General features: G+C 37.0%; 1 long non-coding RNA gene across 1 annotated transcript; it reads left to right on the top strand.

The window, feature by feature from the left end:
* The first annotated feature begins 16,040 nt into the window (after positions 1 to 16,040).
* Positions 16,041 to 56,714, top strand: LOC122117509. The gene is made up of 3 exons (XR_006149178.1): positions 16,041 to 16,153; positions 21,806 to 21,856; positions 56,596 to 56,714. It is a non-coding gene; the product is annotated as an uncharacterized LOC122117509 (long non-coding RNA).
* Positions 56,715 to 72,089: the final 15,375 nt, after the last annotated feature.

The following is a 72,089-nucleotide window of genomic DNA, read 5'->3' as shown; positions in this document are numbered from 1 at the left end:
GGTTGTTATATTTAATAGGACACAATCCTTATGGTTATTAGCCATCTCCTATATTAGAGTGACTTTGTAGAGAAGGATATTCTGAGAAGGTGAAACCAATCTACAAGAGTAAGGATATTACAGAATTTTCATGTGATTGCCCAGAATTTCTTTAGTTTGGGGTCAGTCTATTCTGAAGCTTCCTGAAGTTGGTTCTATGAACTGAAATTCACAGTACAAATTCAGAGACACTCATTAATGCAAAGTTGCCTTGACTGGGGGGAAGATTTGAGATAGACAGACTCTCCCAGGAGAATAAAACTGTCTTTGGAATGTTGAGCTAGACTTTAAGTGCCATCAAATGATTTCATCTAGACTATTTTTTTTGCCTCATGGATTGGATTTTGAAGTGAGAATAAAACCCCAACAATTGAGTCCCTTCTGTGAATCCGGCAATATGCAAACTCCTCTTCATGCTACATCCAATTTAGTTGCCAAGCAGCTAAGCGAAGTAGGTATAATTGGTCCCATCCTACAAAACTGGAACAGAGCGATGAGTGACCTGTGGAAGCCTTCTGGAAGTTGTGAGTAGGGCTGTGAACCTGGAACTCTTGAGCCTGAACCAAAACTCCGGTCTCTTGAATCAGGTTGGATTGTGGTGTGGATTTTCCACACTTCCATTATGGGAACCATGAAAACGTTCACAGGTCTGGTTTCACCTTCTCAAGTTGAAAAGAGCTGAGATTAGAGATTAATCTGAAGAAAATTTGCTTTGTTGACTACATGACTAAGTCTAATTTTATTCTACGGAAGTTTCCTCTGAAAGCAACCTGTAAGTACTTTTTACTAAGTTGAAGCTTGGACTTTTTTCTCAAAGGCAATGGACGCCTTTGGTACCACTTTCTTTGGTACCCCTTGGCCTGGGAGGATGGAGAATCAGAAGACAAGATGCCATGATTGATTAATCTATCATGCTTTGAGAAAAAAGGCATAAATGAGACTGCTTCAATCCTCTGTGAAACTGAAACACTCAAGTGAAAGAAAGTGGGTAACCATTCTTTATCACTTGGGTTGGGGGGGGACCAGAAGAAGGTAAAAATCTTCATCATTCCCTAATTGGGTCCATTTGACAATAACTGGAGTCCCTCTGTGATCTCTTTTCCCCCCTTTGCCTACACACAAACATGGTCTGTAAATTCTTACAAACCTCCAGGGAGGCTGATAACAAAAACTTCCTCTTAGTAACCCTCTAAGCCCATCTCAGTCCTTAATAACCCTTATATAAGGATGTTTTTCCCTCTAGAGCAAACTTAAATCATTCTGCTGCAGGTTAATTCCATTTCCTCTCTTTTCTCTAGTGAGGGGAAAGAACAGCTGTTCACCATCTTCCCAGAGCAGAATTGAACACACCTGAACCAAGACATATGAAATTGCCCTCAGACTCGCATTATTCAGGCAGCGCAGCCTTGGAGTGTCTGTAGTGCTCAGCGTGCTTCTCTGAACAGCAGGACGAGCGCCCCCCCTGGGAACTTGTAAGAAATGTAATTTCTCAAGCCTTGGCTGTTGAATCAGAATTGGCCAAGACAGTGCTGTTTTAGAAAACTTTCCAAGAGATTGCATGTTCCCTAAACTGTTGTGTGGTAACTGATAAGATGAAATTCAGAGAAGGGAATTAAAAATAATGAAAAAGAAAAACTCACTAAGCTGGCAATCATTGTTAACATTTTTTTTGCTATTGTTTAGAGTTGTTTCATATGCAAAACAAATGGAAAAACTGATGGTTTTGTGATCTGCATTTTCTTTCTTTAAATTTATTTATTTTATTGTAAAGGTGATGTACAGAGGGATTACAATTATATAAGTAAGGTAATGAGTATTACCTCCTCTCCTATTTTCTATCACTTTCCCTCTTACTCAACCCCAACTCCCCTCTTTCCACGTTGTAAAGTTCATTTCCAACATATTGTCTTAAGAGTATCACTGTTGCATTGATTTATCTTTTATCCTTTGTCTCACCATTTCTGTACATTTCTACTGACAAATATACCTTAAATATTGATGACCAACATACATAAATACATAGAGTAAGCTTCAACAGCTGCATAACCAATTGTTATTGATGGTCTTAAGGGTTGTATTCAGTTGTTTTAAATACTATTGTAGAGGGGTTAGAAGCATGTTTCAGTTAGTAGAGAGCTAGCTAATGAGTGAAAGCATCAGCTATAAAGTTTGTGTCCTGATCTCAGACGTAGGGTGAAAAAAAAAAACCTATTACGGAAAACAGAACTCTTAAACAATGAGTAAAGTGGAAAACTAGACATTTACATCCATAGGATCTCAAGTGTTGGAAAACTAAGCATATGGTGAACTTCCATTTTGTTTTTCTTGAAGGAGTTCTTAAGACTTAAGTATTATTTTAATTAATAATTAAGCACAATTAGAAATACTTTCTTAAAAACTACTCTCTGCTACTTTTGTCTACTTTAAATATTTATTAATTATTGGGTACCAGTGGCTCATGTCTGTAGTCCCAGCTACTCAGGGAGTTGATATCTGAGAATCACAGCTCAGAACCAGTGCAGGCAGGAAAGTTCATGATACTCTTATCTCCAATTTACCAGAAAAAGGCTGGAAATGGAGTTATGGTAGAATGCTAGTGGTAGAATGCTAGCCTTGAGCAAAAAAGCAAAGCAAAAGTGTGAAGCCCTAAATTCAAGCCCAGTACCAGTGTGCAAACACACAGGCACACACACACACACACACACACACAAAGTTAATGAAAAACATTTTCTTTCTTTTTTTTTTAATTTAATTTAATTTTATTTGTGAACATACTGTACAGAGGAGTTACAGTTACATGGGGAGGATAATGCGTACATTTCTTACCAAGCATTGCAGCCTCCTCCTTTGTTTACCCTTCACATCCCTTCCCAGCCTCCCCCCTCCCCCCCTAATCCCAATCCTTCTCCTCCCCCCCCCCCCCACACCAACGTTGTAAAGCTCATTTTGGACATGACAACTTGTACTTCTCATTGTTGCAACAGGTCCACCTGTATCCTTAAACAACTGGTTTTTCCCCATCTCCTCCACAAGTTATACTGACATCAAATATAGTGAAAGCAGGGGTTATACTGTGGGGGAGGGACATACAAAACAACAAAGAGATAATCTTATAAATGTGTTAGAAACACATGCATGAAAGAAAAAAACATTAAAATACACATCTAAGGGTTCATTTTCCTGACATCACATTAAGTGACCTTTTCCGCTTGACTCATACATATACTAGATATTACAAATAAGGGAAACCATGGGACCTACGTTTCTTTGGGCCTGGCTTACTTCACTTAATATAATTTTTTCCAAGTTTTTCCATTTCCTAACAAATGGGGCAATGTCATTCTTTCTGATGGAGGCATAGAATTCCATTGTGTATATATACCACATTTTCTTGATCCATTCATCTACTGAGGGGCATCTGGGTTGGTTCCATATCTTAGCTATGGTAAATAATGCTGCAATAAACATAGTTGTGCTGGTAGCTTTAGTGTGGTCTTGTTTGTAAACATTAGGGTAAATGCCCAAAAGTGGGATTGCTGGGTCATAGGGGAGCTCTATGTGAAGTCTTTTGAGGAACCTCCATACTACTTTCCAAAGTGGTTGAACAAGTTTACATTCCCACCAACAATGAAGTAAGGTTCCTTTCTGTCCACATCCCCTCCAGCATCTGTTGTTGTTAGAGTTCTTGATTTTTGCCATTCTAACTGGAGTGAGGTGATATCTCAATGTTGTTTTGATTTGCATTTCTTTTATGGCTAGGGATGTTGAACATTTCTTCATGTGTCTATTGGCCATCCTTCTTTCTTCTTCAGAGAAGTTTCTCTTTAAGTCTTTCGCCCACTTATTTATTGGGCAGTTGTTTCTTTGAGGATTTGTTGTTGGGGGGTTTAATTTTTTGAGTTCCAAGTATATTTTAGATATGAGACCCTTGTCCGTTGTATGGCTAGTAAAGATCTTCTCCCAATCCGTGGGCTTTCTATTGATCTTGCTAGCTATGTCATTTGCCCTGCAGAAGCTCTGCAACCTTATGCAATCCCATTTGTCCAACCTTTCTTTGATTTGTTGTGTTTCCGGGTCTCTATTCAGAAAATTTCGGCCTGAGCCAAGGAGACCTAGGGTTTCTCCTATTCCATCCTGTAATGTTTTCAGAGTGTCTGCTTTGAGTTCAAGGTCTTTGATCCATTTGGAGTTGATTCTGGTGCAGGGTGATATATACGGATCTAGCTTAAGTTTTCTACATGTTGTTAACCAATTTTGCCAGCACCATTTACTGAAGAGGTTGTCTTTTTTCCATTCTATTGTTTTAGCTCCCTTACCGAAGATTAGATGGCTATAGGTCTGTAGGTTCATTTCTGGGTTTTCAATTCTATTCCATTGGTCCTGAGGTCTGTTCTTATGCCAATACCAAGCTGTTTTGATTACTATGGCTTTGTAGTAGAGTTTGAAGTTTGGTATTGATATTCCTCCAGCAGTGTTCTTTCCATTCAGGAGCGTTTTTGCTATTCGGGGTCTTTTATTGTTCCATATGAATTTTTGGATTGCCTCTTCTATTTCCTTGAAGAATGAGGTTGGAATTTGGATAGGTATTGCGTTGAATTTGTAGATAGCCTTGGGAAGTATTGCCATTTTCACGATGTTAATCTTTCCAATCCAGGAGCATGGGAGGTTTTGCCATTTTTTAAGTTCTGTGTTGATTTCCTTTTTCAAGATTTTAAAGTTTTCATCATAGAGGTCCTTCACTTCTTTAGTTAAGTTAAAATTCCTAGGTATTTTATTTTTTGTGGGGCTATTACAAATGGAGTTGCTTTCCTAATTTCAGCCACACTTTTCTCATTGTTGGCATACAGAAAAGCCATTGATTTTTGGGGGTTAATTTTATAACCTGCTACTTTGCCAAAGTTTTGAATCAGCTTGAGTAATTTGGGAGTGGAGTCTATGGGATTCTTTAAATACAAGATCATGTCATCTGCAAAGAGGGAGAGTTTTATTTCTTCTTTCCCTATTTGGATCCCCTTTATGTCTGCATCTTGTCTTATTGCTGTAGCTAGGCATTCTAATACTAGATTGAAGAGAAGTGGAGAGAGTGGGCATCCTTGTCTTGTTCCTGAGATAAGAGGAAATGGCTTTAGTTTTTCACCATTGAGTATAATGCTGGCTGTAGGTTTGTCGTATACAGCCTTTATTGTATTGAGGAATGTTCCATGGATTCCTAATTTTTCCAAAACCTTCATCATAAAGGGGTGTTGGATCTTGTCGAATGCTTTTTCTGCATCTATTGAGATAACCATGTGGTTCTTATTCTTGCTCCTGTTGATGTGATGAATAATATTAGTTGATTTGCGTATATTGAACCAGCTTTGCATCCCTGAAATGAATCCTGTTTGATCGTGGTGTATGATTTTTTGGATGAATTGTTGAAGTCGATTGGCCAAAATTTTGTTGAGAAGTTTTGCATCAATGTTCATCAAAGAAATGGGTCTATAGTTCTCTTTCTTTGATGAGTCCCTGCCTGGTTTTGGGATGAGGGTTATGATGGCTTCATAGAATGTGTTCGGTAGTGAGCTTTCTCTTTCAATTTCATTGAAGAGTTGGAGGAGTATTGGTGTGAGCTCTGCTTTGAAGGCCTTGTAAAATTCCGCTGTAAAACCATCTGGTGAAAAACATTTTCATGACTAACTTCAATGAGCAAGCTAAGAATGATGGTTTATATGACAATTGAAGGCTATGTAATAAAGCTTTTGAAAATTTTTTATAGAAGCTTTCAGGAAACATTTATTTCATTTTACTTAATACTTAAGTTGGCTATAACAATTCATAGAAAAAATAATGCTAAAATAATTTATTTAGGGATTTCAACTCAGGTTGGTAAGATGTTCCAAAATACAGAATGTATTTGTCCAAACCAAAGTGTTTAGTAATTATTGCCAAAGTAATATTCAGCAGCATATTTAAAAATAACTTGTCTACAATAATTGGAAGTTCTCAAAGAACTATTGCTTATGACAATGATACATTATTGAGATGTGAAACACATCAATTTTTTTCCTAAATCTTTTGAACCATTAAAGGCATACACTTTGTGAATTGCATTAAAATTGTGAATTTTTATCTTGCATATTTTCCTCTACAGTGATAAAAATAATTTTTTGCTATTTATATATTTTCTTTCTATAATATCAACTTAGGACACACATTAGCTTTTCTTTGAATAAAATAAAAATAGGAGATCGTTTCCAAGCTATCTTGGAATGGCATACATTAAAATAAATCAAAATAGATACTACATATATTCGATGTCAATGTTGTATTTAATATTCATATGAATATTTGTCCTTGTAGGGAAAGTTGAAGCACAGAAGGGTGAAGCAATTGCCTTAAGATCACACATAAAACAGAAGATTTGGATTTAAAATGGAGAGCTTGGCTATATTTAACACTCTTCCCATTGTACCCTGAAACCTTTCTGGATTGTTGTTCTGTTTAGGTCATCCACAGCCATGGCCTCCAGTCTTGGGTTAGGATTTATGGGTTAGGAGCTGTAGCAGATGTCCAGATTTTCTATGTTTTTAATGACATTAAAATTGGTGAGTTGACTTGTTGGCACAGGCCGAAATTTTCTTAATAGAGACCCAGAAACACAATAAATCAAAAAAGAAAGGTTGGACAAATGGGATTGCATGAAATTGCAGAGCTTCTGCATGGCAAAGAACATAGCTAGCAAGATCAATAGAAAGCCCACGGATTGGGAGAAGATCTTCACTAGCCATACAACGGACAAAGGTCTCATATCTAAAATATACCTGGAACTCAAAAAATTAAATCCCCCCAACAACAAATCTTCAAAGAAAGAACTGCCTGATAAATAACTGGGCTAAAGACTTAAAGAGAAACCTCTCTGAAGAGGAAAGAAAGATGGCCAATAGACACATGAAGAAATGCTCAACCTCCCTAGCCATAAAAGAAATGCAAATCAAAACAACATTGAGATACCCCCTCACTCCAGTTAGAATGGCTAAAATCAAGAACTCTAACAACAACAGATGCTGGAGGGGATGTGGCCAGAAGGGAACCTTACTGCGCTGTTGGTGGGAGGGTAAACTTGTTCAACCACTTTGGAAAGCAGTATGGAGGTTCCTGAAAAGACTTCACATAGAGCTCCCCTATGACCCAGCAATCCCATTTTTGGGCATTTACCCAAATGTTCACAAACAAGACCACACTAAAGCTACCAGCATGACTATGTTTATTGCAGCCTTATTTACTATAGCTAAGATATGAAACCAACCCAGATGCCCCTCAGTAGATGAATGGATCAAGAAAATGTGGTATATATACACAATGGAGTTCTATGCCTCCACCAGAAAGAATGACATTGCCCCATTTGTTAGGAAATGGAAAGGCTTGGAAAAAATCATATTAAGTGAAGTAAGCCAGGCCCAAAGAAACATAGGTCCCATGGTTTCCCTTATTTGCAATATCTAGTATATGTCTGAGTCAAGCAGAAAAGGTCAGATAAGGTGATGTTAGGGAAATGAACCCTAAGATATGTATTCAAATGTTTTTTTTCTTTCATGCGATTGTTTCTAACACATTTATAAGATTATTTCTTTGTTGCTTTGTATGTCCCTCCTCCACAGTATAACCCCTGCTTTCACTGTATTTAATGTCGGTATAATTTATAGAGGGAAAGGGGAAAAACAAATCGTTTAAATAAGGATACAGGTGGACCCATTACAACAATGAGACGTACAAGTCGTTATGTTGAAAACGAACTTTATAACTTTGGAGGGGGGAGAGGGGGGGAGTGGGGAGGATTGGGTGGGGGGGCAGGGGGAGGATGGGAAGGGATGGGAAGGGGAAACAAAGGAGGAGGCTACAATGCTTGATAAGAAATGTACTCATTATCTTGCCCATGTAATTGTAACCCCTCTGTACAGTATTTTCACAATAAAAAAAATTTGGTGAGTTGAAAAAAATCTGACATGTATAGAGAATAATCATTTTTGAGTTAAGAAAGAAGGGGCTTTCCCATCATTTAAATGGGAATTTTAGATGAGGAATTTACTGAGGAAAATAGAATTTCAGTATCTGAATTTTCCTTAGGTGTTTTTGTTTTTGTTTCCAGTAGGAGTTAAAAGTTTCAGAGAGAGCTGCTGATAAAGACTTTTACTACAACTGAAGTACCTGTAGCTATGACTTTTACTTTGGCTTCCTTCCTTCAATGCATAAAAACATCAGGAAAAAATGGAAAAATGACAGTGTTAAATGTATCACAGATAGCTTTTTCAAATAAAATTGTTAACTTTAAGTAGTTGTTCAAAGGAATTGCCATTTCACAGATCACTTTTTGATAGGTGTTGGGGAAGTTAGGCTCTTTTATGCTTTGTTCTCTGTGAAGCTATAAGGCTATAAGGCTATAAGGGAATGGGGTTTTCATCATGCCATAGTTTGAATATGAAATGTCTCTTGGAAGCTCATGTGTTGAATGGTGGTCCCCAGCTTATGGTATTATCTTGGAAGGTTGTATAAACTTTAGGAGGTGGTACTTAGCTGAAGGAAGTAGGCCACTGAGGACAAGATTTTGAAGGTATGCTTGATTCTCAGTTCCTTCCTGTCTCTTCACTTCCTGTCCTCCATGAGAACAGCTTCCTCCTTTGCATGCTTTTCTATTCCAGCTCCACCACAATGTTCTAACCAAGCACATGGTGAAGCAATTATGGATTCAGTCCACTAAACTGCAAGCCAAAATCAATCTTCGCTTCTTTAGACTGTTCTCTCAAGTAGGTTGGTTGTAGCTATGCAAAAGTACATGCACAAATCATTTGACTTGTTTTAAATAATGGGGAATTTTGAATGATTCAAGCTACCCACCTCAATTTTGCCTCCTTCTTTTCCCTTAGTTGCTACATTCTAATTTTGTGTGCAAAATTCCCACATCCTTTTGGCTTCAAACTCAAACAAATATTGCAAACACACAGTCACACCTACTCATTAAAACATGTACTCTACAATGTATATACATATACTTATTCTATTTGCATACTTTAGACCTTCAAGGTTAGAAAAGTTGTCAGTGAATTCTTCTGTCTAGTCTTTATTTTCTAGTCTTTCTTTAGAAATTGATAAGAAATTAAAAAAATTGTTCCAATTTTCCAGCATTTTTGATTTGATCATATTCTGGTTGAACAAGTATGTATTAGAGGAACCCATGGGGAAGGTGGGGGTGGACGGAGTGGGGAGCTGATAAAAGAGACCACAGTGTTCTACCATGCTGCTGGTGTTTTCAGATTAAGATGGGGGATTAAGGAATTTTACTCAGCAATTTGAGATGCTTTGTTAGAGACTGAGGAGATTTGAGCTGCTTTGTTCTCAAACCACATGTTAGTGAAAAAGCAAACAGGCACTTAATCCTGACAGACAGCAGAACTTGACATCAATTTGCCCCTTGGGAGGTGACCAGGAGTCCTCTACCACAGCTTAAAATGGCCAGCCCTTGTTTTTGTGGAGCCTAATGCCAACATTCCATCCTAACCTGCATTTCTCAGCAATATGGCCATAAGTTAGACAGCTGGATTGAGCAAGAATTTCTAGGCATTAGGAATTTATACATTCTTTCTAAAACAAACAAACAAACAAAAAACAAAAAAAACAAAAAAGGTCAGGAAGCCTTTTAAATGCAAATAACCTACCAGGTGAGAAATATTTAAACAGATTTCAAATATGTCTAATAGTTTGGTCATTCAGTCTTGAAATGAAATATAGAAGGGCAAAGATATTTTTCCTTTTGAAAATAATGGATGCTTTCCTCTAGTGAAAAAAAAAACCTCAGGGCAACATATCAATTTTGGAGCCCATACTTGGTTGCGTAATAAACATCAATTCTTATGTAGATCTTTGAGGAATGTTTTACTGAATAACTAGCTATACTTTAAGGTCATGTCCTTCAAAGTCATTGAAGTGGGACAAATGCAAACAAAATGAAGAGGAAAGAAATTAATGATTTTGTGAATTGTATTTCATACATTAGTAAACTTTTAAGTGTACAGAAGTATATAGTCTGGCACATAATTTCAAACTTTGATATAAGGGCTAACTTTTCTTTTTTGGTATATACTTATTGTAAAGATACTGTACAGAGGGGTTACAGTTACATGAGTAAGGTGTTGAGCACATTTCCTATCGCACATTGTTACCTCCTCCTTTGTTTTTTCCCCTACCATCCCTTCCCTCTCTACCTCCCCAACTCCTCCCGGTCCCCGCCCCCCAGAAATTGTAAAGTTCGTTTTTAATATAGTATCTCGTACAGCTCATTGTTAAAATGGGTCAACCTGTATCCTTATTTAAGCATTTTGTTATTTCCCTTCCCCTCCCTAAATTAGAAAAATGTATTAACAAGATATAGGACACCTGAATTAAATACAGTGAAAACAGGGGTTATATCATGGGGGAAGAACATACAAAAGAAGCAAAAAATCACATGGCACATTATAAATACATTAAAAACAACAGCAAGAAAGATGAAACCACTTGTGTCTCTATCTTGGGGTTTATTTTGCTTAACATCATCTTATATGGTCATATGTACATAGCTTTTGACCTTTTCTGCTTGTTCTAGACATATACTAGTTATTGCAAATAAGGGAAACCACGGGACCTATGTTCCTTTGAGCCTGGCTTACTTCACTTAATATAATTTTTTCCAAGTCTTTCCATTTCCGAACAAATGGGATGATGTCATTCTTTCTGATAAAGGCATAGAATTCCAAATGGGGTATATCTATGTATAGATAGATAGATATGTCTATATCTATCTATCTATCTATCTATATCACATTTTCTTGATCCATTCATCTACTGAGGGGCATCTGGATTGGTTCCATATCTTAGCTATGGTAAATAATGCAGTGATAAACATAGTTATGCTGGTAGCTTTAGTATAGCCTTGTTGATGATCGTTTGGGTGAATTCCCAAAAGTGGGATTGCTGGGTCATAGGGAAGCTCTGCTTTCCAGAGTAGTTGAACAAGTTTACATTCCCACCAACAATACAGTAGGGTTCCCTTTTGGCCACATCCCTTCCAGCATCTGTTGTTATTAGATTTCTTGATTATAGCCATTCTAACTGGGGTGAGGTGGAATCTCAATGTTATTTTGATTTGCATTTCTTTTATAGCTAGAGAAGTTGAGCATTTCTTCATGTGTCTATTGGAAGGGCTACGTTTTCTATCCTGGGTTTGCACTATCATTAATCTATTGACCCAAAGTGAGCTTTTAGTAGCTTACTGATTTACTAAATGTTGGCATCTGTGGGGAAGTATTTAAAAAAATCAAAATGGAAATCACAAATTTATGAAGTATATACTAAAACATATTATATTGTAAAGATTTTCCGGTTGAATACTGAGCTAATCAATAGCTCTTATTCTTTGATTGGATGTAATAACATGCTAAATTTTGTCTGTTTGTTTTGTTTCTGGGTACAATGTCTCATTATATAGCCAAGATTGGCTTGGAACTCATTATCTTCTTGCCTCAGCCCCCCAAGAGCAGGTCTGTACCACAATGCCCAGATGTTATATCTTAAATTTTTTTTAAAGTTAACCATTAGTCTAGGTTGTTACATTTATAATTTTGGTCCAAACCACGCCTCTATTCAACCAGCATTATCTCCAATCTTTACCATATAGACTCAGGAAAACCACCAGCACCCTAGGCAATTTTCTTCATTCTGCTATGACCTCAACATTTTATTCTTTTTTTAACATTTTATTCTTAAATAACTATAATCACTTCCAATACTTTGCCTGTCCTTAATTATTTATTTCAGAAAGAAAAAAGAGTGAAATTTAAATTTAAAATGTTATAAAAACATGATTGCATTGTTTTAATTTAAAAATAACCTTCACATGATTTTGAAATGTGTGGTGGCTCTCTACTTTAATGAAGTAAGCATATTATAAGGATCAAATACAGGGTGAACAAAAATCAGAAACACAGTATTCGTTCATTTAACTCTGGTACAGTAGAGCAAATTCAGGGTGACTCAAGGGACACAATGTCTTGTAAAACATATGTACTTAATATAAGGGTCATAAAACTTATTAAATTAAAAGCTAGGTTAAAAATAGGAAGAAAATTTATGCTGCTGTCTAAAATAGCAATAATTTCCCCTTTGACCTTTCCCTTTCCAAGTAACACAGAACTGATCAGAAGAAAAAAATATAAGTCATTTTATTAAATCTTCATTTTGTAGGACCAAATGCAAATCTCTGTACTGTGCTGTGCATTGTTGCAAGCCCATAATAGGGCTGAAAATACAGTGGCAAGAAGATAAGAATGTAAAACCTTGGAAAGTACACTCAGGTCTAGGTTTCAAGGATATAGGTGATCTTGCTCCTAAGTCTAAGCAACAGATTCCATTGACATTAGTTGGTGTCAGAGAAGAATAGCTTAAGGATAAAAGGACACTAGAAAATCCTATGTTTAAATAGTCCATCTGGCCATGGAGCGGCAGAGCAGTGATTTGAGGCATAAAACATAGATTAAGTATTATTGTCCAGTCAGGGAACTGAAATGCTTCTCTGTATATAACTTTCTACCCTTGGTTAAGCTAAGTTTTAGAGATAACAAAATCTGTGGAAACCAGGAAATTCAAAGTGAAGACAGCCTTTTTGTTTTTTTGTTTTTAATTTTTATGCCTTACTCTGCTCTACCTGGGCCATCCTGACATAGCAAATGGCACATCAGCCTCACAAGCAACTTCGAGGGTTTAACAGTGAGAGTGGTCTCCACTTTCACACATCTGGGAACTTTTTAAGTTCAACCAGCTCAAATATGTTGAAAAAAAAGAAACCCTAAATAAAATAGGTTGAGTTGCATTGGATGTTTGTCCTCAACAGAATGAATAGTCATTTTCCTAGTTGGTTTTACTCATTATAGTGTGTTAGGAATTTGAAATACAGTTAAATTCCCCTTTCCATTTTCTATATTTGTAAAATAATTTGCTTAAAATTTTATCTTCCCGGAAGTCTTCATTAAGGCTGTTGAAATGTTTTGTGCTAACCACTTACCTGTTCAATAAGACCTAATCCATTTCTTGTTTGTTATTTAATATTGCAGAAGGTTTAACCTTGAAAAACATTTTTGTCATCTGTGGAGGAAGATACCAGTTAGGAGGAAGTAAAGGAGCCAGAATTGCAACCTCTCACACTGTAACAGGAGGTGGCTTGGACAATGGCTGTATTCCTCTGAGATCCCAGAACCTACCCTCTGCTCTTTGACTTTCCATTGGAAGGGTGACAGTGGCTTCCTGCCATGTCTACACTCTTGGCTGTCTTCCCACCCTTACCTGGCCCTTTTTCTTCCATTACCTTTGAATTAGTTCCCTAGTTTGCATCCTAATATTGAACTACTGGTGGCTATTTTTTTGTTCTCAACTAGACTCCAATTAAGCCAGGGACTAATTGCACTTCAATTTCTAAGTGTTTAGTTCAGATGATTTGGGACTTTGAAATCTTTGAGGAATTATTATTTGTCCACTGGCAAGTACATAGGCTTCTGGATTAGAGAAGTCACTTCTGCAGTTGATTCTATTTTTAGTAGAAAAGAAATACGTTTTTTGCAAGTTGGAATGAAGTATATAAGAGAAACTGCATGAAGGTACATGTTTATATTCTATTGAGTTTTGTTAATTCTTCTTTAGGAAAATTTTATTAAAACTTCACAATCTGCCTTTATTTCATCCTTGAATTAAAAAGGATGCTACAACTAAGTAGAGTCCTGGTATAGAAGTAGTGATGTTCAATCTAAGATAGTCTATATTCACATACACACTTAGAGAGCTACTGATTTATTTCAATTAGTTAGAAGCCTTCAAAATGGTAAGCTAGTTTCTGTCTCTCAAATTAGTCATATTCCTTAAAATCAAAAGTTGTTTCCCATGATAGAACTTCATAGGCTGTTGTTTGGAATGAGTTTATCTGAGAGAGCTCTAAATAATAGGGCAGAGAGGAATGAGGAGTGGATAGAATTCAAATCTCAAACCAAACAGCTTTGTCATCAAAAGTATAAGTTTCAAGGTTGCCCTTCTCAGGGACATTGAGAATACAGTGTGTGGGGACTTTCATCTTGCTTTCCAGTGACAGTGGGGACTTGGACAATAACTCTGCCACCAACACTGTCATTGGGTGGCATGGGTGAAGTGGGGAGAGCATCATTTTTACTTGTAGCCTCAAAGTCTTTGGGCATCCACTCATCTTTGCTGGAACTCACAGTCATCTGTGCTCTGAGGATCTTAGTAGGGCTTGGGAAATGTTAGAAATAGAATGCTTGTGTTTTTTCTTCACAGTTTTTCTTTCAAATCCACACTAATTTTATAAAATTTAAGCACATTGTTCATTGTGTAATTATAGATGAAATATTAGATAAGTGGACTAATTATACACAATGCACTCAAGCCCAATTAAACTAGCATCTGTGGTGAATGCAAGAATATTCTGTTTCACTAATAAGAAATACTTTCTGAACAACAGAGAGTAAAATCGTTAAATTGGATATGCTATAGAGATTATAAATATCCTATTAGCATATAAAATGGGGATTAACCTTATTTAATCACTGCATGCCAGATCATCAAAAGTCATGTTGAACCCCCTTAATGTGGCTTCTATCAATTCTGCAAAATAACAATATTAATAAACATAGCTCACTGGATGCTGTTCTCATCAACCAAATTAAACTGTTGGAGAAACTTAAGTATTCCCTTAATTGCTTAACAAAATAGCAAGAAATACTTTTACCTTTTCATTGCAACATTATGCCTGATTCAGATTTAAGTCATCCTAGTGTCAGGAAAGGGACATCTCCCTGGCTAGGCAAATTAGCCCACTTCAAGATAAATAAAATTTACATTCCATTCTAGCTATCACCACGAGTGACCTTTGGAAAATGTAAATTAACTGGTTGCAAATACCAAGGGTTTGTTCAAAATGAAAATGTTGCGACTTGAGACATAGTACCACCATTGCTTTAGTGTTAATTGGCAGACCATGACTCCAGCAGTGTTTGTCTTTTGATCTGGGTAATAGGACAGTCAATGGAAGATACTCATTTCCTTCATTTTTCAAATAATTAATCCAGGAAGACCAGTGTTTGTAACTTGGCAAAAATGAAGGGGATTGGAATAATCCAAATTTCAGTTGCTGATTATTGGAAGTATTGATTACAATATAACAACAAAAAGCCAAAGTCAAAGGCAGCAGTTTTGTGTTGTATTGTGTTCACAGTCCACAGTCTTTCACTTTTCAAAGATGGAATTAGTCAGTGAGGGTAGGTGGTTCAAAAGAAGTTTCTGTTGACCTTGAGTTGAAAGCTAACATCAGTTTCCTTCCCCCTTTCTTCCTTCCCTCCCTTCTTTCCTTGCCTCCTTGCTTCCTTTTCTTTTCTTCATCCCAAGCATTCTTGTTTATATTCCTTCTAAGATTTGAAGACTGTTTTCCTTTCATTCTTGTCAAAATAATAATTACGCAGCCTGGAATATAAAGGTATTTATAAATATTGAGAATATAGCTATTACAACTGCATGCTCCTAATTTGGTGCACTTAATTCAAAACCATCAATTTCTATACCTTTTAATGGAGCACTTCCGCATACTTTGCTTAGCCTTTTTTATTTTTTTACTTTTTAGAAAACATGTCCAGCCAACCTATGACAACTCAACTGAAATTTGAGAGAATAAACTGGCGATCATTTTTCTGAGGGGAGAGAGGCATTAAACACCATTGTGAGGCGGGGCAAAGATTGAGTCCAGAAATCCATGTTGAGGACAGAGAGTCTGCCTGGGAAGTTGACATTTAATAAACACATCAAACACATGAAATAAATTGTGATTTGATCACATTAGAAGTATGCTTCAGCATGTCAGTTCAAGGGGAATTCCGCACAGAAAGTGTTGGAGAACTTTTCTTTCAGCTCAGTGCCGTACACCATTTCAGTTTTTATCCAGATTCCCTTTTAAGTTTTTCCTGACATGGGGTCATTCTGCGCTGTCCAATCTGACTTCCAACTTCCAACTTCTGATCCTCTTGCCTTACTTTCCTGAGTACTGGAATTCCAGGTATGTATCACCATGCTGGGCTTTTCCAGGTTCCTTGGCTTTGAATATATTCTCCTTAGTCTAATTTGTATAAAAGTATTTATACATGAATATATGTTTATGCAAACATATTTATAATATATTTATATCCTATATTACATCTATATTCTATTTATATCCTCTTATTCTATGGAAAGAGTGATACGGTGTGAATAAAGAATTATAATCACTATTTTTACCCTTATTGAACAAGCCCACAATTAACAGCTTCAGCTTTTGTTTTTGTTCCCTTTAAACTTTATTCAAATGTGCTCTTGTCATTCAGAAGCCATTTTCAGATGTATTTAAAGTGCTGATGAATTAAAGAAAAATCTGTGCTTCAAATGTTTGATAATTTGTGGATTGCCATGACAATATCACTTTAAATAGATAAGTTTTCCTGGTTCCAGGTCTAGCTTGTATAGCAATTTAGCATTGCTTCCAAATTGTTGCATTATGGGTAAGGAGTCCCATAGGGACAGAGGATCATTTTAGCCCCAGAAAAGCTGTAGATAGTGTCTAGAATGGGGGATAAAAGTCTTTATTGAGAAGAAAAAGAAGAGACATGGAGGCAGAAGCTGACTTCCACAGAATCAGAACTGGGGAGGGGAGGAGGAGGAGGGGGAAGAAATCAGGCCTCCTGTGTTCCTTTTTGTAATGCATTGCTTGTTTCCAGACCCCATGATAGAATTCTTCCATTGCAGGCAGAGGACTTTGTTAGATTGTAAATGAGTATGACTTTAAGCACTCTGTGGAAATATATTTCCCCCCTCCCCACACAGCCCATACATTATTTCTGCTTAGTTATAGTGGCTCCCATTTCCCGTAACTATCAGAGAGAACTTAATTCAACTCACACCACATCACTGTACAACTCTGCAGCTCTCTTAATCAACCTCTGTATCAGCCACAAATGTGCAGTATGACCTAATTTGAAAATGTCTCAAAGTGCTGACTCAAGCTGTTGGTGAATAAAGGCTAGTCATTACCATTATGACACTAATGTGATGCCGAATAAAACTGAGTTGCATCAGCTGAACATTAGTGTGCAAAAAATATTAGTGATTGCATCCATTTTCTGTTCATATTTTATTTATACATAGATATCTATACATCTATACATATGCATGTAGTTATTTATTTTTTGTTTGCTTGAAACAGCCTTACAACCTAATTTTTAAGTGCAGAGGAAGGAAGCCACATTTTAAGACTGGAAAAAAAAATCCCTACTAGATTAAAGGCAAATCATATGGATATCACAATTCTCCTGCCCCATAAGAAAAAGATTTGTTGTTGTTGTATTCTTATGAAAATATTTATATACTTATAAATGATAACATATGAAAATTATCATCCAGTCTTTGGTGCAAGATTCCAAGATTTTTTTTTTAACATCCCTGGTACTATTTCTTGTTTCACTAAAATAAAAATTCTCCAACTTTGAGTTTTAAAATAAAGAGGATTTGGGATTTATTTCTTTTGTATACTGTTGCTTACTCCCTTAGTTGACAAAAACATTTCTTGAGACAGAAATACTCATAGTAAACATTAGTCATTAATTACCTGTGAACAACAGAGGTGAGATCAAGGACCAGAAATTATTTAGCTTCTGCTGACCATAATTTATAAATGCAACATAAATTATTTTCTTTCTCTATTTATGAGGAAAAACTCACATGCTCCTTTAATACTCATGCATGCTACAGCTAGTATTGCTGTAATTAGTAGTCAAAAACAAATGGGAAGGAATCTTTCTTAATTTAGAAAAATTATTTCAGGAGCCAATTGTTTCTGTTACCTGATAGCATGTTTGAGTTTTTCAAATTCTAAAAATTTGGAACATAAAAGTAATGGATGAGTGATCTGATATCTCTGATTTTGATTAACGATTCGAACAATCTAAATACACAGGAGGTACTTTAAATATTTTTTAGGGAGAAGAAGTTTAGCTCTCAAGTGATTACCTCACCTATTTCAAGTTGAGAGTATATGTCATTGTAATACATTGCTCCAAATGATCAGTAAAGAATACAACTAAATTGCTGACAAGCTTTGTTCCTTCATATTTTTTTAAAAGCAAAGTAAAACCTTATAGTAGACACGCAGAACATTTCTACTTTATGATAAACTTTAGTATGTTAGTGTATTTAACATTTTGTAAAATGTAGCTTGGACAGTTTTATAAATCTACGTTTGACTTCCATATCAAGACAATTCATATCTCAAAAAAATTAGGTTGAATAATTTCAAAGCAGACTTGCCAGAACCAGCATTTAGTTTTTCACACTCAAGCACATACAGGCACACTTTGAATTTACCTAAAAAATGAGAATAGCAACAATCAAATTGTTCTTACTGTAAGGTTGTGTGTGGGGGTGGGGTGGGGGAGGCTGAGGGTACAATTGTTGCAGATAGATTGCCAGCTTCTTAACAATTCATCCTTCTTAAGAGACAGAAGGGCAGCACCCTTTGGAGAAAAATCTTTCCTTTGTCCCTGCCAGGACAAATTGCGTGCTAAGTTGGAATAATTTTGAGAGGTAAGACACCTCCATGACTGTCCTTGGAATACCCAGGAGCCCACATCCCTCTTTGGATGGTGGGAGACTGCCTCCTACCCCCTTAATTGATGATTTACTATGCTCCTCCCTGGGGCCACAACCGATGATCTGTAAGTGTGTTGAATTTTGAGGCAAATATTAAATATAATCAATATAGAAAAATAAAGAAAAAAGAGGGGAAAAAAAGGCAATGAAAATTTATGACCTTAACATTCCTTCAGGGTCAAGCAATTTATCAAATTCTCTCACTTTCTGGTTTCAATTACACAGCCATTGTGGAAGGAACTTATTTTAGCAGGTTCATTTGCCTCAGTGGGGAATACAGGACTTTGGCCTAATGCTTCACCTTTAGTGCAGGCCATTTGAGCCTTAGAACAAATACCAATCATCACTCTTTGGGAAGAAAGAATCTGCATCGGCGAGGCCTATTGGAATGGAGTTTCTGTCAAGGTAAACGGTTGTCGGCAATGACTGTGGTAGAGTGGCGATAAATCCCATTTTATTGCTGAAAAATTCCAGCTTCTCTCCATGCCTGACAGCTCCCCACATTCTCATACCCATTTGGGCAATTTCTGCACTATGTCCATCTGGTTCTCATTACCTCTCAACCTGCCTGCGTCTGATCCAGAAAAAGTGCAGGTCAGAAACGGGCTAGGGGGGAAGAAATCAAGGTGCTGGACAGAACAGAAAGCAGGGAGTGGGCAGGAAGGGGGTCCGGGGTGGGAGAGCAACAGAGATCAGGGCTGCCAACTAAGGCTCCGATCAGTCATTAGAAGGGCCATGTAGATAGATTAAAGGACGGTAATGGTAGGGCTGAAGCCAGGAAGCCAGAAGAAACATAAAAAGACACCTGTTTTCAGGGCGTAAAAGAATGTGCCAGGTATGGTGGGTGCCAATCAGATGACCACAGAGCTCAGAGACTGTTCTAGAAGATCATGGTTGGAGTCCACATACACACTTGACAAACAGGCTTCCAAATAGGGGAATCAAACTCGGCTAGGAATGCAATTTTGATTAAAAAAAAAAAACAAATGTGTGGTTTTTGTTGTTGTTGTTTGAGAAGAAAACTCTATACTTGCCAAACACTAGTATCTACTTTCACTCTTCTAAGACAATTCTTATTTAGAAGCTTGCTTGTCCTGATCCCAATTCATTTAGGATGGATTTATTCATGGAATAACAGAACTGCTATTGAGTTACTGGGGTATTCATAATGTATTTGGGAATTGCAGTGTATTTATGTCCTCAACAAATTGACCTTATTCTCTGAAGCTGAAATTCTTTTGAACATAATTACCTCCATCCCCAAATTTTCCATACTAATTAGTCATGACATTATATGATAACTCCCGGAGAAAAAAAAAAGAAATGCATATAGTAAATATCTGGTATAAGTAATAACCTCACTTTAATATTAACCTAATTAGACTAGGATAAGACTATGTAGCTGTATGTCTAAGTTTTAAATTTATGTATTATTATTCTTTTGAGAGGCTATTAAAGTTAATACTGAAATAGGCTTGTGGAAAGTACACTGAAGTAAAAATGATGAAGATCTGAGAACTTTTAATAAAAATTAGAATCACACGAATGATTGCACAGATGGTACTTATTTTACCATCTGATCGAAAGTCAAATTTTGCATGCAAATATCCAAAAACCAGGTACAATTGCATATTCTTTACTTAGAATGAAGTTGCATGCATGCCATTATTTAGTTTTGCAAATGGAATGTCCTGTTTAGATATGTTTGTTCATATCATGTTTTATTGCCTTCTGGAAGTTAGAGGTACAGAGGGAATTTCAGGTCCTTAACAATCATTCTTTCTGACAATCAGATCCCTCCTATAGGTCTATGAATATCTTTTTTATTGAATTCTAATATCAAAATTATGCTAAATTTTAGTTACTGGACCTTTTAGACAAGAAATATTGGCTCCCAGTATTTGAGGGGTAATTTCTAAATTTTTAGGTTACAAGTGTTCAAAGGAAAATCTATAAGATGTACCAGGAAATTGTGAGTGAACACCACATGGACATTTAGGTGTAGAAAGAAATTATTTATAAACATTTTTGAATAAGAGCAACTAGATAATTTGGATTGAGGTAAAGTACAAATGATAAAAAGGTGGAAGTTTGTCATTTGGTAATGTTAAAATGGTTGCTATTTAAAAGGAACAAATAGAATTCTCAAGCAGCCACCAGTATGCTGACATATTAAAAGTCATAAACAATGTCACATGTCCATTAAGATAGCCTTTGCATAACTGCCTTTCTAATTGTGGAAGTAATTTCAGGTTCTTAGCCAAGAAGAATCTAAGTTGAACTTAGCTATCAAGATATATCTATATCTATATCTATATCTATATCTATCTATCTATCTATCTATCTATCTATCTATCTATCTATCTATCTATCTATATTCCTTTAATGGAATAGTAGAGAATTCATGGCATGGCATGGGGGAGAGTGACATGGGTGACAATTTAACTTAATACTTGATAGCTACTTTCTTATAATCATGTGCCACAGGTTCAGTATACTGTGGAGGAAAGGGAAACGAAGAAATCAATGTATTCATACAGCTGTAGGGGATTTGCCACTTGTGGAGAGGAAAGTACTTAGAAGGCCATCAAAATACTTACAAAACAAATTATTTCCATTTAACTTTTATCTAGGCAAACCCGGAATGCCTACAGGAAAACTGATTCTACTTTCACTGTAAGAAATATTTCGGCATCCAAATAGTTAATAGTATTATAGCTTCAAAAGAGCCTATTGGCTCACCCTCAAGGATGCCCTGCAGTTGTTGTTAAAGTCATCAGATGAAGCTAGCCTTCTCAGCTAGCCTTTAGATTTGTCTGCAAACAGTGAAAATGCTATAATAAATCGGTAACATATGTTGCCAGGCAAGGAGAAGTGATATAAATAAAGATACCAGGGGACCCAAACCCAGTACAAAGTGAAAAGAATTTTACTTTCCATCAATTTGCTAGCTAATTACCATTTGAAAAATAACTTGAGTGTTACCGTTATTTGCTTATATTCTTCCTTATTTTTCTCTTTTTCTCTTCAGATTGCATTCTTACCCAAATGTCTTCGTGAATGCCTGCTTTGCAGCTTGGTGGTAAGTCCCAGTTTTCCACAACCTTAAGGAAAAAAAAATGCATAACATAAAAGATGCCAGAAAGACTTATGTAACCTGATGTTGGGGTTTTGTAAAATATACATGAGTTCCTGTGTGTGTGTGTGTGTGTGTGTGTGTGTGTGTGTGTGTAATGAAATAAAAAGAAAGGTTTATTTCTACAAGGATCAAAAGTGTGGGAAAGTGTGAATATGCAAATGAGACTCCCATCAGGAAAGCCACCTCTGGAATGGAAATGACAAAGCTTCGAACACACACAATCAATTATTTTCACTAGCATTTAAAATATAGAAAACAAAATCTGCTTTGGGAATTGACTGAATATTTTACTTAGTTTTTTTATTGAGACATCCTTTGAAAAATGGCATAATATAAATAGTTTTACAAAGCAACAATATAATCAATCTCTAAACTAGAATATAAATCAAGGATTTCATTAACTGCTGGTAGCCAGTTTAAATTGTAGTCTTGTCCATAATGTCTATCTATCTATGTATGTCCAAGTTATATTAAAAACCTTTAAATGGCTTTGTAATATCAGCTCCATCTAGCTATTATAATAATTAATGGTACTGTTTTATAAATCAATACATGTATTCTTGATAAATTCATATCCAGTTAATGGTGTAATTTAAATAAAAAATTAATATAATAAAGGACATACAGAAACAGGCAGGAAATCTTTAAAGTTTAAGAACCAAATTTGTCTAAATTCATTTTCAGCCTGTTTTGGAAAAGTTTATATTTAAGATCAGCTGAGGCTTACCTTGTTTCTGTCAAACAAATCTTGTCCTTTGTGGTATTATATGGTTGTGAAGTTGTAAGGTATTTTTTTTTTACTTGTTAAGTTTTAATTACATACATAGGATAAGGTAGGTTATCTTACTGCTATTACACGATTTTGTGATTATTGACTATTCTTTAGTAAAAAAAAAAACCCTCATACTACTCACTTATTTTTAATACACTACTGAATGTTATTTTTGTGGAAACTGTCAAAAATACCCAAAAGTTACATATAAATTTTATTTAAGAGGAAAAAGCACTGCTTAGTTCAATGAATTCACATGTGTTAGACCCCAGCATTTTATCTGCTATCACCAAGTGAATATTCCAGAAAGAATTTTAGAAAGCAAAGAAAAATGCATAGACGAGTCAAGAATATACGTATTTTCACTTTACACTTGGGTAGAGAAACATTCTAGAGGAAAAACAAATGCCTGACTGTTCTAATTTTTAAAAGACAAATTAAAGGTACATTAAAGAATAACAAGATTTTGGAAAATCAAGTAAAGGTTCTATGTTACAAATATATCAAACCCTTCCATCTTTCTAAATAAAATTTCCTGCAGTTGAATATACTAAGCATTTTACAAAAGAAAAAAAATCCTCAGAATCGGGCAGCTCAGGATGCCCGGCCGTCCTGCCTGATAGTGGTGCAGGAATGTTCCTTTAATCCACTGAGCTTGCTTCTGACATTTTTCTTAACATTGCTGAGCCTTATTTAGAGCAGCAAAAGGAACGTGTGCAGTTTCCTTTGACACTGATGGGTATTTCAAAATGTGTGTGTGTGTGTGTGTGTGTGTGTGTGTGTATGAGAGAGAGAGAGAGAGAGAGAGAGAGAGAGAGAGAGGGAGGGAGAGAGGGAGGGATAGAGAGGGAGATTTGCTGCCAGTCACTTCCTCAAAAGAGCTACAGGAGCAATTACTATTTGCTAAAAGTTTACATTTCAAATGAAGCTCAATTCTAAAGCAGCCTCTTCCCTTTTAGAAAGCTGGTGCTTGGAAAAGCTGAGAAAAGAATGCACATTAGTGATTACATGTTAAAGTGCACTTAAGTCCTGAACCATTTAAAAATGTATTGTGTTTTTCAAGGGAACCTGCAGCAAAACCATTCCTAAGAGGCTTAATTTAGGTTTTATAGGAGGAACATAAAAAGACCAGGTTACAGCAACACACTGAAATATGAGGTCCATCTTAAATATCTTCATTTAAAAACGTATGTTTATTTTCCCTCCTGGGATCACTAACGCGAGGCTTGACACAGTCGGTGAGGACATGCTACATTCTTAAAAATTATCTGCTGGAGGGATCACATTCCAAGACAGGTTTGAGCATTTTTATTGCTATAGATAACCTCTTAATTATGTCACTGTCCTCCACTTGTTAATCAGGGACATTCACCATAGTTAGGCATGACGTGGTTTGGCTTTAGAAGAATATATTATTAAGGATTAGGAACACATCTTATCCCTAGCATTCTATTATTGAATGTAAGATTTTAGCATGGCTAAAACCCTATTTACTCGCTTTAAATACGAAACATAGAAGAAAGCATCTAGAAACCTCTAACAGGGCTGCTCATTATTTCCAACTGTGCAGCCCATGAAAAGCTTTAAGAGACAGATCATTTTGCTTCTCCTGTCTCCTCCACATCCTACACAATTCCTGTTTGAAGCAATCGTGGTTTTTTCTGCAGCCACCAGTGTCTGAGAGACTCAGATTCTCTTTGAGAGAGAAAGGTGTGAGTAGAGTAAATAAAATCATGTTTCACTGTTGCTTTATCAACCCTCCTAGGTAGTTTTTCTGCCAGCCAACCTGCGCTGTTAAGACCCATAAAATTATGCAATAGCGACTTCCTTGGAGGTTCTCTAATCAGATAATGGCTGGTGTTAAGAGAGAAGGGCCCAAGGCAACATGGCTGGCACTTAACACCGTGGTTGGTCATTACTTGTCTGGTAGAGACCAATAAACAACTGATTACTATCCTATAAGGAGCCAATATTTTACATTTATCCTAGTTATTTTTTCCCCTTTTTCTTCTTGACTTCTTATAACAGCAAGTATTTGTCAAGAAGATCTATGAGAAATAGCCTCACAGGCACCTTAAAAAGAAGAATTTTCCTAGCATAAAATGATGCCTTTTTGTGGAAAGATGGAAGTGATTCTGGTTTTTATAGCAACAAAGGTTTGATTAGCTTATAGTGCATTTTTTAAGATGTGGACAGACACCTTCCAGTCCTACTGTCCTTGCTCCCTTCCCTCCTCAGTGACAGGTTCACAGACTGCAACCCGGGTGTGGGGGGGTTACAATGCAAATATTTATATTCGAGCTCTGGCACTAACAGGGTCATTTTGCTTTCTCCGTATGCTTGTGATAATTGATGCTTGATATCTGAAGCTATGTTTCATTTATCTTTACCCAGGAAGATCGCATATAAATAAAATAAGGTAATTTATGGAAAGGAACCAGCCATTTGAAATAATAATCCTAAATTTTACTCTATAATCTTCTAAAACGGGAAGAGTTCAGAATGCAGAAGTATACACTTCCAAGCATACCTGATTGCAAATGGAAAATTTGTGCAACTTTGAAAGCTTATTGAATTTGCCTGCATGAGTCACAAAAGACAGAGAGAAATAAAGAAAGACCAGGAGAGAAAAGGTGCTAAACTAATGTATTCAGTCATGTTTCGAGTTCTTATTACAAGTCCATTCACTTTCGCCTTATGTTTGAATATAATTTCTTTTTACTAACCAATACAAATGGTAAGTCTTCTAATGTCTTCTTCCTTTCCCTGGAAACCTCATCTTAGAATGAAAAGAGGTGCATCCCTAAGAATTGGACCTTGATTTTTCCCAACCTCCTACAAAGTCAGGCAATTCTTGAGCCAAACAAACAAAGGGGATGTAAGGGATTTCATTTATTTTGATAATCCTCCTTCTGCACTGAGCATTTTGCTGTCTTTGTCAAAGTGAATGACAACAATTTGGCCAACTCTCTCTGAGCTGCACTCAACAGTGACAGGCAAATTATCAGAGGGCCTGCACTTCTTATTATCAGAGGAGAAGCCATCAGGGGGATGCATGGAGGATACCTCTCCCTTGTCACTATTTGTCAGTGGGACAAGGGCCACTGCTATGGGTAGCTGACAGGTAATTTCAACAATAACAATTACTCCTATTACTGGTGTCATAAACAATTCGCCCAAGGCATGACAATAGCAAAGCTTTATAATTCAATGCCATATAAATAAATGCCAGAAGGTAACAAGTAATTTAGCTCCAATCAAGCTTTCACCTCAGCATTAATATTGTTATTGCAAGAAAATGGAAAATTGAAAAAATTCAATATGTTAATGAATTAAGAGAGGTTCAAGGGCTAGACAACAGGAGTTGGAACAAGGAAACCAAAATTATTATGGTATCATATTTGGTGACAATGTGGAGGCCAAATAGCAGTATAATTACCATAAGACATGAAGGGAAACCTGGACTGTTATTACCTGAGACTTCAGATCTGGGGAAAATGTGACATGGCCTTTGAAAAAATATATATACCTTTCTCCAATCTCTGCAGAATAAAAGTAGAAATATGGGACTGTATATATAAAGTAGCAGTTCCCTGGCTTTCTCCCCCACCTGAAATATTTCATATGAAGCAGAGACAGGAGTATGAAAGGAACATTTCGAGCTGATCAAGAAAATCGCATCAGCACCTGCTTCCTTTATGTTAAGTGTCATAATGAAATACTTACAACCTTATTATTTTGTTTGCTTGTATTTTGAAATCTGGGCTGGAAGGTCAAAGAACAGTCTTCTTTACTCTCTAGCTGATCACCTTTTGGAAGTAGATCAGGAGATACAGTCTAATCTTTGTAGGTGAAACTTCCTGATCAAAGCAGTTTGCAATTTTTTAGTATTTGTCCAGCAAGACAATATGCCATCACAGTGACAGCAGTAAAAGAATTTGAAAATCTCTAATTAGGAGAACTGCAGAGCAATTAACGCATGTCAAATTTCACTTCATCAAGTGCCACTCTAATTTTCCCTCTAAAAATTAATGGATTTTTTTTCCCTTTTGGGGTATGTGTGTGTGTGTGTGTGTGTGTGTGTGTGTGTGTGTGTGTCCCCTTAAGGCAATGTTGATTCAAATCTGCTCAAGATGCAGTGTTGCACAGCTAAGCATCTTCTTGATTACAATCCGCCACACTCCTAACTGCGCTCATTCTCACTGCCGCCGATACTTTGTCAACAGTCAAATTACACCACGCTGATAACAATGCATAATGCTGTTTCTCCTCCAAGGCCCCTGCCAGGAGAGGGGGGTTCATAAGAACGGGATGCTTTCTTTTCCACTGTCTCCAAAAAGAAGTTTGTGTGACTATGTCTCCCCACCCCCAGCCCAGGCATCCCTTTTAATTCAAATTCAATTTGTTAATTTCAAGAAGGAAGTAAAATGATGGCATCTAAAAAATTCCCCGTGAAGACAAAGAAATCAGAGGAAGAATAGGAATCCAGAATCTCTGTGGCCAAAGTTTTGCTTAAACAGTTTGTTCAGAGAGCTGTTTCAAGATCACTATTTTTGATTCAATACCAGATTTTTCTTTTTTTCTATTTGACTCATGGACTATAAACATTTGAAGAGACAGTATTTAGATTGTGAGAGAAGTCTGTTTAACTGCCATATTTGCCAGGATCCTCAAAACATCTCAGAGCTCAGAAGATATATGAGGCGTTTTTTGTTTTTGTTTTTTTTTTGAGAAGATGTGAAAGATGGGGGATGGTGACTGTATATTCCAGATACATGTTGATTCACTTGAACTATTTTTTTTAAATTCTATTTGCTAGATACCAGTGGGTGCCTTTGAACCATCAGTGCTTGGAAAGAATATTTTGTCTCTGAAAAAAAGAAAGAAATGCAGAGATTAGAACATGCTTTTACAAGTTCAGCCTTTTTCAAGAGATTACCCAGATTTCTTAATTTTTTTAAAAAAGGGGTCAGCTCCAGAAATGAATAAACTAAACAACAGATGAGAGATATCTCTTTATAGAGTCTTTGTGGGATGGGACTTTACATAAGTTGACCTTCCAGATTTCTGAGCATGGCAGTATATTTTCGGTTGTGCTTTCTTTTATCATATGTATTCCATTAAAAACAAACTTGGGATGTGCATTTCATGTATAGATCAAATCTAGCTTCACATTCACTTGACTACTAACTCAAAAATTGAAACTTGTCGTTTTGAAGTTTGTACTTCCAAATATTAAACATCTCTTCCCTTTCAGATGACCCTATCCTAGCCTATTATTAAGGAGTGTATTGCAAACAAAAGAAAATGACAGTCCCTTCTGAACAACCAGAAGTTCCTTTCACTCAAAATCAATTGTTGTCCACTAGAATAGTTGCAATTAAATTTGCACCAATTGAAGTATCATATATATATATGATGTATGGATATGTATCGATATATACTTGAAATATGTATTTGTTTATATATATATTTCAATACGGATTCCAGAGTTTCATGTGGCTCACTGAAACAAGGGTATTTTGATAAAGCCAAGCTCTGTGTCCTTTTGAAAACAAAACAAAGCAAAACCCTGGAAACGATCTCATATTAAAACATTGCTAGAGGATTGTAAAGGGAAATTTAAAGGGAGAAAACTTGATTATATAATGCAATCCAGCAGTAATCAATTTTACCTTCAATATCTTGCTTTTGTTTTCAAAATGCTAAATAAACAATACATAATGCATCCCTCATCAGCCAAACCGTGGAGGCTCTGTGCTCAGATAACAGGAAACATATTCAATTTTCCTAACAGAAGACAGTTCATTAAGCTGTGCCACATCAAATAAAACTTTAATTTCTCCAGCATCAGAGTCGCAATGAAAGCAATTGAAGAAGATGAGCCATATGGTACTTCTATCAGCAAACACATATTGCTCATTCCCCCAAAGTTTTCTAATTCTGCTCCCCAGACCTGTGTAATATAGATAATGTGCTTCGAGAGCAGCAACCATGAGCTATCTAGTGTACACTTCTAATACTGTATTTAATGGGAAATAATGAATCATAAAAGCCTAGAGAAGACGGCTTTTGCTAACCTAAATCTCAGCTGTAATTTCATTGTTCTGTGCCTAACATGCTGTTTGCCCTTTCAAACAACAGCAGTTGAACATAATTATGCTGCTTCCAACCTGGGCTTGGAAAAGCATCCCTAATAGAACCAAGTTTTTATTAACTCCTGAAATTTTGAATCTAATGATGCACTGACGCAGACATTGACATAACTGAGCACGTGTGTAGGTTGCATACCCAAAGAAGCGTTTTTCTCCTTCTTCTCTTGGGTCAGATCTCTTCAGGGTTTTCCCCCACTGCTCCCCTCTCTTATTCCTTGCTTTCCACCCCCTCCTCTATCCCATGCAACAGGAGTGGCATGATTAAAAACGAGGAGATTTTCTCGTTATTAGCAAATTTGACGTTTGCCTGATGAAATGCACACCAAATGTGAAAGCTACACAGTGCTCAGAAGAAATGGTCTCTGCTCCGATCCTAGCTATGGAGATGAAATAGTTTAGGTAAAGGAAGTGTAATGCTCTTTATCCACCTAGCTCTGTAGAATGCTAGGACTGGGTTATAAATGAGAGAGTGGAATCATGCTGAGCTTTCCTAGTGATGGTGTTTTGACACGTGTGAAGAGCACAGCGTTTTCCCTCTTACCTTAGATGTTTGACTAGTCACCTAAACAAAACACATGAGCTCAAATGCAGCTGTTTATGTGTCCTGAGTCCTCTTTCTAGTAAGATCTTGGGGCTCAGGCTTTGTTCATTTTATCTTTTTCTTTTTTTAGAGAAAACTGTTGTTGGTTTGGTCTCCCCCCCCACCCCCCCACCCCCCCTCCCTGCCCCAATAGGTTGATGATTTCAGCTTTTTTAAAGCTCATCAAATCAATATTTTACCAACATGATGCTAATTTAAAACACCATCAAAATAACACTGTGGATACACATTGAAAACATATTTTAATTGTTGTGTTTGTTTTGGCATCATATGAACCAAGGACGATTACATTAAAAAAGGAGACCTTTAAAAGTTAGAGATTGCCTTTTTAAAGCTTATTAGAATCAGCATGTTACATGCCTGTCTCTGAATTAGCTCTGCACACTTGATTGCCATCATTAAAACTAGTTGTTTGGGTGTAACTCAAAGCCGATTCTTACTAGTTGTTAACTTGAAATCTCCATTGAAATTGGGGGAAAGCAACAACAACAACAACAACAACAACAACAAAGCCTCTTTCTCCTTGGAACTCCTGGAAGAAACAGTTACAAAATGTGAACTAGCTCCAGTCCAGACAGCAACATTAAACCACGAAAAGACCAACAGGTAAAATAACTACAGTAACATCTGAAACACAGGGAAAAAAAAAAAAGAAAAAAAATCACAACAACAAAGAAGCAGTCCATTGATTATACTTCATGAATGCCTTAAAACAAATGTTTAAACAGTTTTCTGAAACTGCAGAAAGCCTCTTCATGCTCCAGTGGCTTGCAATGACAATGGTGTATTGCAATGTAAAACACGCTGGAGGATAAAAAGGTGCTTTTTGTTACCATTTTATCAAAGCTGTTCATCTTCGAGCTGCAGGCAGCATTTTGCTGGAATTGCAGATATTTCTCTGTCCAGGCTCCTTTGTTTGTGCATCTCATTTGCATATATTTATCTCCAGCTGAGGGTGCTTTCGGCTCATTAAGGCCTCCCTTCAGATTATTTCATAAGCCAGCTGCTAAGAGGGATTTCACCTGTGGTGACTGAGAAAAGAAGGGTGAAAAACTAAATTCTTCATAAAAAGAAAATCTTCTGAGTCTCTTCCCCTATAAATGGGCACCATTTGTGTTAAACAGCCTCTTGTCATGATAGATGCCTCCAGGGGTCAGGGGTTAAAGTTGATTTGAAGGTCAGCAGTAAAACAACAGATAAACCAGACGCCAAACTGGTTCCTTAGCTGTCGGTGGGAGCTGTGGTACAACCAGGTCCTGAACCTTTTTCAACCTCTAATAAAACAGGGGATGAATCTGAAGTGGATCAAGCAGGCCCCTGAGGAAGCAGCACAGAAAAACACAAATAATATCACTATCAGCCAGCCACGGGAAACAATGGGGCATTTCTCCCTGCCTCATACATGCTGCTATTGTTTCAAGGGCTGGGGAATTAATTCCACTTATTTATTTAAGGCGTGTCAACTCACTGCCTAAACCTGTTTCAGTGTCAAGATGAATAAAACTTTTATGGCTCATAAAATAGAGCCATTCATCTCAATGTTCTTTGTGGTGCGTGTATTTTTATTTATTTATTTATATATGTATTTTTCCTGGTACACTCAGCCAGGCCTCTGCTCTGAAATGGTTACATCTGAACCCACTGTTGCTATAGAAAAAAAAAAAATCACTGGCAAATGAATCTCCAAAGAAATGACACAGGGAAGCATTATTAGCTGCAGTGAAATTACTCTCCCCCAAATTCCTCTTCAAATCTCTTCACCCAGTTGTATCTGCCTCGAACATGCATTATTTACAAAGCAGAAGTTTCATTATTTTAGAGGAAAGTTCAAACATGATTGCATTAAAAATTAGCTTCTGAGAACATTAGGTTTTTCATTGCATTTTAGAAATGCAGCCTTCTTAAGGTTTGCATTCATCATTTTTTTTTGTTCCAATATTCACTTACTCAGTCAGTTCATACTGATGTAATGACCAAATGCCTTTCTTAACTCTACTACTCTGAATTTTATGTTTGATTTTAAGCATGAAATGGCATGAGTAAATTGCAAAGAAAATGCATTTATGTGAATTTTGTAGTATACATTTTTTTCAAAGTTCAGTCATGGAGTTAATTTTTCTTTAGATTTCTTGCCAAGTGATTTTAATAATAATGCAATACTAATAAACAAGTTAACAGCTATCATATGCCACACAGTGTTAAGCACATGCATTTTCTCCTGTAATTATTAGTAATAATTCAACCCAAGTCATATTATCTGCAATACATCTTAGTTAAAACAAAAGGTTTCAATCAAACAATATGATTGTTATAGCAGATGAGGATAGCTTTATTAGGTAATACCAGAGGACTATGATTGCTTTCTATTGAAATGGGTCAAAAAAAAAAGCTATTTGGGGAGATTTCACACATTTTCCTATCACATCCTCAATCATGTCCATCATAGGTCTTTACTCCATTGCAATGTAAATTAGTTTGTGGAGATATTGTCATTTTGCTCCCCCCTCCCATTTTAGTATAAGGCAATTGTGTTCCATTTACTATATTGTTTTGGTTACTTTGCTAATGAGTTCTTAATGAATACTGTAGTCTGCATTTAAGATTCTGGAGTCCTGGATTACTTAAGATTTAGTGAGTTAGTAGATCAGGATAATATTTTTCTACTATGGACTTAAGTGTTTCCTGCTAAGAGATTGTTTGAGAAATGACCTTGACAGAAGTTAGGCTTTTATTGTGTGGTTGTGCACAAAGACATGGCCTTGTGGAAGAAGGGGTCCAGTTTGCTGGGGGGGCACCTTTTTTACCTTTTTTCTTAACCTACCCTTTGGGTGGATGCATGCCTCTTAGAGGTACCTCTTGCTTCACATATGGAGAGAACATACATGAAACAGTCTTGTTTGAAAATGCAACTGCTTTCAAGTAAGTCACCAGGCCAGAAGAAAAATATTTCAGCTCATAATTGATTGCATTTTGGTAATCTATAGCAACATGTTCTCATTTAAGCATGAAGCAGGAGATTTTTCTTCCATAACTAATTACAGTTTTAAAAAGGCAAACAGTCTTGCTTCACACAAGGAGCTCAACTTGTGGTTGGAGAAATTTTCTGACTTATTAAATGTTGTTTATATCCTCATCTTTGTAGACCCTCTGCCTTCCCAAAGCATTTTATAGCTCCCTCCATAACTGACTTATCAATTTTCTTCTGACCTTCTGCATTAAATTTAACCTCACCCCACCCCCAAACACAGAAATCTCCAAGCAACTAGAACGGAGTAAAATATATACAATTTGCTCTCTCCAAGTCTGCTTTCACATCTCCTGTTTTATTTTTTTTCCTTTTTCCTTTTTTTCTTTTACTTCAATCTAATAGCTAATTCTTAAGCTCAGCCAAATAGTTAAAAATGTTAAGTGCAAGCAAAGCCTCCTACCTCCCCCTCATATTTGTCTCTGTTTATGGAATGGGTCCCAGTTTCCTCCTCTTCTCCTTCAGCCTGGGGTCTTCAGGTCAGAACACTGTAAATACACACAGCTCTGGCTGGACTCATAAATCTGAGCAAAGGGCAGGCTTATATATTCAGATAAGCTCGGGTAGGGATAGGGGCATGGAACGAGGGAGATCTAGGGGAGTCTGAGGCTCTGCAGCCATGCTCAGAGAAAATTGAACTAAAACAAAACCCCAGAATCCTTAGTGGGAAAAGAAAACAGATTCATGTCTTGAAACATCTCTTTCTTATTTCTAATGGATGAGGTTGGCACAGCTTCCTCTTGGTTTATTTTATTTTTTTCCACATTGCTTATATTCACATCCTTACCAAATATATTATCTTAGAGGCAATCAAATTAAACAATAAATTTCATTTATTTCCAATGTCCTTTTTCTCCATTTATTCTTAAGTGTATTTGTTTGTGTTTTGACCTTCGTGTGTGCCAGTGGGTGCATAGGTGACGCAAATTAGAGTCATTTTACCAGGAATTCTTCTCTCCTGTCATTTTTCAATCCCAAGGTCTTGGACAAAATAACCTCGTTGTTAGTCACCACATTGAGTCCCAAGGAAAATACATCTGAGGGAGTTAGGGATGACAAAGTGATACATTGATGCTTCAATACACTTCCTTCTTCAAGGCTTCTACTGCGTTTCTGGGTCTAAATGTTTTCAGTTATAGTTTCAGATTTCAAATTTTTCTGTGCCTTTTTAAGGACCATTCTTTGGAGGGCTGAGGCAGGGGTGGGGGTGTTAGGGAGCAGTTTACCATCTGGGAACATAGATATTGCCACAAAAGAAAATCCTGAGCAAGATGATCCTGGTTGACAAAGAACTTCCCATTAGGTTTCCGCTTTGACTCTTCTATTTTTTTCTTTGTTTTCTTCCTCTTCTTTCCTAAAGGCACTGGAAATTGAACTCAGAGCTCAAGCTTGCTGGGCAAGCGTTCTACTTCTTGAACCATACCCTCCCTCCACACTTTTTATTTTTCCCTGAAACAGTCTCCTGTGTTTGCCTTTGCCTGGTTATGATCTGATCATCTTGCACTACCTACTTCCCTAAGAGCTGAGATTATAGGCCTGAGACAAATGCTTATATCCCTGATTCTTCTTTAAATGAAGTGAGTCATACCACAGAATTGCCTTGAACATTTTAGGCTTCAAGATTACGTGGCTTTTAATTTGTTTCCAAGTAGCGTTTTATAGAACTTTTGTGATGTGTTTTTCTGTTATGTTTTTTTAAAATCAGATTTCTCAAGCTTACAGCGTATTTTTAGGACTAATTTATGTGCCTCAAAAGTAGCTCCTTGATTAAAAAATTAGTGAAAATTTCATGTAATTAGAAAATGTTATAGGGAAAAAATTGCCAAGAGACTAATTGGGCCAGGAGCTTGGAATGTTGCCTATATTCAGTCTGATAAGTGATAATAATGATAATGTAATAATAATAACAATAATAATTTATTGAGCATGTATTTTTGGAAAACAATTTGTTAGGTACTTTAGATAGATGTTAATTGTCACTTCTCCAACACCTTACCCTTTCACTTTGCATGGAAAAAATTGCTGATTTACAAAGGAGAAAAACCTGTCCTGAAATATACACCTAAAATGATTGCTTGAATATGATTCTGGCTCTACAGTTATCTCCCGAGCTCCCTGTCATAGCCTTGGTTTCCTCATCTTCAAGACAAGAATCATGAATGGAATGCTGTCTACTTAGCAATGATTACTTGACAGCCAGGTTGGGCTTTCTCAGACCCATTCTCCCCTGAACTTCAACTTTGCCTGGGCAACCATTGTCTGGCATCCTGGCAGGGCTCTCTCAAAGACCCATGTAAAAGACCCAGGATCCCACGTCTGAAATGGAACTTTTAAATTCGACACCAGACCTGCATCTCCTCTGTGACCTGTGGCACTTAAACAAAGTGCTTGCTATTCCATAGGATGGCGAAGGGCTCTCCAGCTGCCTCTACTCCCCTCACCATCACCATATAGCCTGGATAACGTGTGCAGTGGGAACCTCAGGGCAGTGGTTGTCTGCCTCCTTGGGTTTGTATCCTTGCTTTCTGTCGACCAACAGCGTAGCACTGGACAAGTTATCTCCTCTGTGCTTCAGTGATTTGTAAAACAAGATCTGAACTCTGACTTATTCTTTTATAAAGTGGCTTTGTTTAGGCTTTTGGTATTATCTAACTGAAAACCATTAAAATTATCTTTAGGTTAGTAGTCCTGTGGTCAGGCTCTTGCTTTGGTAGGCCTGTCTTCAGGGTTATAGAATAAAAGAAACATCATACATTGTGTTTTCCTGATTAAAATCTTTGCCCAGTCTTTGGCAAATGAAGGGAAAAAGAACCACTATCACTTTCTACCTGTTGCTAAATTAAATGGAAAAAAATCCACTCGACTTGCTTATCACAATGCTTTTTACATCAATATAAGGTATGTGGTGATGACTGCCTTCTTATTGCAAATATTGTTGACACATTTTTTGCTATTTGTTGCTCTTTCCTCATATTCCCTCATATACTTAGTTATGAAATATATTGTACCTAGAGTGTATATTAAAATGTTTATGTGTAGCTTAAATAATGGATATGTGAGGATACATTCAGTAGTAGATTCTGTGTTCACCATGCACAAAGTTCTGAGTCCAATCCTCAATAGTCCAATCCCCCAAAAAGCAAACAAATGAATAAAACTGGGGTTGTGGGCATGGCTCATGATGTAGAGCACTTGACTGGCAGATTTAAGATCCTGAGTTTAAACCCTACTACCACCAAAAAAGAAAAAAAAAAGTTTGCTGGAGGGATAACTCAATGACAGGGCTCTTGTCTAGCAAGCATAAAGCCCTGAGTTTAAACTCTGGTATTTCCAGTAAGAAAGAAATAAAGCCATGGGGGGAAAACCCAAATAAGGTGAACATCTGCAATTTACCATTAATAAATTAAAAAGGGCAAAATTGTCAGTTCCTTAACCATCTTTATATACTATCCTGAGCACATTCCCTCTTTTTTCTTCAGGGACTACAATACTCCACACCCGCTCACCATATACTTGCTTTACTTCATAATTGTAATCTAATAAATGCATCTTTTTAAAATAAGTTTTTTTATTGTGAAAATACTGTACAGAGGGGTTACAATTACATGAGCAAGGTATGAGTACATTTCTTATCAAACATTGTTTCCTCCTCCTTTGTTTTTCCCCTCCCGTCTCTTCCCTCCCATCTCCACAACGATACTCCCCGCAATTGTATCAATCTTTATGCTTTTCTTTCTTTGTCGTTTCTCTTCTTCACCCCCCCATCTTCCTTCTCCTATTCTTTCTTCTCCTCCTTTTCCTTTTCCTCCCCTTTGTTCATTTTTCTTCTTTGTTTTCTGTAGTAGGGATCAAATTCAGATCCTTATACCTACTGAACATGCTCTTTTCTACTAAGCTATACTAATATACATATATATGTATATTTATACATGATGCTCATGTAGTATATATTATCACTATAGAATGTTATTCCATGGGTAGTCTTCTAGATTTTATAGTTCCAATGTAAAGTCTATGAAATCTGAATTCTCTCTCTTGGTATTTATTGTCTTGTGTAACTCTCTCTACTATTGTGCCAGTGCTGTTGGGCAAGGTGACCAATAGAAGATGATAAAAATGAGGGCATGATTAAGTTACAAAAACTGTGACTTCCATTTCAGATATCTGTCTGTCTCCTTTGAGCCTCTCATTCTAGAGGAAGAAGCTCCCACGTTGTGAGCAGTTTCCTGGAGGAGCCCATTAAAGTCAGAAACAGCATCCAGGCAACAGCTAGGGAGGAAATGTCATCTGCCAGCAACTATGTGGATCTAGCTCCTTTGGTATTGAAGTTACTGCAGGTTGAGAGCAAGTTCATAAATGAACTAGAATTTCCCAGCAAAGCTGTACCTGAAACTGAGATCTGAAATGTTCATTGTTTTAAGCAAAGTTTTGGGGTTGGTTGTTATGCAGCAAAAATGACCAATATGATGATTGGTATGATTAATTAATGGTACAATTGTTTATTGGTATGACTTATTATATAATTTATAATTATATAAAGTATACAATTATTATGTAATTAGTCATGTTAAAAAAGAAGGGAAAGTAAAGATAACTTGTTACTTGTAACCTGAAATGTGTTAAGTATCTTCAAATTTTTAAATTGGTCTCTATTTATGGCTATAAGAGTTCTTTCAATGTCTTTATAGGTGATAATTAAAGCAAAACATTCATTATGGCATATTAGCACAAAATGCAATCCATCAAAGTACACAGAAAGATAAAAATAGTTAAGTAAGTAATATGACTACTCATTGGAGTATTACAAAGGCAAGAAAATTTTAGCAATCAGTATTATGATATATTGTCTAAATAATGTTTGTTGAAATGAGAAAGATATGCTGTAAAAACAGAATAAAACAAACTACCTACTGATATAAAGTGAAAAAAGACCTCTTTTCTGTTGTGGAATTATGTGGGGATTTGTTTTAGTAAAACTGTTCTGAACTTCAGAAGTTCCCTCTAATAAACATAGATTATTACTTTTATTATTAGGAAAATGTGTTTAACATTTGAAGATATTGTTCTTGATTATCTTTGGTACTTCAAATTAGGAGCAAAAACTTCTACTTTCAAATGGTGGTGGTGGGGGAAACCTATCACATATTTAACAGCAGAGAGCTGTACAGGTTCTGCTTGCTATTTCTTTTTGGCTTCCTTCCAAATCATCTCAGTGTTTGGAAGGAAATAATTACAATCTTCTATTTTGCTGGAATTGTTTATCCTTTTCATTTCTCTTATAGAAATGAATAGATTGTATTTATGTACTTATTTTTGGACATTGGATCTGCTTGAGAAAGAATCAGAAGCTAAATTCATAGACTAAAATTTCATGAGACTGAAATCTATTCTTTAGCTTTTGCTCTTGGAATTGGAGGTAGAACATGGTATAACCCCTGTTTATACTGTATTTGATGTTGGTGCACTGCATCTTGTATATACATTTTTCTAATTTGGAGAGGGAAAAGGAAATAAACTGCTGAAATAAGGATACAGATTGACCCATTGTAACAATGAGATGTACAAGACACTGTGTTGAAAATGAACTTTACAATTTCAGGGAGAGGAGGGAGGAGTTGGGGACGTGGGGAAGGAAGGAATGGGAGGGGAAAAACAAAGGAGGAGGTAACAATGCTTGGTAGGAAATGTACTCATTACCCTACTCATGTAACTGTAACCCCTCTGTACAGTATTTTTACAATTATCTATATATGTGTATATATATATATATATATATATATATAAAACATTGGGAGTGGAAGATTAGTGTAGGTGGGATTTCATGCAATGTTGGTGTTTGGGAAGAGGGCTGCAAGGTCTTTTTCTAGCGAGAAGGATATTTGATTAGGGAGCCAATGATGGTTTAATTGAAGCAAGAGCATAATTAGGTGGAATGAGATTTGGCATTGTTTTGTTTCGTTTTTCCCCTGAAAAGTGCTGCTTCTTGGTAGAACACATACAAAAATTTTATATATTCGTTATAAAAAGATAAAGATCTTCAGAACTTAGTGTTTGAATAGACAGCAAATCAAATAGATTTTTTTAAGTTTCTAAAATTCAGAGTTTAAAAAATGGTTATTGTAAAGGTTATGTACGGAGAGGTTACAGTTCCATATGACAGGTACTGAGCACATTTCTTTTTGAGCAGTGTCACCTCTTCCCTCATTTTCTCCCAGATTTTTCCTCCCAACCCATCACCTCCCCCCCACTCCCCAGTTGTTCATTTTCAACATAGTGTCCCGTGAGTATCACTGCTGCATTTGTTCATCCTTTGTTTCACTAATTCTGTGCTCCCCCTCCCCCTCCCCCAAACAGACAAACTTATATGTAAGACAAAAGGCACAGAAGACCAAAACAGCAACAAAGGAGGACAAAAAAAGTTTCCATTTCTTGAAGTTCATTTTGATAAACTTCATTTCATATGATCATCTGCACATAACTATTGAGCCTTCATGATCCTCTCCTAAGTATATCTTCCTTTGGTCTCACTATATGAATATCCAGAGTTCTGTACAATTTATCATGTCCAAATGTATTTTTTAAAATCTTTTACCATCCTGTGTGTGTCTTTACTTGTAGATTTGTAGGCACACTCTAGTTACAACAAATGAGGGAAAATGTGCTACATAGGTTTCTTTGAGTCTGGCTTACTTTACTTAATATAATTTTTTTTCTGAGTTTTTCTATTTCCTTATTATGAATGGTACAATATCATTCTTTCTGATGGAAGCATAGAATTCCATTGTGCACATATACCACTTTTTCTTGTTCCATTTGTTCATTGAAAGAGGTTTTAGATTTTTTTAAGAGAATATTTCACTACTTAAATTAAACTTGGAGAAAGTCTTGAAGTAAGGTATGCACTTAGAACACATTAACCAAAGTCCTACACTTCAAGGAGAACTATCTCAATAGGATGGTATAAGCATTCACTAACATCAAAGTAGCATATTTTCTCTGATGTTTAGGCTCTCTGGACATTTCTACTCCACTCTATACATTTCTCCTTCATACTCTCAGTGATATGAAAACAGAGGCTTGGTTTTCCTGGCTTGTCATCCTTTGTCAGGCCACAGTTCCTCACTGGCTGTGGACTAGGACTGGCTCTCACTTTCATGGGTCCTCAATAGAGAACGGCTCACAATATGGCAACTGCTTCCTCCAGAATGAGAGTCAAAGGAGTCAGAAGACAGAAGATATCTAAAACACGTCATAGTTTTCCTTCCTTCCTTCCTTCCTTCCTTCCTTCCTTCCTTCCTTCCTTCCTTCCTTCCTTCCTTCCTTCCTTCCTTCCTTCCTTCCTTCCTTCCTCCCTCCCTCCCTCCTTCCCTCTCTTTTCTTTTCCTTTTTTTCTTTTCCTTCTTTCTTTCCTTCCTTCCTTCCTTCCTCCCTCCCTCCCTCTTTCTTTCTTTCTTTCTCTTCTTTCTTTCTTTCTTTCTTTCTTTCTTTCTTTCTTTCTTTCTCTCTTTCTCTCATCTTTCTTTCCTCTCTTTCTTTCTTTCTTTCTTTCTTTCTTTCTTTCTTTCTTTCTTTCTTTCTTTACTTCTTTCTTTCTTCCTTCCTTCCTTCCTTCCTTCCTTCCTTCCTTCCTTCCTTCCTTCCTTTCTTTCTTTCCTTCTTTCCTTCTTTCTTTCTTTCTTTCTTTCTTTTCTTTCTTTCTTTCTTTCTTTCTTTCTTTCTTTCTTTCTTTCTTTCTTTCTTTCTTTCTTTCTCCTTCCTTCCTTCCTTCCTTCCTTCCTTTCTTTCTTTCCTTTCCTTCTGTCCCATATTCTACTGATAACCCAGACCAGCCTTCATAGACACTGAAAGGGATCCATACAGACTCTAAATACCAAGAAAAAGTATTTGGGACAAAGTTAAGTCCTTAACAAGTCCAGAAAAAGTAGCTGAGTTGTTTGTGCAACACATGAGAAAGACACAAATGTGAGTATAAAAATAAGTGAAGACAAGGTCTTTTCCAATTGAGACTATTGGCAATTTGAATTGTTGGTGACCTACTCTTGGTACCAGATGCCACAGAAGTCAGATGGCACTTGGATGGGTACCAGAGGTCTAGGGCATCCATTAGGTAAAGGTTCTCGGAAGGTTTTATGTGAGAATGTTCAGTGCCAAGGAAAGAAACCATAGTTGTTTTTCTGAACTCCAAAGTAGCAATTAAGCAAAAGAAGTGCATGACTAAATCTTCAGCATTATGAGGCAAATGTCATGGTGTCTAGATTTCCTTGAGCCATATAACACTAAACCATATTTGCATTTCAGAACAGGGAACAATCTTGTTTTATCATGGGCAAGACTCTCATCACATGTATTTTAGACAATACAAGACAAATACTACTGCACATGGCAAGCACAGGGTGTATAATTTGGTGGCTTTGCAAAGCTCAAGTCATTTCCAACATCAGATTTCCAAGCATTATTTTGTCAGACACTGTATTTATAGGGAATCTTATAGCCAGGATTTATTGTTTGTTTAGATTTTTCCCAATGCCCTCATTGCAGAGGTCTCTGCTTGCATGTGTAGAAGATTAAGAGATACAAGAAACTAGAATAAATAGACCAAGAAACACATGCTAGACTGAGGCCAAATCAAATAAATATGTCTATTGCTAAGTCCTGCAGTTAACAAAAACAAATCAATTCTTACACACATACAAAAATAAGTAAATTATATATATATATATATATGTTTTATTGTAAAAATACTGTACAGAGGGGTTACAGTTACATGAGTAAGGTAGTGAGTACATTTCCTATCAAGCATTGTTACCTCCTCCTTTGTTTGTCCCCTAGCATCCCTTCCCTCCCCACCTCCCCAACTTCTCCACCCCCTCACCCTCCCACCCCCTGCTGCAGTTGTAAAGTTCATTTTCAACATAATGTCTTGTACATCTCATTGTTACAATGGGTCAACCTGTATCCTTACTTCAGCATTTTGTTATTTCCCTGCCCCTAAGATATGGAACCAATCCAGATGCCTTCAGTAGATGAACAGATCAAGAAAATGTGATATATATGTATAATATATATATATATATATATATATATATATATATATACAGTGCAATTCTATGCCTCCATGAGAAAGAATGACATGGTCCCATTGGTTAGGAAATGGAAAGACTTGGAAAAAATTATATTAAGTAAGCTAGGCCCAAGAAACATAGGCCTCATGGTTTTCCTTATTTGCAATAACTAGTATATGTCTAGGATAAGGATAAAAAAGGTCAAAACTATGTACATATGACCATATAAGATGATAAGAGAAATGAATCCCAAGATAGGGACACAAGTGGTTTTTCCTTTCTTGCTATTGCTTTAAATGTAGTTAAAAAAAGTAAAATTTTGTAAGCAAAGGACTTCAGTTTTAGTTTGATGAGTTTGCTTAAATTAAGATACTGTTCATCTAAAAGCCAGAGTTTATAATCTTTTATCTTCTAACCATACTCTCACTATAATATGGACCACAGGAAAACACAGAAAGATATGTAAAGCAAAATTCTCAAGGACATGAGTTAAGGACAAGGTATATGTTTCCAACCTAAGAATTAATTTGGCAATTCAATTTGAGTCTGCTAATAATAAAATCCACATGAATGAAATATAGCTGGGTGCAAATCTTCCTAGTATTAGGTGGAAAGACAAAATCCCAAGTTTATTTGTAGTTGTGTGATGCTGGATGGAGCAATCACTTCTTTGTGACCCAGTTTTCTCAACTGCCAAGTGGGATAATAATGTATATCCATGAAGGTATAACCATGAAGTAGAGGGCGGTCTCTGCACAAATATCCCCCTGTACTTCAGTGTTCTACTCAGCACTAAAGGTTCTGTTACTTCCCTGGTTGCTTCAGACCTTAACTTCAGCTGTCTTTGTTACACAGCCATTTCTTTCTATCCATGAGTCCATATCTGTGGATTCACCCCAGGAACAAACTGTAGTTAGACTGCAGGAGAACAGGGAAAATGTTTGAAGATAAAGGCATACATCATCTTTTAGTAGACCTTAAATAAGCAAAAGTAAGGGCAAGAAAAGGGAGGAAGAATTGACAGATAGGATTGGCAAGGAAACAATGACCAGAAGAATTCAAGAAGACCTGGCAGAATGAAAGGAAATCTTTGTCAACTATTCTTTGGATAAAAGATTAACACTCAGAGTACACACATTTGCACAGTAAACTGTAAAATTAGAAATAATTCAATTAATAAATGGACAAATTGAACAAAAGTCTTGAAAGAAGAAATACAATTGGTCAACAAATATAAAAAAAAAATTCAACATCCCTTAACCATAAAGAAAATGCAAGCTATAAAGACTGGTAGCCCAGTGACAGTGTCTCATGCCTGCAATCTTAGCTTCTCAGTGAGACTGAGATCTGAGGATTTTGGTTTGAAGTCAGCCTGGGCAGGAAAGTCCATGAGATTTTATCTCCAATTAATCACCAAAAAGCTGGAAATGGACCTGTGGCTCTAGTGTTAGACCACTAGCCCCGAACAAGAAAGCTCAAGGACAAATCTCAGGCCCTGAGTTCAAACCACAGGACCAGCACACACACACACACACACACACACACACACACACACACACACACACACACCCCATTGATATTTCCCTCACCCCAGTCAGAATGTCTATCATCAAAAAAACTTGATGATAAAACAAATGTTAGTTTTGTTTTCCAGGGATAAAGAACCGTATACTGTGCGTGGGAATGTAAATTAGTCAGCCACTATGGAAATCAGTATGAAGGTTTTTTCAGAAACTAAAAGCAGACCTAGTATATGATCCTGTTATAGCATTCCTGGGCATATGTCAAGTCAGCATACAACAGAGTTATCTCCACACCAATGTTTGTAGCCAAACTATGAAGTCAGTCTAGGTTTCCATAAACCAATTAATGGATAAAAAGAATGTGTCACTCATACACTAATGGGATAGTATCAGCCAAAAAGGAGAATGAAATTAGATTGTTGTAGGAGTGTGGATGGAATTGGCGATCATCAGGTTAAGTAAAGTAAGCCAGCTTGAGAAGACAAGTACCATTCCCATGTCTTTTTTCATATATGGACTGTAGAGCCAAAAAATTATGAGGCCAATGGGATGGGGAAAAGTGAAAGGAGATGTTAGGAGCTAAATATGATTTTATATTTTATATACATGCATAAAATAGGATGAGATTGTTAAAATTGTTTAAAAATGAGAGAATGGTAAGAAAGAGTAATAGGGGGTGTATTTGATCAAACTATATTATATGCATGTATGGTAATCTCAAAATGAAGCATGTTTGTACAATTCATATACACAAATAAGAATCTGCAAAAAATTGTAGCTACACTGTGATGGCTATGACTTTACTAAACATGTACAGACTTCTTATCCTTGTCTTCAATAGTTCCTGAACAAAAAAAGCATAATAATGACTTACATTTGTATTAAACATTATAAATAGTTGAGAGATTATTAAAATATATAGAGGATATGTACAGGTTATATACATATACACAAATATACTATTTGACAGAATAGATTTGAGCATCAGAATTTTTGTATCCATAGGACACCTGGAACCCTGAGCTCCCAAACAACAACTGGACCATGTGAATTGCACAACCATGCCACATCAAATGAAACTTGGTCCAGTGACATTGTGATGTCCCACTCAATTTTAAGTCTATGACTTAAGATAATTGTTTCCTAGGGAGTATGTGACTTGTACTACTTGCAATATTTTTAAAATCTAGAGCTCAAAAGAAGTCATATGCTATGAAATTCTTCAAGGTCATTTTCTTCTCAGCTACCAGACTGGAAATTTCCTTTGAAAAGAGGAACATTTCGCTTCCACCTAAAATAAAATCTTGTTCTTCCTTGAATGTAGGTAAGATTCCTATATTTGGTGGCCCTCATAAAACTTCATGGTGGGGTTCTGGGATCCTTTGTCACCTGGGCTCTGATTCTGGGTTTTGTTGACCCTTATATGCTAAACACTTTCCCTCTCTTGATGTCCTTACTTTTCTCCATGTCTTGCTTCTGAACGGGTTCTTTGTTCTGATGTTAAGATATTGGCTTCTTTGCTTGGCTGAAGCCTTCTCTTCTTATCCTTTAAACTCAGGTATCTAATCTTCTTCAAAATCTGTCCTGAATTCTAATGTGAGCGAGACAGTTTCCTCTGTGTTCTCCTGACACTCATGGGTTACCATTGTAGAATTCACCACCCTGTATTGCATGTGCCTTTTGGTGACCATGTGACCTCTGGTTTGGAAGCTTCTGAAGATAGGGACTGGGTCTTTCAATTTGGCAGCTGCTATATCCAGCCACAACCTTTTCCCATAATAGCAAGGTCAGTAAATGTTTACTGAATAAGTAAGTGAACAGACTGAATTGGACAAAATCTCCCATATGACAATTCAGAGACACCATTAACTTACACCGCAATATAATTTTCAGTAGATTTACAGAGAGTACAAAACTATTCCCTAAAAAATTTAGAGAAGGCATGTCTAAACAGATAATAAATGTGGAACAATTTGTATGAATTAGGAAGGTTGAATTAGAGAGTGAGATACAGGACTATGGAACCTGGGAATGAATTTTGTTTTTCCCTTCAATTCTTTTTTCTATTGAAAACACCTATATTGAGGTGCCTTGCACATAGTTGATGTGTAAAATTTAACGAGTTTGAACGTTAAACACATAGAATATTATTAATACAGTCATGATAGTAAACATATCCAATACCTCCTAAGTTTTTTCTTTCCCTATGCATATGTTTTACTTTTAATTTTATTATCTTGAAGTAACTTTACAGAGTTGCCATTTAACAGAGCAGTTTCTGAATATAATGCATCATGATCAATGTCACCCTTTTCAACATTTTCACCCATCCTTTTCCCATCCACTCTCTCCTTTACTCTTCTTAATTTTGTAGAGTTAACGTTGAATTCTTGACTGCATTCTCTCTCTCCTCTTCCTTCATTTATTCAGCCCTTTCCCACTAGCCCCTTTCCAGTCCTTTTAAATACCTGATTCCTGGTGTTTATTTTGTTGAATTTTGCCTTTGCCTTTGTAAGGAATTACACTATTGAATACTTCTTTGAATATACCATATTTCAGTTAATACATTTATATGCACCTTCATGCCACTCAGTGTATTTACTTAGAAATGTATAAGCTAAATCTAGCTTCTTCACGTAAGAGAAAACATGCATACTTTGTCTCTCTGGGGGTTTTCAGTGAGTAGGTACACTGAAATGATACAACTTTGGAATTGATGAGGCATTCAATTCTGCTTTTAGGGCTACAAATGAATGCAGAGTAGGGGGACATATAAAGATAATTATCTATTGGGTAATGTTATTAAGAGCTTTAAATTTAAATAACCTTATGATTTAATTCTGATGATGACTCTGTGCAACAGGTTGTATTTGCCCTATTTTATGAATGGCAGGACTTAAACTAAGGTAGATTAGATGACAAGCTCAAGGATGCAGAGTTTGGAGTCACTACTGGCTCCGAAGACCATGGGTTAAAGGAAGAGCCTCCTTTCTTTTCTTTGCACTATTATGTCATAAGTTAAGATTGGGTCATTTTGAGGATTCATGTTTTTATGATAGAACTGGAGAAATCAAAGCATATTCTGAGGATCTGCCAATGAGGGTTTGTGTAGGACAATCAGCTACATTTTTATCTTCTCAAGAGTCCCAAACCAACAGAGGACTACAAAAAGCAGCCAAATAGAATTCCAAACATTAATTTTTACAGAACAAACTCGTGGTTAAACACACATGCCCATCCTGTACTCATAATCTCAGCATTAAATATAACCATCAGAATAGTAGGTCCACTTGCAAGGGACCAGGCCTGTCTGGTAAGCTTGTCGTAGGCAAGGAGATCATTGAACTCCACAGGCAGCTCCCAAGCCAAGGTTCTGGAGGCCTGCAACGATTTGGCCATCAGCGATATCTACTAGATTGAACAGTCTGTTCTGTCATTCTCCCTCCTATGGGGAGTGAGGAGTCAAGGAGAGACCACAAGCACCACTCACAACACACCTTTTTGAAGACACACGGAGTTCCTAGCCAGGCTGCTGACTGACATACCAGCGGGAACAGGAGTGGAAGGACAAGTGTGATGGTTATGTTTATGCGTAGGGTAAGTTAAGCCATGATGCCCAGTTGTTTAGTCAAACACTGACTGGGATGTTGCTGTGAAAGTATTTCTCAGACACAGTTACCATTTACATCAGTAGCAGACCATCTTTCATAATATGAGTGGGGGCACATCCAATCCAGTGAAGGCCCTTAGAGCACACATTTAAGATTTCTAGAAGAAATACTTCTCAAGATTGCCACATCAACTCTCACTTGCATTTCAAGCCTGCAGGCCTGCCTTACAAATTTCAGACTTATCAGTCCCCCAAATTGTAAGAACCAATTCCTTAAAACCAATCTTTCTTTAAATGGGCATACATTTATAGATATGCATATACACACACATACATGCATCTCCTATTGTTTCTGTTTTTTTTTTTTTTTTTTTTTTGCAGAACCTTGATTAACTAATACAACTGGATGTGTTGAACTACAACTGAGGATCTGGATGATAACCATGGAAACTGTGTTCACATTTCTAATAGGGTCCCACAGGACATGGGATAGGGTGTATCACTGTATATTTGCTGTGCAGATCTATGCTTACTCTCTAGAGATGCTGTTAACACTGGAAGTGGTCTAAAGAGAGTCCAAAGACCCTTCTCAGTGGTACTATAGAAGAAATGAGAAGCCTCATTTAGATAGCTGTTAGAGTCAGATCAAATTCTTTCAAGGATAGTAATACCATATTATGATTTGGTTAAGGAATTATAATGGTATTCTTCATATTTTGATTTTTATGAAGCTCTTTCATATCTATCAATCAGTGCATTGCTTTTCAAATAGTGTCTAGGAAAATTCTGAAATTCAGCTGGAAATGTAATAAAAGCAAATTAGGAGCCAGATTTCAACATTAAATTAGAATGTATTTCTTTTCTTTTCTTCATCTTGCTTTGTCCCTACATATTGCGCTTTTCTTTTAAAGTAATTAATTTTTCATGACCACTATATTGGTAATGTCTCATTATTATTTGGTTATTTAATTATAAAGTACAGAGCTCATAGAAATTTTGACCAGAACTAAGCAAAAAATTAAAATACAAATGAGAAAATAACCTAATTTGTAAATAACATTTCTCTGAAATCAATTATCATATTTTCATAAGAAACATAATTAGGAGAAATCTGTCTGTTAAATCCAACCCAAAGTATAAAACAGTTATTGGGATGTGTATGTATTACCTTTTTAAATGTTAACGATCACCAGCTTTATCATTTCTAAAGATGATTTTGTCTTTATTTTTGTCTCTTTCAGTGAAAAAACAGTACCCCTGTCTGGTAAAGTAACATGGGCTGGAGACTGAGATTGGAGAGTACATGCTTAGCTAATCTAGAAATTTCAAGCCAAATCTATCCTTTTTCCTTCAAGTATAGTTACGTGTGTTTCCCTTCCTCCTTGAGCTATCTGTCAACATCCACAGAGCCATCATGTCAAGCTCACCTGCTTAACTTTGCATTCTACGGGGAACAGGGGAATCCTTTTGGAGCCTGACACCATTCCCCTGTTCAGATCATCTTGCAGGACAGAGAACAAGAGCTTGAGCAGAAGGAATCAGAGGAAGGCAGAGGCAGAGGGTATTAACAAGCCTTGTTCTGGGTATTAATGTTGAAGACAACTCTAGCTGAGCATTGAGGTGACAGATGTCATCTCTGGGAGAATCATTCAGCTTTGGAGCACCGCCAAGGCGGTGCACACTGGAACCTAGACACCCTTGCACAGAGCTAAAGCTCAGGCTATCAATGTGAGGACTCTCAGACTTGCAGCATCAGAAGTCCTTGAAAAATTCAAACTTCAGCAATGCAACTTGCTTAATGAGAAATTCTGGAGATGGAGGCCAACACTGTATTTCACAAGTCTTCAGGGGGCTGTGACCCACAGTAGCTTACAAGCATTTCAGCTCTTCCCAAATTCAGATAGATGAGTCTGACATTCCCCAAATAAGATGGTATGCACATTTCCATGAAGTATCTCCTCAGTTAAAGAAGATTCTGAACATTTAAATTGTGACTATATGCTTTTTCTCTCTGTCTGTCTGTCTGTCTGTCTGTCTGTCTGTCTGTCTGTCTGCCTGTCTCTCTCTCTCTCTTTCTGTGATGTTCAGAATTGATCATGATAATCTAGGAACAAGGGAAAATGTAGTTTCTAAGAAGTAGCTCCCATCAGTTTGAAGGGTCTGGGTAATCTTCACCAAGCAGCTGTAATGTTTATGGAGCAAAAATGACTGGGCCTGGGTTTTGGTACAATATTACTTCAGAGTATCTAAGTGAGGGAAAAATAGCCTAGCTCTGCTTCTCCCAGCAGGATGCACTCATACATTTCTGGCTCCTCCTATCAGGGAGGAAGGGCCTGGGTTAGGAAAGGCCTGTTCTCAAAGCCCAGGTCTATGCTAATGAGCTGACAATCTTAAGTACATCTCTTTGTGCTCACTCCAGCCAAATAAAGGGCCATTCTAGGGATGGTGGTGAGCAGTGGTGAAGTCTACAACACAGACCTCTTTTGCTTCTTCTTCCTTACTGTTGTCCGTGAAAAGCCTCTCCTGTGAGCAAATAGCATTTACCAAGCAAAAGCAAATTATTTCTGCATTCACTTCCAGGTCTACAGCAGGACAGGAAGGTCTCTGCTGGGTGTCTTAACTCCCAGCCCAGTGATTTGATAGGTTTCATGCATCATTTCAAAGGGTTTAAGCCTTCCTCTGAAGGTTTGTTTTCTGGTGGTGAGCTTAGCAACTCGACTTTATTTTTCTTAATCTATTTTCTTGTACAAAGAACAAACGCCCCCAAGAACAATTGCACCCAGATTACTAGAGTCTCAACTTAAACATTACCAAGAGCTATAATTTTGAAATTCTTTTATCTATCCCAAGCTAATAGCAGTTTTGTATGTCTTTATATTGTTTTCATCTGTTTCCCTACCCCCCTCCCCTTTAGTTATTGTCTCTGGAATATGTGCGGGCTTGTTTAATTTCAGTGCTGAACTTGGGATATGGAAAAGATTATTCTTAATTATATTACTTATTTATTGAAACATAATATATTTATATGGACCTTCTGTGCTACAGAAGCACATGCTCTTTTGTGAAGCTGCTGCTGGCAAGTTGTTGAAGAAAGGCTGTGCATGAAAGCAATCCAGGAATGATTTATCCCTCTGTGTCTCTAACCAGCTTCTCAAATACTTTCTACCACATGAAACATTCACCTGGCTTTGTAGCCAATAAGTTCAGTGCTGTTTTTCTGCAATTCAATGGATTCTTTTGGTTCATTCTAAAACCATAACTGTAGCAGTACTATAGCTCTAACAATAATTTCCCTCCAGCTGAATTGGGATGGGTTGTTGGGTTTGGTCTGTTTTCCTCTTGTTGGCTTGAAGAAAGGGAAACACCCAAACACCCATTGCCTTCTCTTGTTCTTTAGCCCAAATTATTTATATTAGTCTCAGAGATCCGCATTCATTCAGTTCCTCAAACTCAGTTAACTGCCTCTTTCCTTCCTTTGCACAGCCCCTTGTGTGTGTGTGTGTGTGTGTGTGTGTGTGTGTGTGTGTGTGTGTGTGTGTGTGTGTGGCAGTACTGGGGTTTGAACTCAGAGCCTGAGTGTTGTGTTCTCTAAAGGCTAGCATTTTACCACTGGAGTCACAGCTCTACTTCTACTTTGCTGTTGTTAATTAAAGATAAGAGTCTCATGGATTTTTCTACCTAGGCTGGTTTTGAATCATGACCTCAGATCTTGGCCTCCCTAGTAGCTGGGATTATAGGTATGAGTTAATTCTGTCTCTTAAACTGTACCAGGTCAACATACCTTCCAAATAACTTACAAAAAAATAGAGTGCTGATGAAGAAAAAAAAAAGAATAAAAAATATATCTTTAAGCCATTACCAAGAAGACAAAAATAATGTCATCTCTTTGAATTTCTCACTTTGCCCCTACAATGATTAACTTCTATGACCTGCATATTTATTTGCCTTCAGGCCTCATTGTTGGCCATTGTCACCAGGACCCAGATGCTGCTTGAGTGCATTGCCACTAGAACAGGGCTGCTTCCATGATTTGTGGTGCCTAATGCAAAATTAAAATATGAGTCTTATGCTCAAAAATTCTTTAGGGTTTCATGATAGCCCCAACAGAGCATTAAAGTATGTCTTGTGCCCTTCTGAGCTGATGGGGGGTCTCTCCAACTGCATGCACAGGCTCTCTGCTAGCGAAGCCCACTCTGATTTTAGATGAGACCCAGTTGAGTGTCTGTCTTTGTTTTCTCTTGTTCTTCACCTCAAGTCATTTGGATTTTCCTCAGAGATCTGCCTGCATTCAATTCTCCTAACTCACGTAATGGCCTGGCTCCTTTTCACATTTGCTCCACATTTGAGACTATCTCTTAGCAACATGTACACTGCAATGCCAAGTAAGTCACGTCGCCAATGAGCCCTCCTGGTTTTCATAGAGGGGGCAGGGCCCAATTGCCATGGGCTCCCCAGCAAGGCTGTTGGGCTCTGCCGGAGGTAACCGCTTCATAGATTCTCCACTACGTCTCCAACTACGGAGTTTTCTCTCCCTTTGAGTCTGACAAAATCCTCTATAATTCCCTTTAAATGTTCCAGAGCTTTTTATCCTCTCTCCCCTGGTTCCTCAAATAATTGTTATCAATGCCTGCCAAATGCCTTAGATCTTCCCCTCCTCGTCTTTACTGTAAATAATTACTTTGCTCCTCAGCAGCAATCTCTTGGCTATACATAGTAACAAAATCTCTACAGTTATCTGGTTCTCTTTATTCTTGTGTTCTCAAAGAATTCCAAGTCTTCTCTGTTGCTGTTTCATTATTCTAAGATGAATTTTAAAAAGATGATTCCATACCTATTCATAAACCTGTCTCTGAAAGTCTACCAGCTATTCCTAGTCCTCATTGTATGAGTAGTTGATCATTCAAAAAAATAAGATTATTTCTGTGACAATCAATGTTGAAACTTACAGTCGATTCAGTAATAACTTGGCTTAAAAAACAGTAGCATTTGAAATGTGTTGCCTATAAACCAAAGTGTAAACTGGACACTACTAGAGCAGAAGGACTATTTGTAGATAATTATATGTTGACTATAAGATGATGAAGTTCATCGATACCAGTGGATGGGTCATTTAAGTGAAAAGACTTTTAAGTTTCTCTGCACTGAAAAATTGACAGATGCATTGGAAACGAAACTAGAATTCCAGGACTGTGCAACTCACTTGTTAGTGTTCTTGTTATCTGGGAACACCCCATGAATGGGGTCTCTGTCTCTTCTCTCTTGTCTCTATTCTGTTCCTACTGAGGACAGGCAGAACTTGCTATTGGCTACCAGCCCAAATGTAAGAATCAGGAGATATAGAAGAGGCTTTTGTGACTTTTTTTGCCTATGAATTCTTGATGATTTTTGGTCAGCTCAGACCCTTTGATTTCAACATTTTAAAAATAGCAATAATTGTATCTGTAGGTATGGATATGGATGGTAGCACAACTGTAAGAATATTTGGAAATACTTTAACAACCATATTTTAGATGCACTTGTTTTCCTGCCTAGCTCTTCTTGTTGGATTTTCCAGTTGCTTCTTTGTGATTTTGAAGGATTTTGTAGGATTCATGACATCCAGGGTTTTCCAAATGTTTAAGTCCGAACTTAGATTTTGGATCTGTGACTTTTTAGAAAGAAAGCTCTTGGGTTGGGAAGGAGAGGGGAGAATGATAAAAAGGGTGACATTGTTAAAGATGCAACGCATCGCATTCATAAACTGCTTTGTCAATGGCAACTCCTTTGTACAACTACTTAAAGGTAATAAAAAATATTTTTAAAAAAGAGGAAGTTCTCCAAAGTTTGCATGGTAGGTAATTAGTCCATTAACCCTCTACTTCTTTTGGTGTTGTACTTTTGATTTAAGAATGTCTAGCTAGTACATTTAAGAATGTCTAGCTTATTTTTCTTACTGAGAATGGGTGCTCTCCCTCCCCTATCTCTGCCCCCCACCCCATTAGTCCTCCTGGTAATGAAATGCTATTGAAAGGAAATGGCTCTGGCAGCACTGCTGTAAGTCAGCCACACCATGGACTCCCTCTTACCCCAGCCCCCTTGACTTGGAACATCTTCAATCCCACAGCACTTCCAGGCTCTTCCGAATCCTCGAAGCAGGTATCATGATGGGGTCAACCTTTCTGAATCTTCCCTTCATCATACCATCAAATCCTTTTGTTTATTATTTTTTTAAGTGGAATGATTTCCAGAAAATAAATCATTTGTTTTAAAGCTTGGCAGCTTTTCATCTTTCTCATGTTTCCTCACATTCACTAGGTTTCTATAGGCTCATCTAATAACTTCCCACAAACACTTGTCTTTGAGAATCTTCCCTGTTAGTCTTCCTTCACATTTTTTTCCCTTAAGATATACTTTTTTTTTGACTTATCAAAATCCTCACTTCCTTGGAGAAAGTGTTGTGTAGAGTGACAAGAGCATGCCTGATTTTAGATCTCAATACTTTTACACTTACTTTAACAACTTGCTGTGAAGACCCAAGTAATTGCTCACTGTTTTCTTAGACACAAATGAGAATTAATAAATGGTATTTCACCACAGATTCCTAGATATGTCAAAAGTTGTTTCTGGGTATTATTTCCGTGTTCATTATTATTTCCGTAGGTTGATTCTCTTCTAATTTTTATTTTAATAGATTTTCCCTCATTCATGCAAATAACTAGTATAAGTCTGAGACAAGCAGAAACGGTCAGATAAGTTGATGTTAGGTGAAATGAACCCCAAGATAAGGACTCAAATGATTTTCTTTCTTGCTATTGTATCTAACATATTTATAAGACGATTTCTTTGTTGCTTTGTATGTCCCTCCCTCATGGTATAACCCTTGTTTTCATTGCATTTGATGTTGGTATAATTTGTGGAGGGGAAGGGAAAAAACAAATTGTGTAAATAGGGATACAGGTGGACCCATTGCAACAATGAGATGTACAAGACGTTATGTTGAAAATGAACTCTTCAACTTTGGTGGGGGGGGGGCAGGGATGGCAAGGTGTGGGGGGAGGTGGGAAGGGGAAACAAAGGAGGAGGCAACAATGCTTGATAAGAAATGTACTCATTACCTTGCTCATGTAATTGTAACCCCTCTGTAGGGTATTTTCACAATAAAAAAAAAAGAAAAAAAAGAAATTGATGGAGATAATAAAATGTTAAAAATATAAAAGAAACCACATAGTTTATTTGTATTATAAGTTTAATTATTGATTCATACAACATGTATTTAACATCTCTTCAAATGTCAGCTATTGGTGTTAAGCTAAGCTTTGGCCTTTTATTACCTAAGGAATTTGGAATTGGAAATAAAAGCTAAAATTATAAGGGAGAGACTTAAATATAGTTCAAATCCTAAACTCTTATTAAAGCTCATTAACACATTTGTTTGCTTTTGGAACATCTGGAAAAACAACCACATACTAAATCTTTCAAAATGATTTATTTAAACATTCACAGAAGATTCAGGTGTGTAATTTTAATTGCACAATTAATTAATTATTGGTGAAGTCCTTTTATTTCTTCTTAGCAATCAACACAATAAAACTGTAGTATAAATTATAGTAGGAAAATAAAGTTAATAAATGTAATTGAAACTTTCACATTTATTCTTAAAGCATATTTAAACAATTGATTTTTAATGGTAACTAGATAATTTTTCCCTTTTTGCTTTTCCCTCTCTCTATTTTCCCCTCCCTTCATCTCACTCTTCCATTTTTCTTCTTTTCTCCCTTCTTCCTCCCATTATTCCTTCTTTCCTCCCTCCTTCCATTTATATAAACAAAGCACAATAAAAACAATAGTGTTATATGGAAAGACTTGATCTAAGTGTGTTTAAGCTTTAAGGGATAAAAGCAAAGAATTGGAGAAATGACTAATCTTAGGTTTGCCTGTACATTAATCAGCTAAATCAGAAAAATGATTAAATTATAGATTATGATATATATATATGTTTATATGTACCTGTAAGTGTATATATGCACATATGGCACATTCATGCTCAAAGAAGGGTTAATTAGTGTGATATTTTGCTGAGAGAAATATAATTCTCATTCATTCTTTTTTTATCATCTCCTTTAACTTATGCTTATTTATTTATTTGTTTTTATTGTGAAAATACCATACAGAGGGGTTACAATTACATGGGCAAGGTAATGAGTACATTTCTTGTCAAGCATTGTTGCCTCCTCCTTTGTTTCCCCTTCCTATCCCTTCCCATCTCCCCCTACCCTGTATCCCACCCCACCCCCCAGCTATCTCTTTGGATTAGCTATTTTCTTCTGATTTTTGCCAGACTTTGAATTTATTAATTAAATTTTGATTTAATAAAAAAGTGAGTTTGCTGTCCTTACAATCATCCTAGTAGTAAATGTAAGCAAGAACAAGTGTAAGAAAGAACAATTTCAACTTTACATGCAGCCATCTCCCAGTGTGACTGATACCCAGACTTTATTCCATGAATCTGTCCTTTGAATAAAGACTTCAAAAGTTTTGGGTAAAACATAAGTATCCTTTCTGGAAAAGCATATCAGAAAAATGTATCTGTTAATAATTTAATTTGGCTTGCTTGCCAGAGTTTTGGCTGATGGCACACCCTTCTGCAGAAGTAAATTTTGACTTGCTAAGACAATAATAATAATAATAATAATAACAACAACAACAACAATAACTCCAAATAATGTAATTAACATGGCTCTCTACCAGTAAAAGAGCCAGATACAGATCCACTAAGTGTGGGATGACAGGAGGTTAGAACATGGAGTGGAAAGGTGGAGGGCTCTGTGTATCTTTGTAGAAGGCTTCTGACAGGGTGGGCTCTAGAGACATACCTCATCCTTCCCAATGTAGACTAGCACAATTCTGAACAGAATAAGCACATTCATATAAGTATGACTGGAGGAAGTAAGTTATTTTCAGTAAGGGTTTTGTAACTGTGCAATTTCCCCTCCCTTGGAGACTAGCTGTATAAAATGAACAGTTACTACAATTTCTGAAGCTGTTTTCTCATCTACCAGATGTATACAGTAGTATCTGTTTTGCTAGGCTGCTATTATGATTAACAGGAGTAAGTGTATAAAGCACTTAGCATAGTGCCTGGCCTATCTCCTCTAAGCATAATAAGCTATATATCCACATTGTTGCCTAATTTGACTCATAAAATGCCTTCAATTGCATGTTACATAAAAATCTGATTGAGGCTTAACTATAAAGACTTAAACCATAAAGGGACTTATTGGTTTACATAAGTAGAAGGGACAATCAGGCAGGCCTTAGCATTGGTTTGCTTTTATGGTTTAATAATACAATGTTACCAAGGATCAATCACCTTCCTTCTCTCCTTCTTTTCTTCATTTCTGGTATTCACTTTATCCCCAGGCTGGTGTCTCTTTGTCTTTAGATGACCACTTATTAGATATACATATTCCTGCCTCTAAAAATTGTCCACAAAACACCTCTAGAAGGTTTCCCAAAAGAGTGAGAAGTTTCAGGCACCAGTGACTCATGCCTGTAATCTTAGCTACTCAGGAGGCTGAGACCTAAGGATTGTGATATAATGCTATTCTTGGCAGAAACATTTGTAAGAATCTTATCTCCCATTAACTGGCAAAAAGCCAGCACTGAGGTATGGCTCAAGTGGAAGTATGTCTCCTGTAAGCAAGAAAGCCAAGTGGAAGCTCAAAGTCCTGAGTCTGAGCCCTGGTCCTGACACAAAAACAAAACAAAATAACAACAATACCAATGAGAGATAGAACAATGTGAGATGTGAGGTGCTCCTTACAGCTTTTCCATCCCAGCTGTACCTATATCTGACCTTGAGGCTGTGACCAGGTGAAAGAATTTCGATTTTGGTTTAGTCATTGGTGAATTTGAGCATTCAAAGTCTAACATGATATTATCTCTCAAAATACAGAAACTGCCAAGAAGGACATGGATCTCCAAGAAAAGGAGCTTGGATGATGAGAAGACCATCATGATATCAATTGCAGTGTTAGTACCATATTTATCAAGCAAGATTGTTATACAGATGAACCGAAAGGAGATAATTAAAAGTGTTTTCTAAGCGTCTCTACACTTTATGGACAGGGATGGGAGGTAAAAACGGTGAGAGAGTGAGGGAAGGGAAGACATTGTCCAAAATGAAATACACTCTTTATCTGACTTACCTGACTGTGACCCCTTTGTACATCACCTTTATAATAACAATAATCATTTTTAAGTGTATTTTAAAAAGGGGCTGTCCAGGTGCTAGTGATTACTATGCTCCTCCTTGCCCCTGCCATCCTCCCACCCAACCTCTGCCATCCCACTGCCTTACAGAAGATGATTTTGGTACTGAAGGAAAAACAATCCCAGAGTTTGCAGCCAGCCATGATCCGGAGCAGCAAGGCTGAGCAAGCAGGAAAGGCATAAGCTGGAGTCCACCAGTTTGTTCCTATTACTTGATGAGTATTTGGTTTACTTATTTTCATTTTTAAAATGAACATAGGGTCACCTAGGGGATTGAACTCACAACCTAACTCAAGTGGTAAGCAAGTGTTCTACTCCTGGAGCCCTACCAAAGTGTTATTTTAGTGTTTTCCGTACAAGGTCTGGAATTTTTGCCCAGGTCAGTCTTGGATACAGATTCTCCTACCACTACCCCTTGAGAAGCTGGGTCAGCAGCTATGCATCATCTAATGGCCCTTGATGAACAATTTAATTGTTATAATTGGACCCAGTGTTCTTGGATTCCCAATGCAACTATGAAAAAGAGATTCTAAATCTGTACTATATCCTCACTTATTCAGAAGAGATGAAAAGTCTTAATTCCATTTCAATTCTTTATTTGTTCAGGGAAAGTTATTGAAGATCAATATTTCAGGCCCTAGGCAGGGTACTCAGAGTAATTAATCAATTCACTGGATTAGAATGGGCATACTAAGCAAAGCTTACAAACTAACTAGTGTGCACAGTAACTCATGTTCATGTTAAATGAAGGGTGTTGGTGAGCAGAATGCCCCCTCCATGGTCTTCTGCTACAATATTACCCTCCAAAGGCCACTTTCTCATGTTTCATTGTTATCATATAATCAAAGTGCATACCTCTCCCCTAGAGTTTTTATATTCCTATACACACATTCTGGACATGCTTTCAGTGACCAATAGTAGCAAAATGAGGGCATTTTCTAAGAGTTTCATCTAACCTTTTATACTGAGTCTATAAGTTTGATCTTTGTCTTCTCCAAGCATCTGCAAAGACAGAACCAAAAGTGATCCCTAGAGGCAAGAAAGGCATCTTTGCCTGCCACTGATGGCTCATGGCTGTAATATTAGCTCTTCTGGAGATTGAGATCTAAGGATCACAATTCAAAGCCAACTCAGGAGGAATGTCTGTGAGACTCCAATTAATCAGCAAAATCAAGAAATGGATGTGTGGCTCAAGTGGAATAGTAAAGTATCTAAATGATAGTGTCCAGGCTTTGAGTTTAAGTTGCAATACTGGCATTAAACTGCGAGAGAGGAAAAAAAAACAGAGAGAGAGAGAGAGAGAGACAGAGACAGAGAGACAGAGACACAGAGACAGAGACACAGAGACACAGAGAAAGAGGGAGGCACAGAGAGAGACAGAGACAGAGAGACAAAGAGAAACATCTTTTTAAGCATTGTGGATGAGAACTGGGGAAGAGCAACGGATCATGAACCATCTTCGGATGTCCTTTAATAAAAAAGGCAATGATAAATATGCAGTGACTTCCTTCCCTCACCAGACCTCCTCCACACGCCTTTCCCCCACTATGAAGGAGGTTGAATTCAAATAATTCAGATCTGAGAAAAAGGAACCTCTTGTTAGAACACAGGCATCGTTGACAATTAGCCAGGATTCTGCGGAGAAAAAAAGGGAGGCCTGGGCAAGGTAAATGCGTTTGTGTTTATATAGCATGTGATGTGTTTTGAAGTTACCCCTAAGGAGGGAGGCCCTCTCTCTTACTTCAAAAGCCATTTTCATGTTTTTGAAATTACCAGAAATTATGGGCTAAACCCCCTTCACACGTAATTTATCTCACCCAGTATCTCATATTTTGTGATAACATGCAAATACCATATGTTGCACTTTCTCTTTATGGATGGAGGAGGAAAGGGAGGAGAACTGGCAGAATTATCACTAGACACTGTAAAAACTTCCATTGAAACCCACATTTACCATGGTGACATTTACTAGTTATGGCAGAGCTGATCAACTGCAGATTTTCCTGCTGCTGAGGCTAAATTGCAAGCTGCCCATAATGCCATCAGATGCTGCTAGGGTTTCAGCCAATGAGAACTTAGGGAGTGATTTCCTCCCCTTCCCCCCCCCCCCCCGTTTCCTATTGCAGTAGAACCCCTGTGCCACCCTGTGTGCAAGGTCTGCAGGCACTCTACCCAGCTGGAACACAACTGATCTCCCTCTTAGCACGTTTCCAGAATCTCTCATCATCATAGGGGTTCCAATCCCTCAAATCAGAATTCCTGGTGTATTCCCAAGACCTTCATTTTTGTTTTTCCCTCCCAGATATTTATTTGCTGAAATAATGAAATGGTCAATATTGAAGTGTATATATTATTCCTATGATGGAAAGAGGAAAAAAATACCCACACCTTGTATTCTATTTCATCCAAGGCAAAATGTTTTATTCCAGGCCAAGTGAATCAAAAACACAAAGTTATTATTCAACTCATAGCCACTTCAATCATTTCTGTACCAACAATGGTGAAAAGATGTGATTTTACAAGCAAACAGGAAGAAAAAGCTTGAAGCCACCCTGGGAACGTGCTTAAGAAGTTGATTTATGTTTCATGCTGAGGCTTACACCTGCAGTTCAAGCAAAACCCAACTTGGCTGCCCCACAGAGTCTGGTTTATTAGGTATCAAGGAGTCGCAAGAAGCCATGTAATTAAAACCGTAATTAACTGGAAAAGGAAAGTGCCACCTGAGTTTTGAGAGGCTGTCAATTTTATTTCCATTACGGCTCTCCTTCTGGTTCTCCTCTTGACTTTTTATTTTCCTTTGCTTGATAAAAAAAAAACCCAATATACCCATACACATTCCACACACATTCAGGTTTTTCCCCCCTCTCTCATAATGAAGCATGTATTAGTGGCCACTTCTTAAGGAGAAGATGGCAAGAGTTGCTACCTGCTGCCATTATTATTATTATGTTTTAAATATTACCTTGATCTTAGGAGAAGCATTCCACAAGTGCTTGCTGGCCTATGTAGTGGTTGCTGGTCACACGTTGCTGACAAGCATTGGAGCTGTGGCTAGTCTGTGCTGAGCTATGTACTAACTGTCAAATATGTACCTGATTTTGAAGATGTGATTGGAAAGGAAAGATGGCTTAAAGAATCTCAGTAGTAATTTTCATGATGGTTTCTTTGCAAGTGGTATCACATGGATACTTCAGTCTGTGATGTACATTAAAATATATATGCATATATGTGAAATGAGTAGCTATTAGAACATTTAGAAACATACATGTGGTTCTCATGATATTATCATGAAGAAATTCTGGCTGGGGCGTGGGGTACTCTGTTTCCTGCTGAATTGTGAAATTTCTTTTCTTATTCTTTCTGCCATCCCAAGAGCAGTGGGGTCCAGCCCTCATGGAGAAATTGGAGCCTGTGGTGGCAGTTCACCAGGGTGCTGGAACCAGTTATTAAGGCACATGTTTGCGATTGCTGGATTGTTCAACTCAATTTCTCAATAAAGGACTCAAAGGGAGATGTCTGAGCCACACAACTGGAGCTTCAAGGGTCCTTTCTTCTCTGACTGCCCCTTGGCCAAGCAAGGTTCAAATGTATCATGAAATATGTTAGCACCAGCTTGAGGAGAGCTACACACTTCTAGCGAAGGTACTGAAAGCAAGTTCAAAACTAACACGTGTGTCTTAATTTGTGAATTAAAGTGCTGATAAAACAATCTTTTGAGCAAGTTCAACCCATTTACATTTGATTCTGTAAACATCCATCTTGAATTATTACACCAACTATTGGAACCATATCCTTTGAGGTTATAAAAAGGATTTGTAAGAAAGGCACAGTTATAGAGTAGTTTTGAAGGTAGTTAGGAATGAAGACTTTAGGTACTTTATATCTGAAAGGGGAATGATATTTTTCTCTCTCTTCTTTCTCTCTCTCTCTCTCTCTCTCTCTCTCTTTCTTTCTTTGTTCCTTCCTTCCTTCCTTCCTTCTTTCCTTCCTTCCTTCCTCTCTCTCTCTTTCTTTTTTTAAAAGAAACCTTGTCCTTTTGAAGAATTGTTTTGGTGGAATTGGGTGGCAGAATTATATCCCTTGAACACATTTTAACAAGGAAATGTACCATTTTGTTTTTTCTACTAATATCATAAGACAAACCTAGCAACAACTAATGTTACTCCAAGGAACTTAAGAGATGGAGAGCATCTTTTATTGGGGGGGGGGCCAAAGGGGAAAAAATCACATTTTTTTCTCACGTAAGTTGTTTCTACCGTGGAAACATTTTAAAGTTGCATTAAAAAAAACCAACAAAGTGAGGGGCTCTGATATCTTTTAGTTCAGAAGAGAAATATGTCGGTGAATAATTTTGGGAAGTGAGCCTGAGGTGCCCAAAGCAGATGACACACGGGGCTTCGGTCCTGATTCAGCTATAAGTCAGCGGGGCACTCCGGACCATCTGCGATCTATAAATTACAGTAACGCCGGCACATGCGGCTTGTAAATCACCCACGAACAGGCTTCACCTTGTGACACACGACATGAACCCTGTTGTATATTCCAATAAACTCCCATAAACCATCTGATATAAACTCCGGATTATGTTTCTTTCGGGGTTGGAATACTTACACGTTTCTTTACTTCCCATTTGAAGTGAATACACCCAGTATGTTTTCTTCCCTTTCGCCTGCACTAGGCATTTTGTTATTTTTCAAGTGCAGAGTGCAGAATTTGCCTTCGCGGCTGACATGTGCAATTTGGTGAACTTTAAAGGGCCAATCTTTTATTTTATTTTATTTTTGCCTTTCACCTTCTTTAATAAACTTGTTTCTTTCAACACTACTGTGAATGTCAAAGTCCTGTGGTTACTCCACATGGAAAGTACCATTTATAAACAGCAAATTAATAGCCAAATTGTCAGTAACCTCCTTCACTGAATATAAATAAATGCCTATTATAAGGGTCAGATCATGAATGTGGCTTTGCTCTTTCTGGCAACCTACGCAGCTGTCTTCCATAGTTTGCGTCTCTGTGGAGCAGATTGACCAGGAAGAACAGCTCGAGTGGAGATAGCACTGAATTCCACTTGTGGCTCATCCATAAATGGTGGCAAGGATTATGGTGTTACCCTACTTATGGAGTTTGGTCCTTTCTCCATCTTTAGGGGACTCCATTCTGAGGAATTTCTTCATCAAGCTGCTTGGATGATTGCCCATTCACAAGCCAGATAAAATGTTAGAAAAATACCCAAATGTGAATCATTCACAAGGCCCCTTGCAAGCATTGCTTCTCTTAGGGTAAGAAAGAGTGTAAAAATTTCCCCCTTTCTCTCATTATCATGTAATTCTTAAAAGTCGTAACATGAAACCACCGTGATAAAAGTAGTTTGTCTATTTATAAAGTTTTTTTTAGTTTGACTTATTTTGATAGAATCAAATCATCTCCCTAATATCACATTTTTAGATGTTATAGGTAGAAGAAACAAAATGAGGATGTCATCACTATTTTACATGGGATTTAAACCGGCAATAATTATGGTAGAATCTAGTACTTTGTTAAGTGGCTGGAGGATGGAATAATTCAGAATTGTTTGTATCAATGTTTTACTCACATTGAGCTGAGATCTCTGTTAAATTTTCACATTCATTTTCTGAAAAAGTGTTCTGGCTATTACTTTCAATAGCAGCTTTCAAGTGTACACAGGAAAAACAAAATGCTAAGTTCTTGATTGATTCAAGATTTGTAGAGGGTTTATATATTCAATTGAAATTAGTCTCTTTTTTTCAAAGTATGGTTACTCATTGCGACACAAACATAAAATGTACACAAAGTCTAATTGTCTAGATTCTTCTAGAAAATGCCCCTATAGTGAAACATAATAGTCTTAGCAAAAAATAAAAAGGAGTGTGTAGGATAAAGATTAAATTTTGCTCAGATACACAGGAACAGTACTGTGAATTCAAAAACACAACTTCCTGGAACTTCTAAATTTATAATATCATTCTATAATTACTACAATTTATTCTGTAATATTAGAGACTTATTGATACTGACAGAAACATTCACAAATAACTTAGAAAATTCCATGACATTTTATGTATCTCAAAGGATTTCATTTACATTTTCATTTTTCCTATTTGAACTGCAATCAATAATTTCTTTCAAAACACTTAATATGCTGAGATAGAGTATAGTTAGGAGATTGTTGAAAAATTCTCAAAAGAAGGATTTAGGAAAACAAATAGGAACAAAGATGAACTTTGTAGTGTTAGGTTATTTTCTTTAATTCACATAATTTTTCGAGCAACTTCTGACTCTGTTTCCTATTACACCTAAATAGTTCTCATTTTTATTCAACATCAACAGATATTAGTATGGTGCATCAGTTCAGAGTCTGGGTTCTTTGAACCTATCAGACTATTTTTTCCCCAAATATTTGGGGTTTGATAAAACCCAACATGCATGCTAGAAGCACTTTTTTCCATTAATTATTAAACCCATATGCATTTTGAGGAAAATTTGATCCATATGGGTTCTGGTTCATTTATGCTTTACTCATCAAAACCCTTTTTCTTAAAGTCCATGTCCAAGAAATCTTTTGAGCCCCGTTAAGTTTTTTGAGCTTTGCCAAGAATAAAGTTGAACACCAAAAGATTCAAGTTGGTTTGTAAGTCTACACCTATGCATTATTAGTGGCTCTGAACTTGGATGAAACACATACTCTCAAACCTAATAGGTAGTTGGATATACCTCCAGGGTGAAGCTCATAGTCTGGCATAGAAAGCAAGTCAATGTACCAGAAAATCCCAGAATGCATCATAATTCATTAAAAACTACATCGATTATATTTTAGTTTGTGTACAAAATGCAGAGAGGTTTTGTTGAACCCAAAACAGAAGGTTAAGAGACATTGTAAGTAGTAAACCCTCCGTCCCCCCCCTCCACCCCTACTTCTCCCTTCCCTCACGCACCCTGCTCAAAAAACTATTATTGGTAGACTCTGGTGGCTAATGCCTATATTCCTAGCTACTTAGCAAACTGAGATCTCAGGACTGTGGTTTGAAACCAACCTGGGCAGGAAAGTCTGTGAAACTCTTATTTCCAATTAACCAGCAAAAATCACTGTAAGTGCAGGTGTGGCTCCAGTGGTTAAAGTGGCAACCTTGAGGGAAAAAGTTAGGGCACAGTGCCTGAGTTTAAACCCCAGAACTAGCATAAAGCAAACAAAAAACAAAGGTATTGTTATCTAGTGTGTTATCGAAGTGTTACAACAGTAAATTCTAAACACTGGGAAATGACTAACAGCATATAACTATGAGAAATATTCACTTGCCTTTGGTATAGGAAAAGTTGACAGTGTGAATGTGATTCTTGATCTGAGTGTGTGTGTGTGTGTGTGTGTGTGTGTGTATTTGATTTTTAAAATTTTGTTCTTCCTTTCATTTGAGTGTTTTGGTTTCTTCCTTTTAAGCATGTGATTAAGAAGTGGTATTTGTTTGTTGATTTTCTGTGAAATTTGTCTTCTGTCTGTTTCTTTTCTGGAACATGTAAGTCCAGTTAAAAAGTAAAATCATAAGCTGGGTGCTGGTGGCTCATTCCTGTAATCCTAGTTATTCAGGAGGCTGAGATCTGAGGATCACGGTTCAAAGCCAGCCTGGGCAGGAAAGTCCGTGAGACTCTTATCTCCAATAAAACAATAGAAAACCAGAAGTGGCGCTGTGGATCAAGTGGTAGAGTGCTTGCCTTGAGCTGAAGAGTGCAGGGACAGCGCCCAGGCCTAAACCCCACGATCGGAAAAAAAAAAAAAGTAAAGTCATAAGTAAATTTAGACTAGATTTTAGGGCCTTAGTCTTAGGTTTGATTTGGTTACTATTCTTCTTGTAAAGGGCAATTAAGATATTATTGCAATAAAGTAATACACTATATCCAGAGGCTCAAAAAAGTACACAAGACTTCTATGTTTGGAATTATACTAAAAATTTGATCCTTACCGAAATACATATTTGAAATGGCCTGATTTCTGGGATTTATTTCAAAGCACAACAGAAAGTTAGAGATAGAAGGAATAGAAATAGATAAAGCTAGGCAATTGTCAGTGCTGGATGCTCGTATGTGCAGTACTCATTATGTTATTCTGTTTTCTTTAGTTCAAGGTGTTAGACCACTCCTATGACTTTTATTTTGCTTGGTTTTGATTTGTGGGGTTTTCATTTGTTTGTTTTTTTGTCTTTTTCTTTCCTTTTTTTTTTTTTTTTGTCAGTCCTGTGGTTTGAACTCTGGGCCTGGGTGATGTTCCTGAGCTCTTTTGGCTCAAGGCTAACTCTCTACCACTTGAGCTACAGGAACACTTCCAGCTTTTTCCATGATTAATTGGAGATTGGAGTCTCACTGACTTTCTTGCTCAGGCTGGCTTTGAACAGCAATCCTCAGATCTCAGCCTCCTGAGTACCTGGCTTATCTTTTTCTTTTTAACATCCGGGGGGAGGCTGGGAAGGGATGTGAAGGGTAAACCAAAGGAGGAGGCTGCAATGCTTGGTAAGAAATGTACGCATTATCCTGCCCAGGTAATTGTAACCCCTCTGTACAGTATGTTCACAAATAAAATAAAATAAAATAAAAAACAAAAAAAAACATCCGATTAAGTAGTTCAGACTTAATGCATATCGCCTATGTCAGTATCTACCTATTTTATCTGTCATCTATCTGACCTCATAGGTTATCATCTGCCCAAAGTTGTTTATTAGTTCTAACAATTGCTTTGTAGATTCTTCTGTTTTATTTTTTTGCGATGTCTTTTATTCCTTTCTCTTGCTAAATTGGCCTGGATTGAATCTCCAGTGCAATGATGAATAGCTGTCAGTGAGACAGACATCCTTGGCTTATTTCTGATCTTCAGGAGAAAACATAATTTCATCTTTCATAATTATAATATTAGCTATAAGTTTTTCATAGAAGGCCTTAGCCTTCTATGCTTATTTTTTTAAATTTTTTAATTACAAAGTGTGTTGTTGACTTTTGTCACATCTTTTGTGAGCTTTTATGGTTTTGATCTCTTAATTTTTAAAAATAACACAATTATGTTGATCAATTTTCATATGGACCTGATCTGTATTTCAGACTAATCTTTCCATATAATCTTTTTATATGATGCTGGATTTTCTCTGCTCATATATTGAGAGTTTTCTGTTTGTATTTAATTACTATTAGATTTGATTAAGTCTGTAGATTTCTTCTATCTTCTTGCCCACTTTTGGTATCGTGATAATAAACACTTCTTCCTAGAATGAATTATAAATTGTCCCCATTATTTTCTCTGAAGATTTTTTTGAAGGGCTGATTATGTTCTTAAGAAGGTAAAATTTAAAGATGTAGAGAAAAATCTGGACAAAGTAGTTATATGCAATTGTTATGTATTCCAGGTGTTTAGATAAATGAAATTTTTTTCTGCAACATTACAAAGACATTAATTTATCAAATATATTTATTGACTAGGCACTGTGGTAGAAGCAATAGGTAAAATAATTATTCATGCCTGTCAATTAAAAAATTATGATGGTGAATGGCAAGAAACAAGTAAGTAAAACAAACAACCCAAACTCTTTTAGAGGAGTAATTCTTATTCCTTCTCTAACATTACATTCTTTTTTTTTTTTCTGGGGTCCTATTGTGGGGCCTGAACTATGGGCCTGGGCACTGTCCCTCAGCTCTTCAGCTCAAGGTTAGCGTTCTACCACTTGAGCCACAGCGCCACTTCCAGCTTTTTTTCTTTTTGCTTATGTGGTGCTGAGGAATCGAACCCAGGGCCTCAGGCATGCAAGGCAAGCGCTCTACCACTGAGCCACCTTCCCAGCCCTAACATTACATTCTTAATATCTGGTACATACACAATAAAGATGGAACAAGTTATTTGGTTGTTATTATGGCTATTGTCCTAATAGTAAATTGGCTGAGAAGACTAGCTTATACAGCTAGAGTAATGTGAGAATTATATAAAATACCTATCACTATACAGTTCTCCTGATAAAGTAAGAGAAATCAACAAGGGAACCTAACCCCTATAATATGGAATGCAAAATGCATCTCACAAAACAAACCATTGTCTAAATTATAATCCCACCAGGAGTGATTCTCAAACTGTTGCATGCAGAAAAAATCACTTGGAGAATTTAAAATGAAAAAAAAATCAACCTCATATTTCTGAGGTAAGTCTTTACTTCCAACAAACAGGTGATGCCCACATTGCTAGTCCCCAGATCTTACTTTGAATGAGGAGGCTTTACTACCTCCACCACCTTGTCTGAAAGTAAAGGACCAGCAGATAGCTGATAAGTGAGATGGGAACATTTCCTCATGAGTTCCTGAAGTAACTGACTTCCTGCAGGATTGTCTATTGATGAGAAGGTCTAGGAAAGGAATCTGAGCCTGAATGTAGCCCATAATATGGCATGCGAAAACCAGCAGCTAGGGAATAAGGGAATGCTTATCCCTTGAATGATGTCATTTAGGCCAAAACTTAATTATAAGTGAACATCCATCTTTCCTGTCAAATAATGTAGTGTACATAGGCCAAATCATTTTTAATGTAAATATAAATGGTCCTTGTGCATAGCCACTGGGGAGATGGTTAATGGGGAGAGGGAGGAGGAGGGCAGATAGCTAATTCTACTTTGTAAAGAGAAAATTGCTTCAGTATCTGGAGATTCGGTTTCTATTAGAAAGAAAAAAAATAAAACAACCATAAAACCTAGGTTGTGGCGAATTGCCTTGCTAGTGTCTATCATGCTGAGATTTACCTAGCAGAATTTTATCTTATTTGCACTTTCCAGACTGATATTTCACCTAGCAATACATGCTTTTTCCTATCAGTATGATAGTTTTTTGTTGGTTCATTTGTTTTCATTTATGTAGTAGCATTTTCTGGCACATTTCTGCTCTCACAAACATTTTTTTTTCTAAGAGTTTTATATATAAAGAAGCTCAAAGTAAAAGAGCAATTTGGTAAAAACCAAAAATTATTCATCAAAACTAGTATTCTAGGCTGTAAAACCAGAAAATATGGAAACCATAAGCCCTTCTTATTGGTGCATAAAGTCATCTATTTGGGACTGTGGGAAACTGGAAATCACCCAATTTCAAATGCTCTTAAAGTGCTAGATAACTCTGTGAGTCCTGATAAAAAGAAATAGAGAACCAGAGTCACCAGGTGTGTTGAACATGGGTCCAGCAGGGTGTGGAATCAAGGGAAGTAAGAACATAGAGAAATTGGCATGAAAAGTGATCCTTTAGGTTTCAGACTTGTGTACAAGCAGATCTATGATGCAGCCTTTATGTACCATGAGCAAAACATACGAGATAATGGGACTTCGTATACTTCATATTAGATGAAGTATTAGGAACTGTATTCTGTAATATGAAGGAGATGAAATGCATAGGCATTGTTCTTAAATCTGAAGAAACTCAGAGTGAGCTTTGGTAGGTGTATTTATACATATGCCATAACAAATTTCTAATGTAAAATGATATTCATCTGGAAGGAGAGAGAGGAGTGGGAGAGAGAGAGTACTTTCCTTGTAGACCATGGGTAGTTAGGACTGTATGGTACTGGAACTGCCTACTGCAATGGTCTGGGCTGGCTTCCAAGAAGGCATGACTTGGACCCATCTCTGTCACAGTGCACACTTAAGCTTCCTTACTACATGTCACATGCAGAACTAGCTTCTTGGAGCACATCCAGACTCCCCTGTAAGCATAGGTGAGAAGCGGTACTCAGGAGATGACTTTTGACTTCTGACTTGCTTGAGGCAAGTGAGGCCTACTGATATTTCCTCCATGAATGGACATCTGAGTTCTGATGAAAAACTGGAATGAGAACCCAAATTTGAAATTCCTACTCTTTCCTATTTCTTCACCACAATCTTTGCATTTGTACTCCCATTCAACTTGGAGCTGTTTCCTAGTATTCTAAGACTGAAGGAAGCAAAATAAAAGTAGGAAAAATTGTCTTGCTACCAATTCTGGCCATTTCTCATAAACACAGAACATCCAATTTTTCTCTTTTCTTTTGGTTTGAGGATGGCCAGAAAGTGACGCGAGGCAGGGAAGGAGAAGGGAGAAAAAGGGACAAAGAGAAAAGGTTCCTTGGGTAGGTTGGTATGTGTATTCTAGAGGGTTTCCCAAGATACACAACTATAGCTGATGCTGGAAGAGAAAAAGAGGGAAGGGGAATCCATAATGTTTGTGTACTTCATATAATATGAAATGTCATAGTGAAACTCCTGAAAAATGGATGGTGTTCTAGCGGAATAAGGTGAGCCTGTGTGTGGCAGCTTCTCTGGTGTCAGGGCAGTATAGAGACCTGATGTTAAAAATTTATATATTTGTGTGTGTGTGTGTGTGTGTGTGTGTGTGTGTTTTCCTTATCTGGTGTCTGAAATAGATCAAAATTGGTAGCAGTAGTTAATACTTCTTCTTCTAGGTGTCTAGATGTCTAGGTGTAGATATTTTCTGATTTGGGTTTGTGACTTAGGGGAGAAAAAAAACTTCTTTAAAGATTTTTTGAAGCTGGCCTCCAATGGCTCATGTTTGTAATTCTAGCTACTCAAGAAGCTGAGATGTAGGTCTCAGTTCAAAGCCATCATGAGCAGAAAAGTCAGAGATTCCATCTCCAATTAAACAGGAAACAAACAAACAAACAACAAACTAGGCTGGAAGAAGAGCTCAAGAGATAGAACACAAGGTAAGCAAGAATGAAGCCCTGAGGATGAGTTGTTCCCAGAACCATCAAGCTGGCTTCATGAGAGGGGACATATCTGGTGGGAAATGATCAAGGAAATATTCAAGAATTCATTAGCCTTGGCATAACAGTAAGCAAAATCTCTAAAAAAAGTTTGTGTGTGTGTGTGTGTCAATGTCAGCCTCTCTTTTCAATGTACTCTTGTTAAGAGAAATCTTAATAGCAAATGATTTGTAGCATTCTGTCAAAACTGACCATTAAAAAAACTTGCTTAGTACTAGAATGAGTTAAAAATGATGTGTAGGATGTGGTTACTGCCCAGAGTTGGTTCGGAGATGTTAGAACTCTTCTATGTGAGCAACCAGAACTGCTTCTACCTATGTGTCCTTGGCCTTATGTTGTCATTACATAAAAGGTTGGGGAACATCTGGCCCACTGGCATATAAAATCATTAGTACATGATGGGGAGGATACCTGTGCTTCTATGCTTCTGGTTGGCTGCCCAATATAGCCTGCCCACATTGGTATTTCTGTATGGCACTTAAATGTTATAAACATCTAAATGGCTTTTGGTAGGAAAAAAGTTCCGCACCCTTATAAGTTTGAGATCAAATTCAGATGGTAAAAACTATACTCTGGTGCAATTTTTACCTGGATCTGAGAGATGAAGTTGGCCAAAGGGAATTTAAAGGTAAATGAAATACCGGGAGTTGTTTTTGTCATCCAGAATTACTTTGGTTTGTTACTGACTTCTCCTTTCGGACAAGTGAATACAAAAGATTGTCAATACAAACTTGTAAACTGTACATATCAATAAATAACAACAGCAAAGTCAACACCAAGCCAAAAAAGCAAACATGAATGTGCTTTATTTTTTTAAGGTGGAAAAATAAAAGGTCTGTATTTTAGAAGAGTTCTGGGAAATTTTGAAAGCAAAATATACTAATTTGCATTAAATGTCACTACTCCTGATCTTGTCTTCTTCAAAGAAGAGTTTTCATAGATAATAATGAGGAAAGAATGGTACACAAATAACATAAATAAAAGCATGTCAAATTACTTTACAGTGTCAGATGTACTATGGTTAATAGACTACTAAGAAAATAAAATACTGCTTAATTAAACTCTGCCATGCTATTGGCTGTAAAAGATGCAGCCCAATTTCACAGATGTTAAAATGTAACAAACAGGAGTTCTGGAATTGATGAAATTTGGTACATCTTCTCTTTCAAGATTAAGCAATTTTGGTAGCCCCGAGAAGTCTCACAAAGAAGCATGTGTGTAACTCAGCCCTCCTCTATTTTTTTTTCTTTGAACATAGAGAAACACTTGGACTACGCTTCTAATGGTATCACTGTTCAACTCTCACAGGGCAGTGATTTCCATAGCCTTGGGTTAAGAAATGCTATCCCCGTTGCCTGTTATGACTGGCTTAGGAATATTCTTGTTAGTGGGTGAAAGAAAAATGTTTTCTTTCAGTTTGCTAAAAATCTGGAATGTCAGTAATAATGGCAATTATAACTATTTTTCCAAATTGTGAATAATGTTCCTATGTAGAGAATAAGAATACAACCACCATCTTACAAAGTCTAAAATGGGCAAAGCAAGTAAAAAACAATAATGTTCTCTTTAGAGTGGAAGATTTGAATACCCAGAAAGATCAACCCCTTTCTCTGGGCTACACAACTTGCGGTGGCATGGCTAAGAGTTCCTGCTACTTTACTGTCACAGCCATACTGTTATTATTCCAACAAGCAAATACGCTGAAATGCTGTTGTTGTTTTAAATTTGCATATCTGTGTGATCACCGAGTTTTTCCACACCACCAAGACAAAGGGATTGAGGCCTTCTACTCAAGGGAGATGTTTTGGGGGAGTCTCTAGGTAAATCACATCCTTTAGGTATGTGGGATTTTTACTTTGTGCCAAATGCCATATGAAGCCGTTGTTCTTAGTGTGTTAGGCTATCCAACATGAACTTCTTCCATGTAGAGTAAGGCTAGACCACTGCCACAACTCTCCTGGATCCTACCTGGGAGTAGAGGTTACAGAATCCTTCTTCCAATGTAGGAGAAATTCCCTTATGGGAGAAGAAAGAGGGAAGTCCAACAAATAACAGCCAATAAAGAGTGCACTTTCCAGTGGCATGTGAGGGCCCTCCACCCAATCCTGACCCTCCACTCCCACCCTGATTCCTTTAGCGCTATAACAGATACTTCAGAGCTACATTATTAAATGAGAGGCGTGGGGGAGAGAAAATGTTAGTATAAAAGGCCATGGGAACCAAGCACCGGTGAATATATCTGAAGGGGAACTAAAAGTCTGCTGCAAGCTTGGTATCTCCGTCTCCACCATGTAGCCATGACCTTTGTTGGGAGCTAGTCTTTCCTAGTTATATTTACAGCTACCCTGGAATCCAAACAAGACAGGACTGACTGATACTCCTCCTTTACAAGGAGGAAT

This window comes from Dipodomys spectabilis, unplaced genomic scaffold, assembly GCF_019054845.1.
Source record: "Dipodomys spectabilis isolate Male_0828 unplaced genomic scaffold, ASM1905484v1 ptg000141l, whole genome shotgun sequence".
In the NCBI taxonomy this organism is placed as follows: domain Eukaryota; kingdom Metazoa; phylum Chordata; class Mammalia; order Rodentia; family Heteromyidae; genus Dipodomys; species Dipodomys spectabilis.
The sequence above is the reverse complement of the archived record's forward strand: the minus strand, read 5'-3'. Positions and strand labels throughout refer to the sequence as shown.